Consider the following 60,000-nt stretch of genomic DNA (forward strand, 5'->3'; position numbering starts at 1 on the left):
TGAGTCAATTGGAGGTGTACCTGTGGATGTATTTCAAGACCTACCTCCAAACTCAGTGCCTCTTTGCTTGACATCGTGGGAAAATCAAAAGAAATCAGCCAAGACCTCAGAAAAAAATTGTAGACCTCCACAAGTCTGGGTCATCCTTGGGAGCAATTCCCAAATGCCTGAAGGTACCACGCTCATCTGTACAAACAATAGTACGCAAGTATAAACACCATGGGACCACGCAGCCGTCATACCACTCAGGAAGGAGACACGTTCTGTCACCTAGAGATTAACCTACTTTGGTGCGAAAAGTGCAAATCAATCCCAGAACAACAGCAAAGGACCTTGTGAAGATGCTGGAAGAAACAGGTACAAAAATATCTATATCCACAGTAAAACGAGTCCTATATCAACATAACCTGAAAGGCCACTCAGCAAGGAAGAAGCCACTGCTCCAAAACCGCCATAAAGAAGTCAGACTATGGTTTGCAACTGCACATGGGGACAAAGATCGTACTTTTTGGAGAAATGTCCTCTGGTCTGATGAAACAAAAATAGAGCTGTTTGGCCATAATGACCATCGTTATGTTTGGAGGAAAAAGGGGGAGGCTTGCAAGCCGAAGAACACCTTCCCAACCGTGAAGCACGGGGGTGGCAGCATCATGTTGTGGGGGTGCTTTGCTGCAGGAGGGACTGGTGCACTTCACAAAATAGATGGCGTCATGAGGAAGGAAAATTACGTGGATATATTGAAGCAACATCTCAAGACATCAGTCAGGAAGTTAAAGCTTGGTCGCAAATGGGTCTTCCAAATGGACAATGACCCCAAGCATACTGTGACAAAAGCATATTGTGACAAAATGGCTTAAGGACAACAAAGTCAAGGTATTGGAGTGGCCATCACAAAGCCCTGACCTCAGTTCTAGAGAAGATTTGTGGGCAGAACTGAAAAAGCGGGTGCTTACAAACCTGACTTAGTTACACCAGCTCTGTCAGGAGGAATGGGCCAAAATTCACACAACTTATTGTGGGAAGCTTGTGGAAGGCTACCCAAAATGTTTGACCCAAGTTAAACAATTTAAAGGCAATGCTACCAAATACTAATTGAGTGTATGTAAACGTCTGACCCACTGGGAATGTGATGAAAGAAATAAAAGCTTAAATATATAATTCTCTACTATTATTCTGACATTTCACATTCTTAAAATTAAAGTGGTGATCTTAACTGACCTAAGACAGGGAATTTTTACTAGGATTAAATGTCAGGAATTGTGAAAAACTGGGTTTAAGTCTATTTGGCTAAGGTGTATGTAAACTTCCGATTTCAACTGTGCCTCAATTACCTCGTACCCCTGCACATCGTGGTATCCCGTGTATAAAGCAGTTATCGTTACTCATTGTTTATTTATTATTACATGTTTTACTTATCTATTATGTCTCTACTTTCTCTCAGCATTGTTGGTAAGGGCCCCGTAAGTATGTGTTTCACTGTTAGTCTACCGACACCTGTCGTTAATGAAGCGTGGGATTTGAGACGTGTTTTACTGTTAGTCTACCTACACCTGTCGTTAACAAAGCGTGGGATTTGAGACGTGTTTCACTGTTAGTCTACCTACACCTGTCGTTAACGAAGCGTGGGATTTGAGACGTGTTTCACTGTTAGTCTACCTACACCTGTCGTTAACAAAGCATGGGATTTGAGACGTGTTTCACTGTTAGTCTACCTACACCTGTCGTTAACGAAGCGTGGGATTTGAGACGTGTTTCACTGTTAGTCTACCTACATCTGTCGTTTACGAAGCGTGGGATTTGAGACGTGTTTCACTGTTAGTCTACCTACACCTGTCGTTAACGAAGCGTGGGATTTGATGTGTTTAACTGTTAGTCTACCTACACCTGTCGTTAACGAAGCGTGGGATTTTATGTGTTTCACTGTTAGTCTACCTACACCTGTCGTTAACGAAGCGTGGGATTTGAGACGTGTTTCACTGTTAGTCTACTTACACCTGTCGTTAATGAAGCGTGGGATTTGAGACGTGTTTCACTGTTAGTCTACCTACACCTGTCGTTAACGAAGCGTGGGATTTGAGACGTATTTCACTGTTAGTCTACTTACACCTGTCGTTAATGAAGCGTGGGATTTGAGACGTGTTTCACTGTTAGTCTACTTACACCTGTCGTTAACGAAGCGTGGGATTTGATGTGTTTCACTGTTAGTCTACCTATACCTGTCGTTAACGAAGCGAGGGATTTGATGTGTTTCACTGTTAGTCTACCTACACCTGTCGTTAACGAAGCGTGGGATTTGATGTGTTTCTCTGTTAGTCTACCTATACCTGTCGTTAACGAAGCGTGGGATTTGATACGTGTTTCACTGTTAGTCTACCTACACCTGTCGTTAACAAAGCATGGGATTTGATGTGTTTCTCTGTTAGTCTACCTACACCTGTCGTTAACGAAGCGTGGGATTAGATGTGTTTCACTGTTAGTCTACCTACATCTGTCGTTTACGAAGCGAGGGATTTGAGACGTGTTTCACTGTTAGTCTACCTACACCTGTCGTTTACGAAGCGTGGGATTTGAGACGTGTTTCACTGTTAGTCTACCTACACCTGTCGTTAACGAAGCGTGGGATTTGATGTGTTTCACTGTTAGTCTACCTACACCTGTCGTTAACGAAGCGAGGGATTTGATGTGTTTCACTGTTAGTCTACCTACACCTGTCGTTAACGAAGCGTGGGATTTGAGACGTGTTTCACTGTTAGTCTACCTACACCTGTCGTTAACGAAGCGTGGGATTTGAGACGTGTTTCACTGTTAGTCTACCTACACCTGTCGTTAACGAAGCGTGGGATTTGAGACGTGTTTCACTGTTAGTCTACCTACACCTGTCGTTAACGAAGCGTGGGATTTGAGATGTGTTTCTCTGTTAGTCTACCTACACCTGTCGTTAACGAAGCGTGGGATTTGAGACGTGTTTCACTGTTAGTCTACCTACACCTGTCGTTAACGAAGCGTGGGATTTGAGACGTGTTTCACTGTTAGTCTACCTACATCTGTCGTTTACGAAGCGTGGGATTTGAGACGTGTTTCACTGTTAGTCTACCTACACCTGTCGTTAACGAAGCGTGGGATTTGATGTGTTTAACTGTTAGTCTACCTACACCTGTCGTTAACGAAGCGTGGGATTTTATGTGTTTCACTGTTAGTCTACCTACACCTGTCGTTAACGAAGCGTGGGATTTGAGACGTGTTTCACTGTTAGTCTACTTACACCTGTCGTTAATGAAGCGTGGGATTTGAGACGTGTTTCACTGTTAGTCTACCTACACCTGTCGTTAACGAAGCGTGGGATTTGAGACGTATTTCACTGTTAGTCTACTTACACCTGTCGTTAATGAAGCGTGGGATTTGAGACGTGTTTCACTGTTAGTCTACTTACACCTGTCGTTAACGAAGCGTGGGATTTGATGTGTTTCACTGTTAGTCTACCTATACCTGTCGTTAACGAAGCGAGGGATTTGATGTGTTTCACTGTTAGTCTACCTACACCTGTCGTTAACGAAGCGTGGGATTTGATGTGTTTCTCTGTTAGTCTACCTACACCTGTCGTTAACGAAGCGTGGGATTTGACACGTGTTTCACTGTTAGTCTACCTACACCTGTCGTTAACAAAGCATGGGATTTGATGTGTTTCTCTGTTAGTCTACCTACACCTGTCGTTAACGAAGCGTGGGATTAGATGTGTTTCACTGTTAGTCTACCTACATCTGTCGTTTTCGAAGCGAGGGATTTGAGACGTGTTTCACTGTTAGTCTACCTACACCTGTCGTTTACGAAGCGTGGGATTTGAGACGTGTTTCACTGTTAGTCTACCTACACCTGTCGTTAACGAAGCGTGGGATTTGATGTGTTTCACTGTTAGTCTACCTACACCTGTCGTTAACGAAGCGAGGGATTTGATGTGTTTCACTGTTAGTCTACCTACACCTGTCGTTAACGAAGCGTGGGATTTGAGACGTGTTTCACTGTTAGTCTACCTACACCTGTCGTTAACGAAGCGTGGGATTTGAGACGTGTTTCACTGTTAGTCTACCTACACCTGTCGTTAACGAAGCGTGGGATTTGAGATGTGTTTCTCTGTTAGTCTACCTACACCTGTCGTTAACGAAGCGTGGGATTTGAGACATGTTTCACTGTTAGTCTACCTACACCTGTCGTTAACGAAGCGTGGGATTTGAGACGTGTTTCACTGTTAGTCTACCTACACCTGTCGTTAACGAAGCGAGGGATTTGAGACGTGTTTCACTGTTAGTCTACCTACACCTGTCGTTAACGAAGCGTGGGATTTGAGACGTGTTTCACTGTTAGTCTACCTACACCTGTCGTTAACGAAGCGTGGGATTTGAGACGTGTTTCACTGTTAGTCTACCTACACCTGTCGTTAACGAAGCGTGGGATTTGAGACGTGTTTCACTGTTAGTCTACCTACACCTGTCGTTAACGAAGCGTGGGATTTGATGTGTTTCTCTGTTAGTCTACCTACACCTGTCGTTAACGAAGCGTGGGATTTGACACGTGTTTCACTGTTAGTCTACCTACACCTGTCGTTAACAAAGCATGGGATTTGATGTGTTTCTCTGTTAGTCTACCTACACCTGTCGTTAACGAAGCGTGGGATTAGATGTGTTTCACTGTTAGTCTACCTACATCTGTCGTTTTCGAAGCGAGGGATTTGAGACGTGTTTCACTGTTAGTCTACCTACACCTGTCGTTTACGAAGCGTGGGATTTGAGACGTGTTTCACTGTTAGTCTACCTACACCTGTCGTTAACGAAGCGTGGGATTTGATGTGTTTCACTGTTAGTCTACCTACACCTGTCGTTAACGAAGCGAGGGATTTGATGTGTTTCACTGTTAGTCTACCTACACCTGTCGTTAACGAAGCGTGGGATTTGAGACGTGTTTCACTGTTAGTCTACCTACACCTGTCGTTAACGAAGCGTGGGATTTGAGACGTGTTTCACTGTTAGTCTACCTACACCTGTCGTTAACGAAGCGTGGGATTTGAGATGTGTTTCTCTGTTAGTCTACCTACACCTGTCGTTAACGAAGCGTGGGATTTGAGACATGTTTCACTGTTAGTCTACCTACACCTGTCGTTAACGAAGCGTGGGATTTGAGACGTGTTTCACTGTTAGTCTACCTACACCTGTCGTTAACGAAGCGAGGGATTTGAGACGTGTTTCACTGTTAGTCTACCTACACCTGTCGTTAACGAAGCGTGGGATTTGAGACGTGTTTCACTGTTAGTCTACCTACACCTGTCGTTAACGAAGCGTGGGATTTGAGACGTGTTTCACTGTTAGTCTACCTACACCTGTCGTTAACGAAGCGTGGGATTTGAGACGTGTTTCACTGTTAGTCTACCTACACCTGTCGTTAACGAAGCGAGGGATTTGATAAGTAGCTGACGCAACCAGACAGGAAATACTGGTTCAACGTAGGTTCATTCAAAGTGTAGAGATAAGATGTGTATTTTATAAAGCCAACTGATTTACATATACACTGGCAGGCGATCAATTTAGCTACATGCTCCGGTCCTGGAGAGCAGGGGAAGACGGGGTTGGAGTAAATAAGTAGCAGATACATGATGCACAGAGAAGGAAGGTCAGATGATCAGCAGTTCTATCCAGAGTGTTAGGAATGCAGGAAGAGACCCATAGACCTCAAGATGGAAAGGCATAATCTCCACCAGATTTGGCGATGGTGGCCCCTAATTCAGCAGAGCACAGGGCCCCCACTGTCGAGAACAACCCACACACTGCCCAAATGATCGACGACAATCCCGACAGAACCGGCTTCCTTCACTTCAACCGATGGGTGTCACGAATATCCCCGAACCGATGATGCTACCCACGATGATAGCAACACCATTCAATAGAGTTATAGTTATTTTCAGTTCAACTGCGTTCTCCCCGGAGATGCTGCCAATTTTACTCGTCTTTCTGCCAGTTGGGTTGGTGAGCGCACTGCCTCCAATCGGGGAAAACTCTTCTTCGTGGACGCCTGATTCCCCCGAGGACTTCGAGTGACGTTTCTTCAAACTTGACATATTGAGACATATTTCTTCAAACCTCTATTCAACCATTCATGCATATTGCGAGGTGAAAACCTACATACAGTTTGCTAGTTAAGTAGTCCTGTACAGTAGCTAGTTATCTAAACGTGGTATTAGTTATTGTTGGTTTGGTGATGCCGCGTGGACTGGAATGGGAGTGGAAGCTATAATAACTTTACTACAATGTTGCAGTAACCGGCTGTTCCGCCCACATATTTGAGGCTGCTGAGGATTCTCCTAGGCAGAAGAGCAACCCCGTGGCAGAGCAACCCCGTGGCAGAGCAAACCCGTGATTTCTGGTAGATCATTAACAGCAATTCAAACGCAGCATGTTTTTTGGACTCATTCGGCTGTTTTTTTTTATCTGATTAAGTACAATACCATTGGAAATGAAAGTTGATAGTTCAATGAAAGTTGATAGTCTCTTCTTCCTGTTAACAATAGACGCTGGTTGGACATTTTAATGAATAGCCCAATGTCAAAACAGAGTTTTAACTGTCCAAAACAATAACGAATATACACAAACAGTTCGTGATATATTGGAAACCTAAACATGTACATACATGTGTAACAATAGTAATCATATTACTTGTATATATATTTTTAACGAGCACCTTATAAACCGCACACGCACCAAAAACCGTGGCAATAATTCACTGATATCGATTAGGGGAGAATTCAGGATGCGCGCTGTTGAAACTAACAACTAAAAAAACACATGGAAACTGGAAATATTTTTTTCCATGGTTAGAGAACAACCTGCAGAAGACCGACCGTTACATTTTGGGTCGCTAAAACGGAAATAGAAACGCAATACGCACTTATTTTTCAATCACACATATCACGTTGAAATCAGATGGACGAGAGAGGAGGAAATGAAGTTGCGCATCCTGTTTAAACTAACACAGCTCAAAAAACGGAATATGGGAATAATGTGTACGTCATTGGTTAGAAGACGATTTGTAGAAGACATCTAGCTAAATTTTTTAAGTGTTGCGTTTTGATTAAAGTGTTTGGCCAACGCGGCAAGTGTAACGCATTAAAAATAACTGTTAATAACTTTATCGATTATCACCCTGAAATCATTAGAACAGGGGGTAAACGTTTTGGGGTGTATCGCTGTTTAAACTAACACCATTCAGAGGCCAAATGGAAACTTGGAAAAATCTATACATGGTTGGTTGGATGAGAACTTATAGAAGGCTTCAATCTATATTTTGGCATTTCGGATGTTGAGTTGTAACTTCGGGAGGCTGCCATTATGGGAAAGGGAACAGTCCACTTTTTCTGTTAGTTCATTTAAACAGCATAATATATCAACAGTGACAACGATGGGTTGCGAATTAAGTGATACATTTGAATGTCCGCGACTTTTATAGCGGGACTGCCCCGAATTATCCGTGCCAGTTCGTTAAGTCCCGCGCATCCCAAAGTGAACAGTACAAAACAACATATGTTGATTGATCTGTTTTAAGTCATCTATTTTATGTCATCGTGATGAATCGTTCGTAACCGAAAGGTCGCTGGATTGAATCCCTGAAGCTAACAAGGTTCAAATCTGTCGTTCTGCCCCCTGAACAAGGCAGTTAACCCACTGTTCCCCGGGCGCCGAAGACGTGGATGTCGATTAAGGGTTAAATGCGGAAGAGGCATTAAGTTTTACAACTGACGGTATCCCCCTTTCCCCTTCGCCAGTCTGAGGTAAAAAAAAGGATGTGTAGTTACACAAAAATGTTATGGGGTGAAAATACAAGGTTTCCTTCAGAACAACAGATCTATGCTATACCAGCTTTATTTCAAAGGGATATTGTATCCATTCCTTATGTCACAAGTTACTGGAATACATTGGTCACTAATATCTGTTGTAAACAAGTCTGGTTATTACCACACAACTACTTGCTTGTTAACAAGGTCAAAGAGGTCTCTTTCAGAATGATCTAGAAGTATTACCCTGTGAATCATTACCTGAAGAAACTCAAAAAATATATTAACTGTACTTTTTGTGTTGAGCATCCAGTAACAGTTTTGCATTTATTTTGGCATAGTCTACATGTAAAAACATAATGGAAAGATATTCATAGTTTTATAATTATTCATATTCTTGATGACTTTAGTTTTTTTTTATGTAAGAATGTGCTGCTCGGTTTCCTTAACCTTAATAAGGATAAAGAAAAACAATTTTACCTCATAAATCTAATTGTGCTAATGGCATAATTTCATATTCATGAATGTAAATTCACTAATAAAAAACCACTCTTCCGTGTTTTCTAGAAGGAAACGGAGCAGTACATTAAGAACACAATGTTCTGGGACACTGTAAAGTCCATGGAGAATAAGAGCACCTCCTCCCAGCTGCCCACTGCACTGAGGCTAGGAAACACTGTCTCCACTGATAAATCCACTATAATTGAGAATTTCAATAAGCATTTTTCTACGGCTAACCATGCTTTCCACCTGGCTACCCCTACCCCGGTCAACAGCACTGCACCCCCCACAGCAACTCGCCCAAGCCTTCCCATGTCTCCTTCACCCAAATCCACATAGATGATGTTCTGAAAGAGCTGCAAAATCTGGACCCCTACAAATCAGCTGGGCTAGACAATCTGGACCCTCTCTTTCTAAAATGATCTGCCGAAATTGTTGCAACCCCTATTACTACCCTGTTCAACATCTCTTTCATATCGTCTGAGATTCCCAAAGATTGGAAAGCTGCCGCGGTCATCCCCCTCTTCAAAGGGGGAGACACTCTAGACCCAAACTGCTACAGACCTATATCTATCCTACCCTGCTACAGACCTATATCTATCCTACCCTGCCGTTGTAAGGTCTTCGAAAGCCAAGTTAACAAACAGATTACCGACCATTTCGAAGCCCACCGTACCTTCTCCGCTATGCAATCTGGTTTCAGAGCTGGTCATGGGTGCACCTCATCCATGCTCAAGGTCCTAAACGATATCATAACCACCATCGATAAGAGACATTACCGTGCAGCCGTATTCATCGACCTGGCCAAGGCTTTCGACTCTGTCAACAACCACATTCTTATCGGCAGACTCAACAGCCTTGGTTTCTCAAATGACTGCCTCGCCTGGTTCACCAACTACTTCTCTGATAGAGTTCAGTGTGTCAAATCGGAGGGCCTGTTGTCCCGGACCTCTGGCAGTCTCTATGGGGGTGCCACAGGGTTCAATTCTCAGGCCGACTCTCTTCTCTGTATACATCAATGATGTCGCTCTTGCTGCTGGTGATTCTCTGATCCACCTCTATGCAGACGACACCATTCTGTATACTTCTGTAGACTTCTGGCCCTTCTTTGGACACTGTGTTAATAACTAACCTCCAGACGAACTTCAATGCCATACAACTCTCCTTCCGTGGCCTCCAACTGCTCTTAAATGCAAGTAAAACTAAATGCATGCTCTTCAAACGATCACTGCTCACACCTGCCCGCCCGTCCAGCATCACTACTCTGGATGGTTCTGACTTAGAATATGTGGACAACTACAAATACCTAGGTGCCTGTCTAGACTGTAAACTCTCCTTCCAGACTCACATTAAGCATCTCCAGTCCAAAATTAAATCTAGAATTCGCAACAAAGCATCCTTCACTCATGCTGCCAAACATACCCTTGCAAAACTGACCATCCTACCGATCCTCGACTTCGGCGATGTCATTTACAAATTAGCCTCCAACACTCTACTCAACAAATTAGGTGCAGTCTATCACAGTGCCACCCGTTTTGTCACCAAAGCCCCATATACTACCCACCACTGCGACCTGTACGCTCTCGTTGACTGGCCCTCGCTTCATACTCGTCGCCAAACCCACTGGCTCCAGGTAATCTACAAGTCTTTGCTAGGTAAAGCCCCGCCTTATCTCAACTCACTTGTCAACATAGCAGCACCCACAGGTAGCACGCACAAAGCCAATTCCTACTTTGGCCGCCTTTCCTTCCAGTTATCTGCTGCCAATGACTGGAACGAACTGCAAAAATCCCTGAAGCTGGAGACTCTTACCTCCCTCACTAGCTTTAAGCACCAGCTGTCAGAGCAGCTCAAAGATCACTGCACCTGTACATAGCCCATCTGTAAATAGCCCTTCCAACTACCTCATCCCCGTACTGTATTTATTTATTTATCTTGCTCCTTTGCACCCCAGTATCTCTACTTGCACATTTATCTTCTGCACATCTATCACTCCAGTGTTTAATTGGTATATTGTAATTACTTCGCCACTATTGTTACGGTGCGTGAATGAGGACCCAAAAGCGAATTAACATAAACAGAGCTTCTTTAATAACAAAACAAAACGTAGGCTCAGATGGACCGGCAGGTTCCGACAGGACAGGACAAGGTTGCAGCAAACATGACGATAGTCTGGTTCAGGCATGAACAACACAAACAAGAATCCGACAAAGACAGGAGCAGAAACAGAGAGAGATATAGAGGACTAATCAGAGGGAAAAAGGGAACAGGTGGGAAAAGGGGTGACGAGGTAGTTAGGAGGAGACAAGGCACAGCTGGGGAAAAGAGGGGGAGAAAAGGTAACCTAACAACGACCAGCAGAGGGAGACAGGGTGAAGGGAAAGGACAGAAACAAGACACAACATGACAGTACATGACAGTACCCCCCCACTCACCGAGCGCCTCCTGGCGCACTCGAGGAGGAAACCTGGCGGCAACGGAGGAAATCATCGATCAGCGCACGGTCCAGCACGTCCCGAGAGGGAACCCAACTCCTCTCCTCAGGACCGTACCCCTCCCAATCTACTAGGTACTGATGACCACGGCCCCGAGGACGCATGTCCAAAATCCTACGGACCCTGTAGATGGGTGCGCCCTCGACAAGGATGGGGGGGGGGGGGGGAAGACGAGCGGGGGCGCGAAGAACGGGCTTGATACAGGAGACATGGAAGACCGGGTGGACGCGACGAAGGTATCGCGGAAGAAAAAGTCGAACTGCGACAGGATTAATGACCTGAGAAATACGGAACGGACCAATGAACCGCGGGGTCAACTTGCGAGAAGTGGTCTTAAGGGGAAGGTTCTGAGTGGAGAGCCAAACTCTCTGACCGCGACAATATCTAGGACTCTTAGTTCTACGCTTATTAGCAGCCCTCACAGTCTGCGCCCTATAACGGCAAAGTGCAGACCTGACCCTCTTCCAGGTGCGCTCGCAACGTTGGACAAAAGCCTGAGCGGAAGGGACGCTGGACTCGGCGAACTGAGATGAGAACAGCGGAGGCTGGTACCCGAGGCTACTCTGAAAAGGAGATAGCCCGGTCGCAGACGAAGGAAGCGAGTTGTGGGCGTATTCTGCCCAGGGGAGCTGTTCTGACCAAGACGCAGGGTTACGAAAAGAAAGACTGCGTAAGATGCGACCAATAGTCTGATTGGCCCGTTCTGCTTGACCGTTAGACTGGGGGTGAAAGCCGGAAGAGAGACTGACGGAAGCCCCAATCAAACGGCAAAACTCCCTCCAAAATTGAGACGTGAATTGCGGACCTCTGTCCGAAACGACGTCTGACGGAATTCTGAAAACATTCTCGATGATGATTTGTGCCGTCTCTTTAGCAGAAGGAAGCTTAGCAAGGGGAATAAAATGAGCCGCCTTAGAGAACCTGTCGACAACCGTAAGAATAACAGTCTTCCCCGCTGACGAAGGCAGTCCGGTGACAAAATCTAAGGCGATGTGAGACCACGGTCGAGAGGGAATGGGAAGCGGCCTGAGACGGCCGGCAGGAGGAGAGTTACCGGACTTAGTCTGCGCGCAGACCGAACAAGCAGCCACGAAGCGACGCGTGTCATGCTCCCGGGTGGGCCACCAAAAGCGCTGGCGAATGGAAGCAAGCGTACCCCGAACGCCAGGGTGGCCGGCTAACTTGGCAGAGTGAGCCCACTGAAGAACGGCCAGACGAGTAGGAACGGGAACGAAAAGAAGGTTCCTGGGACAAGCGCGCGGCGACGGAGTTTGAGTGAGTGCTTGCTTTACCTGCCTCTCAATTCCCCAGACAGTCAACCCGACAACACGCCCCTCAGGGAGAATCCCCTCGGGGTCAGTGGAGGCTACTGAAGAACTGAAGAGACGAGATAAAGCATCAGGCTTGGTGTTCTTAGAGCCCGGACGATAAGAAATCACGAACTCGAAACGAGCGAAAAACAGCGCCCAGCGCGCCTGACGCGCATTAAGTCGTTTGGCAGAACGGATGTACTCAAGGTTCCTATGGTCAGTCCAAACGACAAAAGGAACGGTCGCCCCCTCCAACCACTGTCGCCATTCGCCTAGGGCTAAGCGGATGGCGAGCAGTTCGCGGTTTCCCACATCATAGTTACGTTCCGACGGCGACAGGCGATGAGAAAAATACGCGCAAGGGTGGACCTTGTCGTCAGAGAAGGAGCGCTGAGAAAGAATGGCTCCCACGCCCACCTCTGACGCGTCAACCTCGACAATGAACTGTCTAGAGACGTCAGGTGTAACAAGGATAGGTGCGGATGTAAAACGATTCTTGAGGAGATCAAAAGCTCCCTGGGCGGAAACGGACCACTTAAAGCACGTCTTGACAGAAGTAAGGGCTGTGAGAGGGGCTGCCACCTGACCGAAATTACGGATGAAACGACGATAGAAGTTCGCGAAGCCGAGAAAGCGCTGCAACTCGACGCGTGACTTAGGGACGGGCCAATCAATGACAGCTTGGACCTTAGCGGGATCCATCTTAATGCCTTCAGCGGAAATAACAGAACCGAGAAATGTGACGGAGGAGGCATGAAAAGAGCACTTCTCAGCCTTCACAAAAAGACAATTCTCTAAAAGGCGCTGGAGGACACGTCGAACGTGCTGAACATGAATCTGGAGTGACGGTGAAAAAATCAGGATATCGTCAAGGTAAACGAAAACAAAGATGTTCAGCATGTCTCTCAGGACATCATTGACTAATGCCTGAAAGACAGCAGGAGCGTTAGCGAGGCCGAAAGGAAGAACCCGGTATTCAAAGTGCCCTAACGGAGTGTTAAACGCCGTCTTCCACTCGTCCCCCTCCCTGATGCGCACGAGATGGTAAGCGTTACGAAGGTCCAACTTAGTGAAAAACCTGGCTCCCTGCAGGATCTCGAAGGCTGAAGACATAAGAGGAAGCGGATAACGATTCTTCACTGTTATGTCATTCAGCCCTCGATAATCTATGCAGGGGCGCAGGGACCCGTCCTTCTTCTTAACAAAAAAAAAACCCCGCTCCGGCGGGAGAGGAGGAGGGGACTATGGTACCGGCGGCAAGAGCTACAGACAAATAATCTTCGAGAGCCTTACGTTCGGGAGCCGACAGAGAGTATAGTCTACCCCGGGGGGGAGTGGTTCCCGGAAGGAGATCAATACTACAATCATACGACCGGTGTGGAGGAAGAGAGGTGGCCCTGGACCGACTGAACACCGTGCGCAGATCGTGATATTCCTCCGGCACCCCTGTCAAATCACCAGGCTCCTCCTGTGAAGAAGAGACAGAGGAAACAGGAGGGATAGCAGACATTAAACATTTCACATGACAAGAGACGTTCCAGGAGAGGATAGAATTACTAGACCAATTAATGGAAGGATTATGACAAACTAGCCAGGGATGGCCCAAAACAACAGGTGTAAAAGGTGAACGAAAAATTAAAAAAGAAATGGTTTCGCTATGATTACCAGAAACAGTGAGGGTTAAAGGTAGCGTCTCACGCTGAATCCTGGGGAGAGGACTACCATCCAGGGCGAACAAGGCCGTGGACTCCCTTAACTGTCTGAGAGGAATGTCATGTTCCCGAGCCCAGGTCTCGTCCATAAAACAGCCCTCCGCCCCAGAGTCTATTAAGGCACTGCAGGAAGCTGACGAACCGGTCCAGCGTAGATGGACCGACAAGGTAGTGCAGGATCTTGAAGGAGAGACAGGAGTAGTAGCGCTCACCAGTAGCCCTCCGCTTACTGATGAGCTCTGGCTTTTACTGGACATGAAGTGACAAAATGACCAGCAGAACCGCAATAGAGACAGAGGCGGTTGGTGATTCTCCGTTCCCTCTCCTTAGTCGAGATGCGGATACCTCCCAGCTGCATAGGCTCAGCACCCGAGCCGGCAGAGGAAGATGGTAGTGATGCGGAGAGGGGGGCAACGGAGAACGCGAGCTCCTTTCCACGAGCTCGGTGACGAAGATCAACCCGTCGCTCAATGCGAATAGCGAGTTCAATCAAGGAATCCACGCTGGAAGGAACCTCCCGGGAGAGAATCTCATCCTTTACCTCTGCGCGGAGACCCTCCAGAAAACGAGCGAGCAAAGCCAGCTCGTTCCAGCCACTGGAGGCAGCAAGAGTGCGAAACTCAATAGAGTAGTCTGTTATGGATCGATTACCCTGACATAGGGAAGACAGGGCCCTGGAAGCCTCCTCCCCAAAAACAGATCGATCAAAAACCCGTATCATCTCCTCCTTAAAGTCCTGATACTGGTTAGTACACTCAGCCCTTGCCTCCCAGATTGCCGTGCCCCACTCACGAGCCCGTCCAGTAAGGAGAGATATGACGTAGGCGACACGAGCAGTGCTCCTGGAGTAAGTGTTGGGCTGGAGAGAAAACACAATATCACACTGGGTGAGGAACGAGCGGCATTCAGTGGGCTCCCCAGAGTAACACGGCGGGTTATTGATTCTGGGCTCCGGAGATTCGAAAGCCCTGGAAGTGGCCGGTGGATCGAGGCGGAGATGGTGAACCTGTTCTGTGAGGTTGGAGACTTGGGTGGCCAGGGTCTCAATGGCATGCCGAGCAGCAGACAATTCCTGCTTGTGTCTGCCTAGCATCGCTCCCTGGATCTCGACGGCTGAGTGGAGAGGATCCGAAGTCGCTGGGTCCATTCTTGGTCGGATTCTTCTGTTACGGTGCGTGAATGAGGACCCAAAAGCGAATTAACATAAACAGAGCTTCTTTAATAACAAAACAAAACGTAGGCTCAGATGGACCGGCAGGTTCCGACAGGACAGGACAAGGTTGCAGCAAACATGACGATAGTCTGGTTCAGGCATGAACAACACAAACAAGAATCCGACAAAGACAGGAGCAGAAACAGAGAGAGATATAGAGGACTAATCAGAGGGAAAAAGGGAACAGGTGGGAAAAGGGGTGACGAGGTAGTTAGGAGGAGACAAGGCACAGCTGGGGAAAAGAGGGGGAGAAAAGGTAACCTAACAACGACCAGCAGAGGGAGACAGGGTGAAGGGAAAGGACAGAAACAAGACACAACATGACAGTACATGACAACTATGGCCTATTTATTGCCTGACCTCCCTTATCTTACCTCATTTGCACAGACTGTATATATCATTTTTTTGTACTGTATTATTGACTGTATGTTTGTTTACTCCATGTGTAACTCTGTGTTGTTGTTTGTGTCGAACTGCTTTGCTTTATCTTGGCCAGATCGCAGTTGTAAATGAGAACTTGTTCTCAACTGGCCTACCTGGTTAAATAAAAGTTAAATAAATAAAAAATACATTTTAAAAATCAACATTCTTCTAATAAGAAATCTGTAAAAACAATCAATATGTGTGTTCCTTTTAAGGACTTTGTATAATCTGTAATTTGTTGTACCCCCTAGCATATGTTATCATTGTCTGTTTGTATACTTCTTGTATGTATACTGGTTTATCTGCAATAAATAAATAAATAAATAAATATATATATATATATATATATATATATATATATGTATATACAGTATATATTTGAGAAAAAACAAGCTTGTGTAAGGTAGTAACACAAACTGGCCACATCAGGGACATTAGCGCAATATACAATCATTTAAACATGGATAAATAATTCAACATGTCATTTTAACATGATAGTATATGTTTCCCACTCAAACTATTGAAACAACGACATCCATGTCTCACTAATTTAAACCATTAAAGAGTTTAAAACTGCTCACACGATGTAACCAGGCGCTCCAGACACAAGCCTCCATAGTGTCTGTGCATTAGGCTGAACGTTTGCCGTCCCTACGTATTGCGCACACCCAAGTCTCTAAAGCCAGTGAGGGAACATTTACATTTTTCTCAATGTTGCCTGCATGTCAATTTCATTGTAAATACTCAAAACGGATTGTAAGTACTATGTAATCGTGTGCAGTGTGTAACTGTACTGTACCTGACATACTATATACTTAACCTTTATTTTATTTGTGTTGCATCCTTTTTAATCTTATACAAGATTACTTGGAAGTAATATGTTAATTGTGGCTCTGATGACTCAGATCAGAGAACATGAAAACTAAATTAGTCACATTGGTGCCGTGACTCCCACCCATATACTAAACTCCCACCCCCATCCATCCCTATAGGAAAATGAAATGTTCATCAATCTGTACATATTCTGATTACAGCTACAGTAGCCTAGTGTGTATCAATGTTCATAGTGCTTCAATTAGTAACGAATATAGAATTTGGCTTTACAATGCATCAACCCTCTTGTTGTGTTAGTTTCATGTTAATTAATTCTGTGTGAGTGAAAATGACCGCCCCATTATAGCTGATTATAAATCCATAATAATAGATATATTATCACCTAATGTAGTGTTAGAACCTTTTATCAACTTAAGTTATTGTGAACATAAGTTTTTAACTTCTATTTGCTATTTATGGCCTGTAGGCCTCATTGACCTGAACTCATACAACTCGTTTGTGAGTAAAACAAGCATAATGTATGGATTATTTTGACTATAACAAATACTCAGATGAAACATGTTGTGATATTTATCGCAGACTGTTTGTGTCAAAGTTTAACAAGGACTCTCTCCTCATCACCAGTGTCATGATCAAAGATATGATCATGAGCCTCACATACAATATATTGTTTTGGTCATTGTGCTGCCACAGAATGAATTGTGAGCAAGGCCTCAAAAAAGCTTTATATACCAGAGCTGAGAGAAAAGCTTCTATATATTATTGAAATAATGTTGCGATTGTTTGTGAGAATGCCAACAGGTGTGGTTCCCGTGGAGGAAATATTCTATTGGGGAAAGGTTCCCGCGGGGGTTGCCATGGAAGCCAAGAAGGGGAGTGAGGTGTGTGTGTGTGTGTGTGTGTGTGTGTGTGTGTGTGTGTGTGTGCGTGTGTGTGTGTGTGTGTGTGCGTGTGCATGAGTGTTCAAACACACATGCGTGTGGGGGTCTGGGAGAGGAAGTGTGTCCATCTGATGAATGGGCATGTGCCTGATCTCAATTTTATACACTAATTGTAGTCTCACCCATTAATTTATAATGACCAGTCATTTTTGACCGGGAACACCGCAAGTTAAACCCACAACTTAATGAAAATCATCTAAATGTATTTTGTGTGTTCAGATGCCCTGTGTGGACAAAGTCATGGAACCTTATGACAATCAGAATAAATGAACTACATTTGTCCGGGAGAAAACTTCGGACAAATCGGTCCAATTCGACCGGAACACAGCAGGAGGGTTACAATTATACACCAAAGTTATACCAAATCGAAGGAGAACGGTTGAACGGACTGAAAAATAAGAACAACCTTACATTATGATACAGAAGGGAGGGGAAATGTAGCTATAACATTTGAATCTACACCCCGGGGAGCGATGCAGGCTGTGGAGATTTCCGGTGTACATTATTAGTGGATGGCGTTCCGCTCTCATCTCGCCACCGTCCTCCGCCAGCCGAAATAATTATCGGAAGGTCGACTCCTGTCCTGGCACCAGAGGAAGATGACTGAGAGCCATAGCGAAATGTAAGCTGTCAACCGTGTTGACTTATATATATATATATTTTTTTTAAGTGATGTTGTATTTATGATTGCATGAAGATGTATTACGCCGCTTTTGGTTGTATAAAAGGTGGAGTGTAATAGCTCCGGTAGGGCGGCCTAGGTCGGCGGCTGGCACAATCCGAGACCATCGATGGGGCCTCGACGTTTCCATTTTTATTTTCCCCCTTCTGAAATAGCTAAATTAGCTTGGTAGCTTAGCCATCTGGTTAGTCCTTTTCGCAGACAAGACAGTAGCTTTAGGCGAACAACAGCTGTGTTTGTGCCGGCGACGTTATAGGCCTAGACATATTATTAACTAGGTAATACAAATGATACATTCATATTTTGAGATTAGCCATCTGTTTTTTTACAAACCGACTAGCCATGCTAACCCACGTAACTTGCTTAGCTAACGGACGTTAGCCACCTAATGCTATGCATCTAATAAATAACCATTATTATCGAGCTAGTTAACGTTAGTTTATTATAATCATACACCCAGGTATAATTTCGGCGTCGTTTTTAATAGGTCACTTGTAATAGCCGCATGATGTACTGTAGGTTTAAAGGGGAGAACATGTAGTTCAGTGTCATTTTAGTGCCTGGACCTCGTCTCCGCCTCTCTAGTTAGCGAACCAGGTAACTGTTGTAGTGATGTTGTTACTAGTTGAAGAAGGATGCTGTCGTTCATATATAAAGACGACTCAACAACAAAACAACAAACACACAATCTGGTGCGATCTCCTCTCATCTCGCTTTTATCTAGCTACATATGGTAACACCAGATCATTTGATTTAACTCTAAAATATATATATGTTTTACCATGATACTCGTAGTTACTGGTGTGGCTATACAAAACAAGTCATTTTTATCAACTAACCTGGCGATACTATCAAATGCAATTGTATTTGTCAGATGCGCCGAATACAACAGGTGTAGTAGATCTTACCGTGAAATGCTTTACTTACAAGCCCTTAAATCGACAATGCTGTTCAAGAAATAGAATTAAGAAAATATTTGCTAAATAAACGAAAGTAAAAAAATAAAATTAAAAGTAACACTAAGATTAGGTTTCAATAACGTGGCTATATGCAAGGGGTACTGGTACCGAGTCAATGTGGTACCGAGTCAATGTGCAGGTTAGTCGAGGTAATTTGTACATGTAGGGGTAAAGTGACTATGCATAGATAATAAACAGTGAGTAGCAGCAGTATTAAAACAATGTAAATAAACAATGTAAATAGTCCGGGTGACCATTTGATGAATTGTTCAGCAGTCTTATGGCTCGGGGATGAGAAGCGGTTAAGGAGCCTTTTGGAGCTGGTCTTAGCGCTCCGGTACCGCTTTCCGTGCGGCAGCAGAGAGAACGGTCTATGGGTTCGGGTGACTGTCGTCCTCGATTCGTGGAAACGGGAATGACCATGTCCGTTTGAATCTAGAAAATGCTCCATTGTTAAAAATGTTTTTTTTGGGGGGGCTCCATGAATTAATCCAACAATGTGTACTTCATGTTAAAAAAACAAAACTATTTATTTTAATAACGGATAATTATCTAAATTTAAACAGACCCCCTTGCAACTGGACACAGACATTTTACTATTAAATCGAGGACGAAGATGGTATCGCCAATACCAGTTTAGTTCAAATCTCTGGTGACGTTTTGTACAGACACCTGTAATACCAGTGTAATTAATGAAACCATTCTTTGGGGGTTGAATCACATGATCTGCTTTTCAAATCTGTAGCTAAACCTTTAAGCTGTAGTCTATGTCCATCTCGAAATGTATACGATCCTGAAAATGTATAAAACATAAAATCCAGTCGTTTTGAGACTATTAATACCATAGATTTGGTTATACCATTGCGTTGCAGTTAAAAACAATGCACATGGGCTCCCGAGTGGCGCGGCGGTCTAAGGCATTGCATCTCAGCGCTAGAGGCGTCACTACAGACACCCTGGTTCGATTCCAGGCTGTATCACAGAGGTCTGAGGCACTGCATCTCAGCGCTAGAGGCGTCACTACAGACACCCTGGTTCGATTCCAGGCTGTATCACAGCGGTCTAAAACACTGCATCTCAGCGCTAGAAGCGTCACTACAGACACCCTGGTTCGATTCCAGGCTGTATCACAGCGGTCTGAGGCACTGCATCTCAGCGCTAGAGGCGTCACTACAGACACCCTGGTTCGATTCCAGGCTCTTATCACAACCAGCCGTGATTGAGAGTCCCATAGGGCGGCGACCAATTGGCCCAGCGTCGTACGGGATTGGCCGGTGTAGGCCGTCATTTCTAAAATAAGAATTTGTTCTTAAACCGACTTGCCTAGTTAAATAAAAAGGTTAAATAAAATAAAAAAACATACATGGATCCATTGCATAAAATCTGTTTCGGCTACATTTACATCATGTTCATATACCCCCTCTGTCTTTCCCTCTGTAGGGTTTCTGCCCTTTTACTAGTGGACGACCAGAGGTGTATCACCTATTGATAAGAGCCAGTAGAAAACACACCTGTTGGACATCACCAGCCCGACCAAAACCTGCCCCCATAGCCGGGCCTTATTGGATACCCCTGGGCCTCCCCTTCACACAGTCAAAACTGAATCAATACGCGCGAAGCAGCAGGATGACTGAGGCGTGGCAGCAGCACGCAGTGGCCCCCCCACCCACCGTGGTGCACAACCTCCCCCCGGGCTCCGACAGCGCCCTGGGCTGTGCCGTGTACGGGATCGTCCTCCAGCCGGATGTGGCATCCCTCCAGCAGCAGCCCCAGCACGGCCAGCAGCACGCCGTACCCGCCCAGCAGCCTTCCCTACAGGTAGGAGGCGAGGGAGGGCACAAGTGCGGCGCCTGCGGCCATGACATATCCCACCTAGCTAATCCACATGAGCACCAGTGTATGGGGACCGGGGATCGGTCGTTCCAGTGTACCCAGTGTATGAAGATCTTCTGCCAGGCCACTGATCTGTTGGAGCATCAGTGTGTACAGGTGGAGCAGAAGCCGTTTGTGTGTGGCGTGTGTAAGATGGGTTTCTCTTTGCTCACCTCGCTGGCACAGCACCACAACGCCCACAACAACGGCAACAACCCCATGAAGTGTTCCATCTGTGAGAAGACCTACCGCCCAGGTTCTGGCAACAACACCCCCACCTCCTCCGCCGCCAACCCGTCCACCGGCGAGGCCTCCAGTGGCGGTGCAGCGTGCGGAGCGTCAGCCCCTACGGCGTTTGAGGCTTCGGGACCGGACAGGCCCTACAAGTGCTCGGTGTGCCACAAGGGCTTTCGGCATCTGTCTGAGCTGTCGCGACACGAGCGGGTGCACACGGGAGAAAAGCCTTACAAGTGTGACACCTGTGACAAGAGCTTCAGCCAGTCGTCTCACCTGGCCCACCACCAGCGCACCCACAGCTCAGAGCGGCCCTACAAGTGTGCCGTCTGCGAAAAGTGCTTCAAGCACCGCTCACACCTCGTGCGCCACATGTACGCCCACTCCGGCGAGCACCTGTTCAAGTGCAATTTGTGCGAGATGCACTTCAAGGAGTCGTCGGAGCTGCTGCACCACCAGTGCCAGCCCACAGTGACGTTGGACAGGCCGTTCCGCTGCGGCTCGTGTGGGAAGGGCTTCAAGCGGCCTTCGGATCTGCGGCAGCACGAACGCACGCACTCCGAGGAACGCCCGTTCCAGTGCGAGGAGTGCCAGATGAGCTTCAAGCAGCAGTACGCCCTCGTTCGTCACCGCCGCACTCACAAGAACCCGGCCGACCGGCCTTTTAAGTGTAACCTATGCGACAAGGGTTTCCTGCAGCCCTCCCACCTGCTGTACCACCAGCACGTCCATGGCATGGAGAGCCTGTTCAAGTGTGCTTCCTGCCAGAAAGGCTTCAGCCAATCCGGTGAACTGCTCCGGCACAAATGCACCGGCTCCGGGTCGGCGTCTGGCTCCGTGACCGCGGCCACGCCGGCGGTGGAGAAGCCCTACAAGTGTGACGTGTGTGGCAAAGGCTACAAGAAGAAGTCGACGCTCCAGCGCCACCAGAACTCCAGCTGTCAGGAGAAGCCGCTGAAGTGCTCCCTGTGCAACCGACGCTTCCTGTCGCCGTCTGAGTTCGTGACGCACCGCTGCGACCCGTCACGGGAGAAGCCCCTGAAGTGCCCCGACTGCGAGAAGCGCTTCAAGTATTCCTCGGAGCTGCAGCGGCATCGCCGCGTTCACACCGGAGAGAAGCCTTACAAGTGCTCCAGCTGCGACAAGAGCTTCAAACAGCGGGAGCACCTGGTGAAGCACCAGGCGGTGCACTCGCGGGAAGCCCAGTTTAAGTGCGTGTGGTGCGGGGAGCGTTTTGTGAACCTGGGAGCCCTCCAGGAGCACACGGTCCAGCACACTGCAGAAGGAGGCGGTTATCCCACGGCACCGTGTATCCAGTGAGCAGGTCTGCTGCTGTTTGAGCGCCTGTACAGTGTGAAAACACGCGGTGACATGGAACGTTGCTCGCCAGGCATGCAGCAACACTCTTCCTGACACCTTGTTTGTATATAACCACACATTCATTATTTACATTTAGTTACACACCCGCCCCCCCCTCCCTCCCCCACTCCTTTTGCATAAACAATGGTAAAACTCTGCTTAATCCTAACCATGAAGTTATTATTGACACCTTCTTCCTCACACCAAGGTAATCGTGCCCATGTTCTGCCCTTCATTAGTGACTTCCAACTACCCATGACCCAGATCAACTGAAAACAGTACATCAACTACCCATGACCCAGAATAACTACCCATGACCCAGATCAACTGAAAACAGTACATCAACTACCCATGACCCAGATCAACTGAAAACAGTACATCAACTACCCATGATCCAGATCAACTACCCATGACTCTGATCAACTGTGGTCACCTTGTTGGATGCAGGAAAAATGCAACTTGAAAAGGAATCTTTCAATCTGAAAAGGCCTTGGAAATGTATTCATGCGTTGTAACATCAAATACTTAGGAGTTGCTTTTTAAAACAATTATGGAACTTATTCTCTGACTCCTTTATGGTCATATAATTTCTTTGCTGTGGTTTTGGGTTCAAGTTTTGGCCACACTACGTGTTGAACTCCCCCCTTAACCCTCTGGTTGGCTGTTAGTAATGCCCAATAAACCCCACCCCTCATAGACTTAAATATACGTTTCTGCATGAGTATATTTAAGCAATATGGCCCCGAGGGGTTGTGGGTTATGGCCAATATACCACGGCTAAGGGCTGTTCTTATGCACGATGCAATGCGGAGAGCCCTTAGCTGTGGTATATTGGCCATATACCCACAACCTCCTTGAGGTGCCTTTATAAACTGGTTATCAATGTAATTAGAGCAGTTCAAATACATGTTTTGTTATACCTGTAGTATACCACGGCTGTCAGCCAATCAGCATTCAGGGCTCGAACCACCCCGTTTATAATTGTGAAATATGTTTATATTTAGCATCACTGTTGTACTGTAGTAGCTTAGGTTTGCTTAACAAAAAGAAGAAGGAAAAAAATGTGACAAGTTATATCTTGTGTCCTCTTTGGAAATCTGTGGTAGATAAACTGTCTCATCTCTGTACTATAATGAATAGCAACTACTGTAGTATGTGTCAATGGGAATATTTCCCCGCATTCTGGACTACTTTGGCTCCCTATGTCATAGAAATAAACACATACCATATCTTTCCGTCAACGTGGGGCTGCCGAGTGGCACTGCATCTCAGTGCTAGAGGTGTCCCTACAGACCCTGGTCCGATTCCAGGCTGTATCACAACCGGCCGTGATTGAGAGTCCCATAGGGGGCGGCGCACAATTGACCCAGCGTTGTCCGCGTTTGACCCGGGGGGTTAGGCCCCGTCATTGTAAATAAGAATTTGTTCTTAACTGACTTGCCTAGTTACATCAAATAAAATGTAGGGTTAGGGAATGGGCCGACGATGCTCACAACCTCTGAATCCTCTACGTACTGTTTGTACATAAATATGACACGCTAACATATTAACAAACTTAGTGGTAGAAGTTGTCAAAATGTGTTGGAAGAACTGCTTCTGCCACCTGCTTTTCTACCCAGTTGAGTTGAGATTGTTTTGTGTTTTTGTATTTAAGCAAAAAAAGGGGTGTGGAGGACATCCTCCGGTCCGGTGGCATTGTCCTCCCGACAGGTGGGATCACTCCTACGCTACGCTCGTCCCTCAACCCACAGAGCAGACAGTTGGTCGTAAGACATCTGGATTTCAACCTAGCAGTTATCATGTGATTTAAAAAAATAAAATAAAATAAAAAAACACACTTCAATCTCTTTATCATGACTTTCATTTGGACATGTTGGCCTTGGTTTGTGCCTAGGAGGTCTTCATGTAAACCCTGCCACGTTTAGGGTCCCAATTGCACAAATTGTTCCCTCAGTTGCCCCTGAAATAGCTGTGAGAGGACTTGTATGTTAGTATGTCTATATGTTGAGGTGGAGAAGAAGGAGAAAAATAGTATGTGATTATGTATGCAAGTTTATACATATGTTTTTTTTTTATATATTGTTTTATGATAGTGTATTTGGAAGAGAAAAAAAATAAACCGTATGCTCACAATGTGTATTTGGAATGAGGATATGAAACTGAAAGGTTAGCAGTGAGAATGTCATGTGGTGCATTCATCCTAAATGGCACCCTATTCCCTATGTAGTATACCAGGGCCTCTGGTCAAAAGTAGTGCAAGCTATAGGGAGTAGGGTGCAACTTGGGAAGAAGTTTTATGTTTGACCTGGGTAGGATGATGAGGTAGTCAAGCACTTGTGTCTGCAGCTAGGCTATGAGCGTGTTTGACATCGCAGCCAAAACATTTTTTTAAAAGTGTGAACGACTAATCTACAAATCACCTTGAATCATAATTAACTACTCAAATGTTAGTTGCAGATCGGTCAGTCGGTCACAATTTCCCCATGATGCATCACGGTTTTGATGCTCTCGACAGGCCTTCTGCATGCCAACGCTGGTCAAATATGTCCCAGTCTGTGCATCTGCCTCTGCTGCCATCAATTTTTGTCAACTTTGAGATATAGACGATGACATCATTCTGTGGCTTAATCTATGTAGGCTACATTCAATCTTGAATGATATGTACAGTATATCATGTTCATATACACACTGCACTAACAAAATAAACTCATCTTACAATATGATTGTTTTACAGTATTTGTGTTTGCTTAAATACACTGGACAGTAACTTACCACACATTCGAGAGGGGGCAAAGTACTACTAGTCCTCTTAACAGGAAGTTCTTGACAGAAAACAGGAAACTGTCTCATACACAAACACAATAGTTCAATGTACATGGAAATGTTGTCCACGAGGTGCACATTTTTTTTATTATCAGGTACCGAGGTGGAATTACAACACACCACACCTGAAAGGAAAGTGCATGTAAATATTGAGAGTGATCATGTGACTATTTTGGTACGTATTTCAGACTTTCACTAGATATTTGCCAGAAAGGTTTATATACATTTACTTAGTCAAATAAGATATAGTTTATGTTTCAATAAAGCAATTGCTAGGTTAAAAATGTGTGATATATCTTTAAACGAAACCCGCTACAAATGAAACCCCTGCTGGTTAGAATGCGGCCGGTAACAAGACAGAGTAGTGATCTTTAGGTCGCTACATCAACGACTCCAATAGTGGCTCCAATGTTGCGTTTTGGGGAGGGGGGGTCACTGGCGACTACTTCCGGGTGAGTTTTTTTTTTTGTTGCAACGGAGTCCACAGCAGCAGCAGCTACGACTTGAACGACGGAGTCTTCTTAGGAATGAATATTTAAGCTAAACCCATTAGCCAGACTCAAAAACATATTCAAGCGGTTTCAAGTGTCATATTCTCAGGCATTTTTCTCGAACTTTGCGCCCTGGAGAGGGTGCCACCGCAAGCCCAAATACATGTCGCTGGACTTCCTACCCGAGTGCGCTGCTAGCTAGCTAACAGTAGCAGGCTAGCTAACGACAATCATTTCTACAGTAACGTACATGTAGCGAGACGGGATTTCACGTCTTTTCTAAACCAACTGACCGTTGTTAAATAACTTATTATCGCCACTCAAGCTTGCTGTTTGATATTGTACTTATGTTGGCTTATCGTATTCGTGTACGTTAGTATTGTGATGAACACTGGGGCCCAACTTAGCTGGTTAGCATCTAGGCTAACTAGCTAACTTATCTTGCTTATACCAGAGGGGTCTGTCAAATTCAATTAGCTTGCCCAGCTCTCGGCCTCGTAAATTAATTTTTAAACCATTTCTCGATTTTGAGTTACTAGCTAGCTGTCCGATATTGAATCCTTATTGCCAATTGTGTTAGTCTACCTCGTCCTCTTTCCCCTTTCCCCTGCCGCCTCCCCGAAACTGGCGGTCCACCATAGCATCTTGCCAAACAGGCTGTTCAGGTGCATCAGGCACTCGCTCATCGTAGCTTTGACCATCCGCACAGCAAGTGCTGCCGACTGCGGTCACCAACTACGGACGAAAGTAGCCCAAACCAATGTTAAGCCATCTTACACGGAGTTAACTAAATCTAGGGTCCCCGAAAGTCGGTGCCCTGCCTTCCAATTTCGCGCCAAGAAGAGTAGTATTGTTGTGGAAGGTGAGCCCCATCAGCACCGGGCGTCCAAGCTCGCGATGCCCCCTCCTACGGTCAGCAGTAAAGCTCGGGTCTACACCGATGTCAACACGCAGAAGACCAGGGACTACTGGGACTACGATGCACACGTGCCAAGCTGGAGGTAAAGAAGGATGTAGCTATTCAACTAACTGTTAGTCACTAGGGTTCTCTAATTCTGGAGAGTTGGGTGCGCACGCTTTCATTCCAAGCCTACAGGGTTTGATCAAACGTCTGTTTATCACTCAGTTGCTCTTCAGGACAGGAGTTAGGAGAACCCTGTTGTAAATGTGTATTAATCCCTTCCAGATAATCTGGATAATAACCCTACTGCATGCATGTACTCCTACCCCGCTGGTCTCTTCTCAGGATTCTCTTGTTCTTCTCTCTCCAGTAATCAGGACAACCTGGTCTCTTCTCAGGATTGTCTTGTTCTTCTCTCTCCAGTAATCAGGACAACCTGGTCTCTTCTCAAGATTCTCTTGTTCTTCTCTCTCCAGTAATCAGGACAACCTGGTCTCTTCTCAGGATTCTCTTGTTCTTCTCTCTCCAGTAATCAGGACAACCTGGTCTCTTCTCAGGATTCTCTTGTTCTTCTCTCTCCAGTAATCAGGACAACCTGGTCTCTTCTCAGGATTTCTCTTGTTCTTCTCTCTCCAGTAATCAGGACAACCTGGTCTCTTCTCAGGATTCTCTTGTTCTTCTCTCTCCAGTAATCAGGACAACTACCAGTTGGTGCGTAAGCTGGGCCGGGGGAAATACAGCGAGGTGTTTGAAGCCGTCAACGTCAGTAACAATGAGAAAGTGGTGGTTAAAATCCTCAAGGTGAGCTGCTGTCATAAATGTGTTTTGAATGTTTTTTTTTTTCTTCCCGTAGGTGTTATACAATGGAGTTAATAGGCCCCTCAACCTAGACATGTGGCCCTCTGACTTAAAACAGTTGGCCTTCTATTGGATTCAGTTGAACGGCGTCATATTCGTTAGTGCACACACACACTTTTTTTTTTTTTTTTTACCTTTATCTTTAACTAGGCAAGTCAGTTAAGAACAAATTCTTATTTTCAATGACGGCCTAGGAACAGGAACCTAGGAACTGCCTGTTCAGGGGCAGAACTGACCCCTTGTCAGCTCAGGGATTTGAACTTGCAACCTTCCGGTCACTAGTCCAACGCTCTAACCACTAGGCTACCCTGCCGCCCCAATGGAGTGTGTAGATTTAAGTTTCGGTCCAATTGTGTCCGTTTGGTTCTGGAGAATACGACCCTGCCTGTTTGAGGCTTTGAGGGTCTTTTTTGTTGTTGTGTTAAGTCTGGGAAATGATTGATCTCTTGTTTCAGCCTGTCAAGAAGAAGAAGATCAAGCGAGAGATTAAGATCCTGGAGAACTTGCGTGGTGGAACTAACATCATCCGCCTGGTGGACACAGTGAAGGATCCTGTGGTATGTCTCTCTCGTAGAAATATAATCTCTAGAAGGGGCTTAGAGCTTCAAACAATCACAAATTGACTGGTAAACAAACTGGCATTGGCTGCCAGTCATCCCATAATGACATCAAGGATTTGGCCTGTTCTATAGATCATATTTCTATGGTCTCTCCGGTCAGCCCCAGTACTCCATTCTATAGATTATATTTCTGTGGTCTCTGGTCAGCCCCAATACTCCCTTTTATAGTTAATATTTCTGTGGTCTCTCTGGTTAGCCCCAATACTCCCTTCTACAGATTATATTTCTGTGGTCTCTCTGGTCAGCCCCAGTACTCCCTTCTATAGATTATATTTCTGTGGTCTCTCTGGTCAGCCCCAGTACTCCCTTCTATAGATTATATTTCTGTGGTCTCTCTGGTCAGCCCCAGTACTCCCTTCTACAGATTATATTTCTGTAGTCTCTGGTCAGCCCCAGTACTCCCTTCTATAGATTATATTTCTGTGGTCTCTCTGGTCAGCCCCAGCACTCCCTTCTATAGATTATATTTCTGTGGTCTCTCTGGTCAGCCCCAGTACCTCCATTGGGTGCGTGTTTATTTGCATTTAGGGGTGTGACCTCCATTCCACGAAAAAGGAATTAATGAGCCCACACCGTCACAGTGAGGTGCTGACTAACAGATTTACTTTTCAGTTATTTAGCAGACTCTTATTCAGAGCCACTCACAGTTAGTGCATTCATCTCAGCTAGGTAAGACAACCACCTATCACAGTCATAGTAAGTCAAACTTTTTCTCAAAGCCCGCTATCGGCAAAGTTCAACTCTAGAATGAGAGAACCCCCCCTGATGAAGGCTATTTGGAAAATGTTGGTGATAAATCCCACAAGCAAGGAGAGCGATGAGTGTGAGACTGTTTTCATTGTAATGTCTCTCCCATCAGTTTATTTGCCTTTAGTGGTGTGGCTGCTCTGCTGTTGTTTGAAATGTGTGCTGGTGATTGTGACCTCAACAATAGAACTCTCACTGACTGCCATCTTCTGTTTGAAATGTGTGCTGGTGATTGTGACCTCAACAATAGAACTCTCTCTCACTGACTGCCATCTGCTGTTGTTTGAAATGTGTGCTGGTGATTGTGACCTCAACAATAGAACTCTCTCTCACTGACTGCCATCTGCTGTTGTTTGAAATGTGTGCTGGTGATTGTGACCTCAACAATAGAACTCTCACTGACTGCCATCTTCTGTTGTTTGAAATGTGTGCTGGTGATTGTGACCTCAACAATAGAACTCTCACTGACTGCCATCTTCTGTTGTTTGAAATGTGTGCTGGTGATTGTGACCTCAACAATAGAACTCTCACTGACTGCCATCTTCTGTTGTTTGAAATGTGTGCTGGTGATTGTGACCTCAACAATAGAACTCTCTCTCACTGACTGCCATCTGCTGTTGTTTGAAATGTGTGCTGGTGATTGTGACCTCAACAATAGAACTCTCTCTCACTGCCATCTGCTGTTGTTTGAAATGTGTGCTGGTGATTGTGACCTCAACAATAGAACTCTCTCTCACTGACTGCCATCTTCTGTTGTTTGAAATGTGTGCTGGTGATTGTGACCTCAACAATAGAACTCTCTCTCTCTCACTGCCATCTGCTGTTGTTTGAAATGTGTGCTGGTGATTGTGACCTCAACAATAGAACTCTCTCTCTCACTGCCATCTGCTGTTGTTTGAAATGTGTGCTGGTGATTGTGACCTCAACAATAGAACTCTCTCTCTCACTGCCATCTTCTGTTGTTTGAAATGTGTGCTGGTGATTGTGACCTCAACAATAGAACTCTCTCTCTCACTGCCATCTGCTGTTGTTTGAAATATGTGCTGGTGATTGTGTCCTCAACAATAGAACTCTCTCTCTCACTGCCATCTGCTGTTGTTTGAAATGTGTGCTGGTGATTGTGACCTCAACAATAGAACTCTCTCTCTCTCTGCCATCTTCTTTATTAATCGAGGATGAACTCTCCCATCTTGTCTCTCTGCAGTCTAGAACGCCGGCACTTGTCTTTGAGTGCATCAATAACACAGATTTTAAGGTACGGCTGTTTGGTGATTATCATGCATTCGTGTGAAACCACTACAACATTATTTTTTAAAGTTACTGATCTCTCTCTAAGGTAATTGTCTGTTTGAAACGTTAAGACATGAAAATATACTGATATCATCTAACTTTTTTAATCTGTAAATTTTTTTGAAAGTACATTGCATTTCCGAAAGGTTTCAGACCCCTTGACTTTTTCCACATTTTGTTACAGCGTTATTCTAAAAATTGATTACATTTGAAGAAAAAATACAATCTACACACAGTATCCCATAATGACAAAGCAAAAACAAATGTTTTGAAATTTTTTTGCGAAACAAAATATCACATTTGCATCAGTATTCAGACCATTTACTCAATACTTTGTTGAAGCACCTTTGGCAGTGATTACAGCCTTGAGTCTTCTTGGGTATGATGCTACAAGCTTGGCACACCTGTATTTGTGGAGTTTCTCCCGTTCTTCTCTGCAGATCCTCTCAAGCTCTGTCAGGTTGGATGGGAAGCGTCGCTGCACATCTATTTTCAGGTCTTAACAGAGACGTTCGATCAGGTTCAAGTCGTGGCTCTGACTGGGCCACTCAAGGACATTGAGACTTGTCCCAATGCCACGCCTGTGTTCTGTTGGCTGTGTGCTTTGGGTCATTGTCCTGTTGGAAGGTGAACTTTTGCCCCGGTCTGAGGTCCTCAGCACTCTGGAGCAGGTTTTTCATCAAGGATCTCTCTGTACTTTGCTCCGTTCATCTTTCCCTCGATCCTGCCTAGTCTCCCAGTCCCTGCCGCTGAAAATCATCCCCAGAGCATGATGCTGCCACCACCATTCCCCGCTGTAGGGATGGTGCCAGGTTTCCTCCAGAGCATGATGCTGCCACCACCATTCCTCACTGTAGGGATGGTGCCAGGTTTCCTCCAGAGCATGATGCTGCCACCACCATTCCTCACTGTAGGGATGGTGCCAGGTTTCCTCCAGAGCATGATGCTGCCACCACCATTCCCCGCTGTAGGGATGGTGCCAGGTTTCCTCTAGAGGTGACGCTTGGAATTCAGGCCAATCAGTTAAATTTTGGTTTCATCAGACCAGAAAAAATGGTCAGTCTTTAGGCGCCTATTGGCAAACTCCAAGCAAGCTGTCATGTGCCTTTTTACTGAGGAGTGGCTTCCGTCTGGCCACCCAACCGTAAATGCCAGATTGGTGGAGTGCTACATAGATGGTTGTCCTTCTAGAAGGTTCTCCCATCTCCATAGAGGAACTCTGGAGCTCTGTCAGAGTGACCATTGGGTTCTTGGTCACCTCCCTGACCGTGGCCCTTCTCCCTCGATTGCTCAGTTTGTCCGGGCGGCCAGCTCTAGGAAGATTCTTGGTGCTTCCAAACTTCTTTTAATTTAAGAATGATGGAGGCCACTGTGTTCTTGGGGACCTTCAATGCTGCATACATTTTTTTTGGTACCCTTCCCCAGATCTGTGCCTCGACAACATCCTGTCTCGGACCTCTACGGACATTTCATTCAACCTCGTGGCTTGGTTTTTGCTCTGACATGCACTGTCCACTCTGGGACATTTTTTATATAGCCAGGTGTGTGTATGTCCAATCAATTTAATTTACCACCAGTGGACCCCAATCAAGCTGTAGAAACATCTCAAGGATGATCAATGGAAACAGGATTCACCTGAGATATTTTGAGTCTCAAAGCAAAGGTTCTGAATACTTATGTAAAAAAAATAATAATAATTTTTTACTTTTCCGAATTTAACAAAACCAGTTTTTGGTTTGTCATTATGGGGTATTGTGATGTCATTATGGGGTATTGTGATGTCATTATGGGGTATTGTGATGTCATTATGGGGTATTGTGATGTCATTATGGGGTATTGTGTGTAGATTGAGGACATTTTTTCTTCTTTACTACGTTTTAGAATAAGACTGTAACAAAATGTGGAAAAAGTCAAGTGGTATGAATACTTTCCAAATGCACTGTAGTTAACCTTTTTTGTTTTCATTTCATTCACAGGAACTTTACCAGAAGTTAACAGACTTTGATATTCGTTTCTATGTGTACGAGCTTCTCAAGGTAAGGGAAACTGGCAGGTCCCCTTGCTTGGCTCTGTTGCATCCCACTTTTAAAATAATTTGGCTTTCAATTTGTTTCCATTTACATTTTTTGGGGGGGTCAAGAGGGCCTGAAACGAGTCTTCCGATATAAAGGCTGTGTCGTCTAGACTGTGTTGTCCTTTGTGTTGTCTCCTATAGGCTCTGGACTACTGCCATAGCATGGGGATCATGCACAGGGACGTCAAACCACACAATGTCATGATCGACCACCAGACGAGAAAGGTAGCCAACCGATCATCTTTATTTAAACAGGTTATTCTCATTGAGATACAATCTGGAGAGACCTGTGAGCAACATCAAACACTCCCTCTGTCAGGGTTGGGGTTTCTTCATTTGCTGAATTTTTTTTTTTTTTCATGAGGATTTCTGGTTTCGCTGACATCATCCTCTATTCATACATGATGGAAGTTGGCCCCGCCCCCAAACAATATTCTCTTTTTGTCTTGGTTCTCTACAGGGTTGAAAAATATATATTATATTTAACCTTCTTTTTTTCTGGGAGTCATACTGAGACCAAGGTTTCTTCTACAGATGAGAAACATGGTCATAAAATAACCAACACATTAGTAATAATGTCCTCAATCAGCTTCTTGAATTGACCCAGAGACACCAACATCAGTAATAATGTATAATCAGCTTCTTGAATTGACCCAGAGACACCAACACATTCATCAGTAATAATGTCCTCAATCAGCTTCTTGAATTGACCCAGAGACACCTTCTTGAATTGACCCAGAGACACCTTCTTGAATTGACCCAGAGACACCTTCTTGAATTGACCCAGAGACACCTTCTTGAATTGACCCAGAGACACCTTCTTGAATTGACCCAGAGACACCTTCTTGAATTGACCCAGAGACACCAACACATCACATTTTGAATATTGTTCCACAAATACAGTGGAGGAAAAAAACCTAAAAGCTGGTTTACCTAACTCAATACAGACCGAATTAATTTGACTTATCCACTCATGTCTAGAGGTTAGTAATGATGTTAGGTACAGTGAGTTTTTTTTTTTTTTTTTGTAAAAAGGCTTTATGAATGAAAACACAGCAATGTATCATCCTACGTGATATCAGAGACGGCCAGACCAACTTTACGGTAGAGAATGCGGTGATGAGCACTAACACTGTCGGCCCCGCAAAAAAAAATCTAATAACATAATGTTATGAGTACAACAGGTGTAGACTTTACCGTGAAATGCTTACTTACGAGCCCTTTCCCAGCAATGCAGAGGTAAAAAGTCAATGAAAATAACAACAAGGCTGCATACAAGGATTGTATGTAGAGGTGAGAAAAAAATCATTGAATCCATTTAGAATTCGGGGGTAGCTAGGTGGTAGCTAGGTGGTAGCTAGGGGGTACCTAGCTAGGGGGTAACTAGGGGGTAGCTAGGTGGTAGTTAGGGGGTACCTAGCTAGGGGGTAACTAGGTGGTAGCTAGGGGGTACCTAGCTAGGTGGTAGCTAGGGGGTACCTAGCTAGGTGGTAGCTAGGGGGTACCTAGCTAGGGGGTAGCTAGGGGGTAACTAGGTGGTAGCTAGCTAGGTGGTAGCTAGGGGGTGGGTAGCTAGGGGGTACCTAGCTAGGGGGTAGCTAGGTGGTAGCTAGGTGGTAGCTAGGGGGTACCTAGCTAGGGGGTAGCTAGGTGGTAGCTAGGTGGTAACTAGGTGGTAGCTAGGTGGTAACTAGGGGGTAGCTAGGGGTAAAAGGCAGGATAGATAATACAGTAGCAGAGTGTGGCTACTGTCCAGTGAGTGTGCATAGAGCCAGTGGAAGAATGTAAGTGCAAACAAGGGAGTCAATGCAAATAGTCTGGTTAGCCGTTTGATTAACTGTTGAGCACAGGGTTTCCGTTAGCCGGCGTTTGGCCAATTTACATTTCTGATGTTGTTGAAAAAACGGATATAAATTGTCACCGGCCAATTGTCCGGTAGAAGATCCCGTTTAGAAATAATGCTTATCTTTTTTAGCCTATTCATAGACGGTAATACCAGTCGATGGAAACACATTTGACTTGTCATGCCTATCGGTCTAGTGGTTAATTTAGTGGAATTAAATGGGTGAGGTGTAGTACAGTATATTCGTTATGCGTTTTATCACATCGTACACATGCAGAGCCTTTGAGGGGAATGTCTGTCAGACAGCATCTCCCACGGCAACGGAAGGCAGGCTTCATCACCTCACTCACCACTTTGCAGTGAGCTGGAGGCAGTATGTGTTTAGAAAACATTAACTTAATTGTTTGAGACTTGAATGTTTTTTTTTTTTTACTACCAATGAGGCATGTCTTACCTTGTAGTGGCCTAGTCAATCACAACATATCTTTGGAGGCAGTTTATTTTATATCAACTTTCTTTCGTTGTCCAGGAGCCAAAGGCACAATCCTGGTCATATTAGCGACCTGTGCTAGTTGTTGATAATCCTGGTCATATTAATGACCCGTGCTAGTTGTTGATAATCCTGGTCATATTAGCGACCCGTGCTAGTTGTTGATAATCCTGGTCATATTAATGACCCGTGCTAGTTGTTGATAATCCTGGTCATATTAATGACCCGTGCTAGTTGTTGATAATCCTGGTCATATCGGTGACCCGTGCTAGTTGTTGATAATCCTGGTCATATTAATGACCCGTGCTAGTTGTTGATAATCCTGGTCATATCGGTGACCCGTGCTAGTTGTTGATAATCCTGGTCATATTAGCGACCCGTGCTAGTTGTTGATAATCCTGGTCATATCGGTGACCCGTGCTAGTTGTTGATAATCCTGGTCATATTAATGACCCGTGCTAGTTGTTGATAATCCTGGTCATATTAGCGACCCGTGCTAGTTGTTGATAATCCTGGTCATATTAGCGACCCGTGGTAGTTGTTGATAATCCTGGTCATATTAGCGACCCGTGGAACAGGGTTGGAGTTAAAACCTACAGGAGGGTAGCTCTCCAGGAACAGGGTTGGAGTTAAAACCTACAGGAGGGTAGCTCTCCAGGAACAGGGTTGGAGTTAAAACCTACAGGAGGGTAACTCTCCAGGAACAGGGTTGGAGTTAAAACCTACAGGAGGGTAGCTCTCCAGGAACAGGGTTGGAGTTAAAACCTACAGGAGGGTAGCTCTCCAGGAACAGGGTTGGAGTTAAAACCTACAGGAGGGTAGCTCTCCAGGAACAGGGTTGGAGTTAAAACCTACAGGAGGGTAGCTCTCCAGGAACAGGGTTGGAGTTAAAACCTACAGGAGGGTAGCTCTCCAGGAACAGGGTTGGAGTTAAAACCTACAGGAGGGTAGCTCTCCAGGAACAGGGTTGGAGTTAAAACCTACAGGAGGGTAACTCTCCAGGAACAGGGTTGGAGTTAAAACCAACAGGGTGGTATCTCTCCAGGAACAGGGTTGGAGTTAAAACCAACAGGGTGGTATCTCTCCAGGAACAGGGTTGGAGTTAAAACCAACAGGGTGGTATCTCTCCAGGAACAGGGTTGGAGTTAAAACCTACAGGAGGGTAGCTCTCCGGGAACAGGGTTGGAGTTAAAACCTACAGGAGGGTAGCTCTCCAGGAACAGGGTTGGAGTTAAAACCTACAGGAGGGTAACTCTCCAGGAACAGGGTTGGAGTTAAAACCTACAGGAGGGTAGCTCTCCAGGAACAGGGTTGGAGTTAAAACCTACAGGAGGGTAGCTCTCCAGGAACAGGGTTGGAGTTAAAACCTACAGGAGGGTAGCTCTCCAGGAACAGGGTTGGAGTTAAAACCTACAGGAGGGTAGCTCTCCAGGAACAGGGTTGGAGTTAAAACCTACAGGAGGGTAGCTCTCCAGGAACAGGGTTGGAGTTAAAACCTACAGGAGGGTAGCTCTCCAGGAACAGGGTTGGAGTTAAAACCTACAGGAGGGTAACTCTCCAGGAACAGGGTTGGAGTTAAAACCAACAGGGTGGTATCTCTCCAGGAACAGGGTTGGAGTTAAAACCAACAGGGTGGTATCTCTCCAGGAACAGGGTTGGAGTTAAAACCAACAGGGTGGTATCTCTCCAGGAACAGGGTTGGAGTTAAAACCTACAGGAGGGTAGCTCTCCGGGAACAGGGTTGGAGTTAAAACCTACAGGAGGGTAGCTCTCCGGGAACAGGGTTGGAGTTAAAACCTACAGGAGGGTATCTCTCCAGGAACAGGGTTGGAGTTAAAACCAACAGGATGGTATCTCTCCAGGAACAGGGTTGGAGTTAAAACCTACAGGATGGTATCTCTCCAGGAACAGGGTTGGAGTTAAAACCTACAGGAGGGTATCTCTCCAGGAACAGGGTTGGAGTTAAAACCTACAGGAGGGTAGCTCTCCAGGAACAGGGTTGGAGTTAAAACCTACAGGATGGTATCTCTCCAGGAACAGGGTTGGAGTTAACCTACAGGAGGGTAACTCTCCAGGAACAGGGTTGGAGTTAAAACATACAGGAGGGTAGCTCTCCAGGAACAGGGTTGGAGTTAAAACCTACAGGATGGTATCTCTCCAGGAACAGGGTTGTAAACCCCTGATATAGATGTCACCATAATCTAGGACCGGTAGGAGCATCTACTGAATAATCTGCTTTCGACTATTTTAGCGAGAGGCAGGACCTAATTTCTATAGAAGAAGCCCCATTTTTTTAAAAATGTATGTTATGATAAACACCATTCCTGCCCCTGTTCCCTACTAATCTAGGCCAGTGTTTCCCAAATAGCTGGCCTCATAGCAGCCGGAGCTGCAGCTAATTTCTCCTGGGTCAGAAGCAGAGCAACAACCCTGTTGTTTTATCAGGAGGGTCACAGAACGTGCGTCCCGAATATCACCTGAAGTGTACACTCGATTTTTACCTCTTACAACCGTCCGCAAGTCTCGCGAAGCTTACATTGTTTTGCTACACGAATTCAGCAGTAATCAGTAATCCTCTCACTGTAATGTAATGGCATTGGATTGGTGGATGCATAGGTTAGTGGGAGTTCCTACCATATTTGTTACGCCTGTCGTTTCCTTTCAGAATCAGTCAAGGGAAGTAAACAAGGTCACACTTTGGGAGGTAGAAGAGATAATTGGGTCTCCTCCAGAGAGGGAACTTCAGAAAGTGTTTCAAATGGGTCAATTTATGGCACCAAAACGCTGTGAAGATGGAGGGGGGGGGGGGGGTCCAGGGTGGGGCGGGCTGTCATGGTTCTGTTTCGCCACCAGGTGGCAGTAATGGAGCTGCAGCAAGCAGAACACAAAGCTGAAGGCCAAGATTTAAAAAAATGTGTTTAACCTTTTTTATTTAACTAGGCAAGTCGGTTTAAGAACAAATTCTTATTTTAGAAATTACGGCCTACGCCCGGCCAAACCCGGACGGCGCTGGGCCAATTGTGCGCAGCCCTATGGGACTCCCAATCACGGCCGGTTGTGATACAGCCTGGAATCAAACCAGGGTGTCTGTAGTGACGCCTCTAGAGCTGAGATGCAGTGCCTCAGACCTGCTGTGCCACTCGGGATCCCTTCATATTAAAGACGAGTGTAGAGAATCATTGTAGCATCTAAACCGCAGTGCCTCAGACCTGCTGTGCCACTCGGGATCCCTTCATATTAAAGATGAGTGTAGAGAATCATTGTAGCATCTAAACCGCAGTGCCTCAGACCTGCTGTGCCACTCGGGATCCCTTCATATTAAAGATGAGTGTAGAGAATCATTGTAGCATCTAAACCGCAGTGCCTCAGACCTGCTGTGCCACTCGGGATCCCTTCATATTAAAGACGAGTGTAGAGAATCATTGTAGCATCTAACCCACAGTGCCTCAGACCTGCTGTGCCACTCGAGATCCCTTCATATTAAAGATGAGTGTAGAGAATCATTGTAGCATCTAACCCACAGTGAAATATATTTTTCATGACCCAGAATATTGTATTTTCAGCTGAAAGTTAAAGACGCAAAGAAGCATAGAAATAGCACCCATAGAATAGATCTTAGACTTGGGTTCAATTAAGAATGACACATCTGTAACACACGTTTTTCTATGTGAATTTGGTCTGGTCGTCCTAGAAGTGACATTTTTGCGGCTTTTATGGATCAATTCCTTTATTTCAAATTCAAAAACCAAGTGAATGTTCAATTGTATAAATTTAAAAATGATCCGTTTTAATATTCAGACTATTTTCAACTGAATTCCTTTACCTTCTTTTACAGTTTTTCAAAATGAAAATTGATCCCAAACATACTGTAGATCCGTAGTTCCCAGATGGTCCACTAGTTGGTGGGTCAGAAGGACATTTTGAAAAGGCTTAGAAGACAGGTTAGCATAGTGCAAAACAGGAAGCTCTGCTTCTGTAGATGTCACACTGCCCCCCCCCCCCCCCTCCAAAAAAAACCTCTAATTCCTCTGTCTGTTTGTCTCTCTCTGTCCCTCAGCTGCGTCTCATAGACTGGGGTCTGGCTGAGTTCTACCACCCAGCTCAGGAATACAACGTCAGGGTGGCCTCCCGTTATTTTAAAGGACCGGAGCTGCTAGTGGACTATCAGGTAGACACTAGTTATTAACACTACTGACACAATGTGGACTATCAGGTAGACACTAGTTATTAACACTACTGACACAATGTGGACTATCAGGTAGACACTAGTTATTAACACTACTGACACAATGTGGACTATCAGGTAGACACTAGTTATTAACACTACTGACACAATGTGGACTATCAGGTAGACACTAGTTATTAACACTACTGACACAATGTGGACTATCAGGTAGACACTAGTTATTAACACTACTGACACAATGTGGACTATCAGGTAGACACTAGTTATTAACACTACTTACACAATGTGGACTATCAGGTAGACACTAGTTATTAACACTACTGACACAATGTGGACTATCAGGTAGACACTAGTTATTAACACTACTGACACAATGTGGACTATCAGGTAGACACTAGTTATTAACACTACTTACACAATGTGGACTATCAGGTAGACACTAGTTATTAACACTACTTACACAATGTGGACTATCAGGTAGATACTAGTTATTAACACTACTGACACAATGTGGACTATCAGGTAGACACTAGTTATTAACACTACTGACACAATGTGGACTATCAGGTAGACACTAGTTATTAACACTACTGACACAATGTGGACTATCAGGTAGACACTAGTTATTAACACTACTGACACAATGTGGACTATCAGGTAGATACTAGTTATTAACACTACTGACACAATGTGGACTATCAGGTAGACACTAGTTATTAACACTACTGACACAATGTGGACTATCAGGTAGACACTAGTTATTAACACTACTGACACAATGTGGACTATCAGGTAGACACTAGTTATTAACACCACCTCCCACTACTTACACAATGTGGACTATCAGGTAGACACTAGTTATTAACACCTCCCACTACTTACACAATGTGGACTATCAGGTAGACACTAGTTATTAACACCTCCCACTACTTACACAATGTGGACTATCAGGTAGACACTAGTTATTAACACCTCCCACTACTTACACAATGTGGACTATCAGGTAGACACTAGTTATTAACACTACTGACACAATGTGGACTATCAGGTAGACACTAGTTATTAACACTACTTACACAATGTGGACTATCAGGTAGACACTAGTTATTAACACTACTTACACAATGTGGACTATCAGGTAGACACTAGTTATTAACACTACTTACACAATGTGGACTATCAGGTAGACACTAGTTATTAACACCTCCCACTACTTACACAATGTGGACTATCAGGTAGACACTAGTTATTAACACTACTGACACAATGTGGACCATCAGGTAGACACTAGTTATTAACACTACTGACACAATGTGGACTATCAGGTAGACACTAGTTATTAACACTACTGACACAATGTGGACTATCAGGTAGACACTAGTTATTAACACTACTTACACAATGTGGACTATCAGGTAGACACTAGTTATTAACACTACTGACACAATGTGGACTATCAGGTAGACACTAGTTATTAACACTACTGACACAATGTGGACTATCAGGTAGACACTAGTTATTAACACTACTTACACAATGTGGACTATCAGGTAGACACTAGTTATTAACACCTCCCACTACTTACACAATGTGGACTATCAGGTAGACACTAGTTATTAACACTACTGACACAATGTGGACCATCAGGTAGACACTAGTTATTAACACTACTGACACAATGTGGACTATCAGGTAGACACTAGTTATTAACACTACTGACACAATGTGGACTATCAGGTAGACACTAGTTATTAACACTACTTACACAATGTGGACTATCAGGTAGACACTAGTTATTAACACTACTGACACAATGTGGACTATCAGGTAGACACTAGTTATTAACACTACTGACACAATGTGGACTATCAGGTAGACACTAGTTATTAACACTACTTACACAATGTGGACTATCAGGTAGACACTAGTTATTAACACTACTGACACAATGTGGACTATCAGGTAGACACTAGTTATTAACACTACTGACACAATGTGGACTATCAGGTAGACACTAGTTATTAACACTACTGACACAATGTGGACTATCAGGTAGATACTAGTTATTAACACTACTGACACAATGTGGACTATCAGGTAGACACTAGTTATTAACACTACTGACACAATGTGGACTATCAGGTAGACACTAGTTATTAACACTACTGACACAATGTGGACTATCAGGTAGACACTAGTTATTAACACTACTGACACAATGTGGACTATCAGGTAGACACTAGTTATTAACACCTCCCACTACTTACACAATGTGGACTATCAGGTAGACACTAGTTATTAACACCTCCCACTACTTACACAATGTGGACTATCAGGTAGACACTAGTTATTAACACCTCCCACTACTTACACAATGTGGACTATCAGGTAGACACTAGTTATTAACACTACTGACACAATGTGGACTATCAGGTAGACACTAGTTATTAACACTACTGACACAATGTGGACTATCAGGTAGACACTAGTTATTAACACCACCTCCCACTACTTACACAATGTGGACTATCAGGTAGACACTAGTTATTAACACCTCCCACTACTTACACAATGTGGACTATCAGGTAGACACTAGTTATTAACACCTCCCACTACTTACACAATGTGGACTATCAGGTAGACACTAGTTATTAACACTACTTACACATTGTGGACTATCAGGTAGACACTAGTTATTAACACTACTTACACAATGTGGACTATCAGGTAAACACTAGTTATTAACACTACTGACACAATGTGGACTATCAGGTAGACACTAGTTATTAACACTACTTACACAATGTGGACTATCAGGTAGACACTAGTTATTAACACTACTGACACAATGTGGACTATCAGGTAGACACTAGTTATTAACACTACTGACACAATGTGGACTATCAGGTAGACACTAGTTATTAACACTACTTACACAATGTGGACTATCAGGTAGACACTAGTTATTAACACTACTGACACAATGTGGACTATCAGGTAGACACTAGTTATTAACACTACTGACACAATGTGGACTATCAGGTAGACACTAGTTATTAACACACCTCCCACATACACTGCAGTACATCCCGATGCACGTTTTGCTTTAATACTGGTTACATCAACACATTTATCTGTCTGCTGACATGAGTATGTTCAATAGCAGTGTGTTTACAGGTGTACCAATACATGGATGTTGTTCAATGAACTACAATGTGATTTGTTAAAAATAATGAATTGTAGAGTATTTTTTTCCATCGTTCTGTGTTATCCTTGTTGTGTTTGTAGCTATATGACTACAGTCTGGACATGTGGAGTCTAGGCTGCATGTTGGCCAGCATGATCTTCCTGAAAGAGCCGTTCTTCCATGGACAGGACAACTACGATCAGGTACACACACACACACACACACACACACAAGCAGGGCAACTACGATCAGGTACACGCACACACACCGCTCCACACTACACTAGTCCATGATACTATGCTTGTATGTAATACCACAGTGTGAAATGGCATCATTGGGAGTGGGACCAGCCACTAGTGAGGTCATTACTTCTATTGTCAAACATCCCTGTTTTTTATTTATATATATATATTTATATATATTTCATTTAGTTATATATAATTACAACTAAATGACCACATGAACACACACTATGAACACGGTTCATCTTTGACGTAGAAGGTGTGGCTGTATGCTAGATGTCTGTCTCAACGTTCCTCTGACTGTCCCCATGTTGTGTCCAGCTGGTCCGCATCGCTAAGGTTCTTGGGACAGATGAGCTGTTTGGCTACCTACACAAGTACCACATTGAGCTGGACACGCGTTTCAAAGACCTCCTGGGACAGTAAGTACCACTAGCACAGGGCTAGCCTGGCCCCTTCATCTGTTCGTGCTCTCGTCAAGTCTATTGCTCATTGAAAAGCCAAACAATTTGACAAAGCACTGACATGCCAGAAACAGACTGTCACTCGGGTGGGGAGAGGGGCTGCTGTTGAGGACTCCTGGGGTGGTATTCAGTGGCTCTATTGGGATTCGTTTTAGTGCAGTGGGTGGGCAAGACTGTTTGTTTACACGGAGCACATACCACTGTGCTAGCCTACCGTGTGGAATGTTTCAGATAGAAATAGATTGTGTAGAAATCCACATCCCAGTGTTCTGTTTCCGTGTTACCCTGAAGGACATGGAATACAAAGTATAGATCCAATCACCTTCACATTCTTCCCAGTCTCTCCTTTTATTGGATGTTTGTTCCCTTGGGGACGCCGATACTTGTGAAGCGATGTGTCAACATACCCCCTCGGAACACAACCGTAGCGTGACATTTTCAAATGTTAAACTAAATAGTGTTTCTTATTGGACCAGATTAAGCAGTACCTCCCTGTTTCTTATTGGACCAGATTAAGCAGTACCTCCCTGTTTCTTATTGGTCCAGATCAAGCAGTACCTCCCTGTTTCTTATTGGATCATATCAAGCAGTACCTCCCTGTTTCTTATTGGATCATATCAAGCAGTACCTCCCTCTTTCTTATTGGACCAGATCAAGCAGTCCCCTCCCCCTCTCCTCCCCGCAGGCAGACGAGGAAGCGCTGGGAGCAGTTTGTCCAGACAGAGAACCAGCACCTGGTGACACCTGAGGCCCTGGACCTGCTGGACAAGCTGCTACGTTACGACCACCAGCAGAGACTGACCGCTGCTGAGGCCATGCAGCATCCATACTTCTGTAAGATACACACCTGTCTGTCTGTCTACCTGAGGCCATGCAGCATCCATACTTCTGTAAGATACACACCTGTCTGTCTGTCTGTCTACATGAGGCCATGCAGCATCCGTACTTCTGTAAGATACACACCTGTCTGTCTGTCTACCTGAGGCCATGCAGCATCCATACTTCTGTAAGATACACACCTGTCTGTCTGTCTACCTGAGGCCATGCAGCCTCTATACTTCTGTAAGATACACACCTGTCTGTCTACCTGAGGCCATGCAGCATCCATACTTCTGTAAGATACACACCTGTCTGTCTACCTGAGGCCATGCAGCATCCATACTTCTGTAAGATACACACCTGTCTGTCTACCTGAGGCCATTTAAAAGTCCCTTCATCACCGTTCTCTTAATACGGCCTGTTCTGTGTGTCTTCATTTAGCCTCCACACCTCTAATAAACAGAGACGTAGATATCAGTCCACCAGGTAATAGGACACTGTAATTGATGATTTATATAAAGGCTTTTATTAAATAATAAGAGTGAGTTTGTAACGGTGCTAAAGTTGTCTATCGACTGTAAAATGTGAGCACAACAGTGACAGTTACGACTGAAGTATCTGGGAATCAATAGATTGGAGAAAAAGCTAAATCGTTTTTTAACATATCAGCCACATATCATCAGCTAAAGGCTAATAGTTTAACATTGCCGCCACATATCATCAGCTAAAAGCTAATAGTTTAACATGGCCGTCACATATCATCAGCTAAAAGCTAATAGTTTAACATGGCCGTCACATATCATCAGCTAAAAGCTAATAGTTTAACATGGCCGTCACATATCATCAGCTAAAAGCTAATAGTTTAACATGGCCGTCACATATCATCAGCTAAATGCTAATAGTTTAACATGGCCGTCACATATCATCAGCTAAAGGCTAATAGTTTAACATGGCCGCCACATATCATCAGCTAAATGCTAATAGTTTAACATGGCCGTCACATATCATCAGCTAAATGCTAATAGTTTAACATGGCCGTCACATATCATCAGCTAAATGCTAATAGTTTAACATGGCCGCCACATATCATCAGCTAAAAGCTAATAGTTTAACATGGCCGTCACATATCATCAGCTAAAAGCTAATAGTTTAACATGGCCGTCACATATCATCAGCTAAAAGCTAATAGTTTAACATGGCCGTCACATATCATCAGCTAAATGCTAATAGTTTAACATGGCCGTCACATATCATCAGCTAAAGGCTAATAGTTTAACATGGCCGCCACATATCATCAGCTAAATGCTAATAGTTTAACATGGCCGTCACATATCATCAGCTAAATGCTAATAGTTTAACATGGCCGTCACATATCATCAGCTAAATGCTAATAGTTTAACATGGCCGTCACATATCATCAGCTAAAGGCTAATAGTTTAACATGGCCGTCACATATCATCAGCTAAAAGCTAATAGTTTAACATGGCCGTCACATATCATCAGCTAAAAGCTAATAGTTTAACATGGCCGTCACATATCATCAGCTAAAGGCTAATAGTTTAACATGGCCGTCACATATCATCAGCTAAAAGCTAATAGTTTAACATGGCCGTCACATGTCATCAGCTAAAGGCTAATAGTTTAACATGGCCGTCACATATCATCAGCTAAAAGCTAATTGTTTAACATGGCCGTCACATATCATCAGCTAAAGGCTAATAGTTTAACATGGCCGTCACATATCATCAGCTAAATGCTAATAGTTTAACATGGCCGTCACATATCATCAGCTAAAGGCTAATAGTTTAACATGGCCGTCACATATCATCAGCTAAATGCTAATAGTTTAACATGGCCGCCACATATCATCAGCTTGGTCCTTGTTCAGGAGCCGACGACATGTTGAAGCTTCTTATTTATTTAACCTTTATTTAACAAGTCAGTTAAGAACTAATTCTTATTTACAATGACGGCCTAGGAACAGTGGGGTTAACTGGCCTGGGGACAGTGGGGTTAACTGGCCTGGGGACAGTGGGGTTAACTGGCCTGGGGACAGTGGGGTTAACTGGCCTGGGGACAGTGGGGTTAACTGGCCTGGGGACAGTGGGGTTAACTGGCCTGGGGACAGTGGGGTTAACTGGCCTGGGGACAGTGGGGTTAACTGGCCTGGGGACAGTGGAACAGTGGGGTTAACTGCCTGTTCAGGGGCAGAACAACTTTTTTTTAAATATATTTTTTAAAATTTATTTTTAACCTGGTCTGCTCGGGGATTCGATCCACTCCAACCACTACCTGCCGCCCCATTATGATAACCTACCTCAAAACCAAACGGTGTGTCGTCACTAAAGTAGAGACGGGTCCAGTCAAACACACTTATTCCAGGCTTTTTCTTTATTTTTTAAAAACTATTTTCTACATTGTAGAATAATAGTGAAGACGTCAAAACTATGAAATAACACATCATGCAGTAACCAAAAAACTGTTAAACATATCTAAATATATTTTATATTTGAGGTGCTTCAAGGTTGCCACACTCTGCCTTTGACACTCTTGGCATTCTCTCAACCAGCTTCATGAGGTAGTCACCTGGAATGCATTTGAATTAACAGGTGTGCCTTAAGTTAATTTGTGGAATTTCTTTCCTTCTAAATGTGTTTGAGCGAATCAGTTGTGATGTGACAAGGTAGGTGTGGTATACAGAAGATAGCCCTATTTGGTAAAAGACCGAGTCCATATTATGGCAAGAACAGCTCCAATAATCAAAGCGAAACAACAGTCCATCATTTCTCTAAGACATGAAGGTCAGTCAATCCGGAAAAATGTCAAGAACTTCAAGTGCAGTCGCAAAAACCATCAAGCGCTATGATGAAACTGGCTCTCATGAGGACCGCCACAGGACAGGAAGACCCAGAGTTACCTCTGCTGCAGAGGATAAGTTAATTAGTTACCAGCCTCAGATTGCAACCCAAATGAATGCCTAGGAACTCAACAGAGTTCAAGTAACAGACACATCTCAACATCAACTGTTCAGAGGAGATTGTGTGAATCAGGCCTTCAGGGTCGAATTGCTGCAAAGAAACCACTACTAAATGACAGCAATAAGAAGAAGTGACTTGCTTGGGCCAAGAAACATGAGCAATGGACATTAGACTGGTGAAAATCTGTCCTTTGGTCTGATGAGTCAAAATTTGAGATTTTTGATTCCAACTGCCGTGTCTTAATGAGATGCAGAGTAGGTGAATGGAGGATGTCCGCATGTGTGGTTCCCATCGTGAAGCATGGAGGAGGAGGTGTGTTGATGTGGGGGTGCTTTGCTGGTGACACTGATTTATTTAGATTTAAAGGCACACTTAACTAGCAGCATTCTGCAGCGATACGCCATTCCATGTTTGGGCTTAGTGGGACTATCATTTGTTTTTCAACAGGACAAAGACCCAACACACCTCCAGGCTGTGTAAGAGCTATTTGACCAAGGAGAGTAATGGAGTGCTGCATCAGATGACTCGGCCTACAAAATCACCCGACCTCAACCCAATTGAGATGGTTTGGGATGAGTTGGACCACAGAGTGAAGGAAAAGCAGCCAACAAGTGCTCAGCATATGTGGGAACTCCTTCAAGACTGTTGGAAAAGCATTCCAGGTGTAGCTGGTTGAGAGAATGCCAAGAGTGTGCAAAGCTGTCAAGGTGAAGGGTGGCTACTTTGAAGAATATCCGATTATATAAAATACATTTTTATTTGTTAAATTTTTTATTTTTTTTTAAACTACATGATTCCATTTGTATTATTTCATAGTTTTGATGTCTTCACTATTATTCTACAATGTAAAAATAAAGATAAACCCTTGATTGAGTAGGCGTCAACTTTTGACTTGTATTGTATGCATTTGAAAATGAATTTGGAGCTAAGGGTTAAAAAAAAAAGTGCTGAGCGATTTTTAGGATGTTGAGCACCAGAGCGCTGCACAAAGACCACTCAACTCTAGTCTCACTCTTTCACCCCATCTTTCTACGTTCCTCCGTCTTTGTCTTTCGCTGTCTCTCTCCATCCCTGTCCATGGACTCAATGCTAGGCAGTGAAGTGCACTCATTCTGTGTCCAGTATGCAATTATTTATGCAAATGTACTTATGTGATGTTGTGTAAATAGTTAGAAGCAGTTCAAACCCTTAAAGGGATGGTTCCAGATTTTTGCCAATTAAAGGGATACTTTGGGATTTTGTCAGAGGCCATTTATGTACTTCTCCATAGTCAGTTGAATTTGTAGATGCTATTTTTACATTTCTGTGTCCAGTATGAAGGAAGTTAGAGGCAGTTTCGCAAGCCAATGCTAATTAGCGTTAGCACAATGGCTGGAAGTCTATGGGTATCTGCTAGCATGCCTGCAGTAGATAAAGGACATCATTGCAAAAATCCCAAAGTATCCCTTTAAGCCCTTTACATCTGACTGTAACAGAACTTTATTGTAGAAATCTCTCACTGTCCCTTTAAACTTTGATCTGTACTGATGAAGAGTGAATTGGAAAGAGATGGTCTCCTCACTACCATGTTCTGTGTCCCTCAGATCCAGTGCTGAATGAACAGACCATCTCCAACACAGACACCAAGGCAATAAGTGGATCCAATGCAACATGATGGACAGAGAGGAGGTAACATACAGACACACACAGAGTTCTCCCCAAAGAATGTTCGAGCGGCGCCACCTGGTGGACTGGCGGCGCCATTATGTAAAATACAATACTTAAATATTTTTGAGGAGATTACAGGAAATGTCAGTTACAGGTGTTGAAAACACCTGCTCAGCTGCACCACCTTGATAAATAATCCTGGGGAGAACCCTGACATGTACACATTCTCACACCTGTCCACACACACACACACACCTGCACTCGCACAGAAACACCCAGATTGTAACAAGCCCAGACTTCCATTCTTTTGATCGTGTCTCTATTCCTTCTTGCCGTCCAGGAAAACCTTTGTTACCTCAACTTGTGACCCTTTCGTGGCAGAAACGATCTGCCTCCAAGTCTACAGCCATACTGGAGCAAGAAGTCAACTTGCAACACACACAACACTCTTGGATAAAACCTAAATCTTTCACAACGTGGGTTCTAGCGTTGCTTGGCCCCAGTCACACACAACGTATCGGATCCAAGCTATGAGGTGTGACATTGCCTCCTAGAACTGCCCCCCCCCCCCCCCCCCCCCCCAGAAATCCCTGCCCGCTCCCCACCCCACCCAGCTCAACTCCCCTCTGTTTTCAAATAAGCTGATGTCAGATGTGATACAGAGACTGACTCCAGGTCAGTTTGGCACTGGTGTTGTGCTGTGAGATGTGTGTTGGTCAGTATGGAGCTGCACTGGCCTGGGGTCAGATCTATAACAGCACTGAGTGGCATGGAGACTCTTTTCTGCTATGGATAGAACAAATACTATATTAAACAGAATAAACCATTTTTATTTAAATGTTTTTGTGCCTGTTTTTATTTTTATTTTTTTTATTATATATCGATTTCTGATTGATCAGTAGAAACCTAAATACTGACAGGGCATTCAGAAAGTATTCCAGACCCCTTGACTTTTTCAAACATTTTGTTACGTTAAAGCCTTATTCTAAAGTTGATTTCCTCCTCAATCAACACACAATACCCCATTAATTACAAAGCAAAGACTTATTTAAAAAAAAAAATGTATTACAAAAGAAACTGACATATTACATTTACATAAGTATTCAGACCTTTTACTCAGTACTTTGTTTAAGCTCCTTAGGCAGCGATTACAGCCTTGAGTCTTCTTGGGTATGATGCTACAAGCTTGGCACACCTGTATTTGGGAAGTTTCTCCCGTTCTTCTCTGCAGATCCTCTCAAGGTCTGTCAGGTTGGATATGGGGGAGTATCGCTGCACAGCTACTTTCAGGTCTCTCCAGAGATGTTCGACCGGGTTCAAGTCCGGGCTCTGGCAGGGCCACTCAAGGACATTCAGAGACTTGTCCCGAAGCCACTCTTGCGTTGTCTTGGCTGTGTACCTAGGGTTGTTGTCCTGTTGGATGGTGAACCTTTACCCCAGTCTGAGGTCCTGAGCGCTCTGCTGCAGGTTTTCATCAAGGATCTCTCTCTGTACATTGCTCTGTTTATCTTTGCCTCGATCCTGACTAGTCTCCCAGTCCCTGCCGCTGAAAAACATCCCCACAGCATGATGCTGCCACCACCATGCTTCACCGTAGGGATGGTGCCTGGTTTTTCCCCAATGTAACGCTTGGCATTCAGGCCAAAGAGTTCAATCTTGGTTTCATCAGACCAGCGAACCTTGTATCTCGTGGTCAGTCTTTAGGTTCCTTTTGGCAAACTCCAAGCGCACTGTCGTGTGCCTTTTTACTGAAGTCTGGCCACTCTATCATAAAGGCCTGATTGGTGGAGTGCTGCAGAGATGGTTGTCCTTCTGGAAGGTTCTCCCATCTCCACAGATGAAATCTAGAACTCTGTCAGAGTGACCATCGGGTTCTTGGTCACCTCCCTGACCAAGGCCCTTCTCCCCCGATTGGTCAGTTTGGCAGGGCGGTCATCTCTAGGAAGAGTCTTGGTGGTTCCGAACTTCTTCCATTTAAGAACGCTGGAGGCCACTCTGTTCAATGCTGTAAAAAAATGTTGGTACCTTTCCCCAGATCGTTGCCTCGACACCATCCTGTCTCGGAGCTCTACAGACAATTCCTTCGACCTCATGGCTTGGTTTTTGCTCTGACATGCACTGTCAACTGTGGGACCTTTTTATATAGACAGGTGTGTGCCTTTCATGTCCAATCAAATTTACCACAGGTGGTCTCCAAGTTGTAGAAACATCTCAAGGATGATCATGAGCTCAATTTTGAGTCTAAGTACTTAGAATTACCTTATTTACTTTTTTATTTTTAATAAATTAGTGAAAATGTCACATTTTTTTTGTTGCTTTGTCATTATGGGTTATTGTCTGTAGTTTGATTTTTATTTTATTTAATCAATTTTAGAATAAGGCTAATGTAATGTGGGGGGAAAATAAAGGGGTCTGAATACTTTCCGAATGCTCTAAGTCAAAATATGAACCCTTCTCAGATCAGTGTCTAATACATTTCAAAATGTAAATTACAGAAAGTGTTAGACGACGTCAGTTTTAATGTTGTTTTTAATAAATAATCTGTGAATCCCAGATTATTTCCAGAACATAAAATGTGCAACATTCATGCAATACAAATGATAAGAGAGTGATGATTAAAATGCAGTCTACAGAAGTCTAACTTCAGCAGGGCTGCGTTCAGCAGGTTGTAATACACTGAACACTGCAGAGAGAAATGCTATGAATAGAGCTGACACAATTCCACAACGTCTTGCCCTGCTGAACGCAGCCCAGGTGAGTTCTATTCGAAAACCCATCTAAGGCACGCCCACAACCACCTTTCTCCTCTACAGCCAATCACACACATTCCTTGTCAAACATAGGAAAGGAGGAAGCTGCTGTGATTAGTCAACTTTGGCTGCCTGACAGTATGAATTAAGGTTGCCATGGTAGCGTATCTCAGAGGCCTGTCGTTTTATATATGAGTGTGTTCCTCTGGCCAGATGTTGCTGATGCATTCCAGATCTTACGACGCCTGGATAGGTGTTTAACCGATCAGATAACCACATCATGTTATATCGGTCTGGTGCCCGACAGCACAGTCAATGAAGTGGCACACAACCATTGGTTGAGTCCAGCAATGTCTGAGCAGGGAAACGCGGCCGATAACGTCCATGGACCTGGCATCGAAGACAAAGGATCCCACGTGAGGCAAGGCAAGCTCAGGCCTTCAGCTCAGTCACATCACATTAATACAGTAGCGCTGATATCAGGGGAGCTTGAAGCCCACCAAGGGAGCTCTCGCTCAACACAACAAAATAACAATCAGAACTGGGTCTGATTTAACCACACAATAAGATACATGTGTTGTTAAACAGTGGTAGAAACTAATACCAGGGAAGATTTATTTTAAGTGAACATTCAGACCAGTCAGAATGAGTATTGGCTCTCAATAGTTTGTCTTTAGCTAGTTTCTGGAAAATAATTCCTTGGTGTTCTTTACTTGGGTTCTGGAATAGAACTGAGTGCTCCTTGCTGTTCTTTACCTGGGTTCTGGAATAGAACTGAGTGCTCCTTGCTGTTCTTTACCTGTGTTCTGGAATAGAACTGAGTTCTCCTTAGTGTTCTTTACGTGTGTTCTGGAATAGAACTGAGTGCTCCTTGGTGTTATTTACCTGTGTTCTGGAATAGAACTGAGTGCTCCTTGGTGTTCTTTACCTGTGTTCTGGAATAGAACTGAGTGCTCCTTGGTGTTCTTTACGTGTGTTCTGGAATAGAACTGAGTTCTCCTTGCTGTTATTTTTAGCAAAGCTAAACGCTTAAAACCAATCAGCTCCACAAAAAGGAGATACAAAACTAATACCACAGACATTCATAGTTTTTTGTCCTGAAAATAAAAACAGACAAATGAAATAACTTACAAATTCCATGACATGACCCTGTGGTTGTTTCCAGAGGTATAAGAAGCAGAAGCCCAGTTTTACAGACATGGGCTGCAGTGGTATAATGTAGGCTATGTACCCACTGGGCACAGACGTCAGTTCAACATCTAGTTTTGATTTATATTTGGTTGAGTTGTCAACTAACATGAATCCAATGTGAAATTAACTAAAAATGTCACGACATTGGATTTAGGTTAAAAGAGGGGTGTAAAATAGACTAAATTCCCATTGGTTGATAACTTTCTAATCCAATCAATTTTCCACATTGATTGAATTTCATCGCAGATCATTTTTTTGGGTTGAAATGCTTTAATAACGTTGATTCAACCAGTTTTTTGCCCAGTGGGTATTTTATAGGATACAGCCAGACAGGGTTGGGCTCAATTCCATTTCAATTCCAGTCCATCGAGAAAGTAAACCTAATTCCAAATGTTCTTTATTGAAGAGAATTGGAATTTCAGTGTACTTCCTGAATTGAGCTCAACCTTGTAGCCAGGTTAGCTGGTGGTTACAGCAGGGGGACATCAACTAGATTCAGCCACAGAACCATTTTTACATTCTTCAGCAGATGTTCAGAGGTTTGGAAAACATAATTAGAAATTATTTATAGACTGCAAATTGACCACAAGAAGCCACAACACATATATTTGACTAAAAAACAAATCATTTCAAACAGAGGGTTGGTAGACATCATCCAGGGGGTTGAATATGAACGCCAGGTAGACATCATCCAGGGGGTTGGTAGACATCATCCAGGGGGTTGGTAGACATCATCCAGGAGGTTGAATATGAACCCCAAGGTAGACATCATCCAGGAGGTTGAATATGAACCCCAGGTAGACATCATCCAGGAGGTTGAATATGAACCCCAGGTAGACATCATCCAGGAGGTTGAATATGAACCCCCAGGTAGATATCATCCAGGAGGTTGAATATGAACCCCAGGTAGACATCATCCAGGAGGTTGAATATGAACCCCAGGTAGACATCATCCAGGGGTTGGTAGACATCATCCAGGAGGTTGAATATGAACCCCAGGTAGACATCATCCAGGGGGTTGAATATGAACCCCAGGTAGACATCATCCAGGAGGTTGAATATGAACCCCAGGTAGACATCATCCAGGAGGTTGAATATGAACCCCAGGTAGACATCATCCAGGGGGTTGGTAGACATCATCCAGGGGTTGGTAGACATCATCCAGGGGGTTGAATATGTTTCCAAGGTAGACATCATCCAGGGGGTTGAATATGAACCCCAGGTAGACATCATCCAGGGGGTTGAATATGTTTCCAAGGTAGACATCATCCAGGGGGTAGAATATGAACCCAAGATAAACATCATCCAGGGGGTTGAATATGAACCCCAGGTAGACATCATCCAGGGGGTTGAATATGAACCCCAGGTAGACATCATCCAGGGGGTTGAATATGAACCCCAGGTAGACATCATCCAGGGGGTTGAATATGAACCCCAGGTAGACATCATCCAGGGGGTTGGTAGACATCATCCAGGGGGTTGGTAGACATCATCCAGGAGGTTGGTAGACATCATCCAGGGGGTTGAATATGAACCCCAAGGTAGACATCATCCAGGGGTTGAATATGAACCCCAGGTAGACATCATCCAGGGGGTTGAATATGAACCCCAGGTAGACATCATCCAGGAGGTTGAATATGAACCCCAGGTAGACATCATCCAGGGGGTTGAATATGAACCCCAGGTAGACATCATCCAGGAGGTTGAATATGAACCCCAGGTAGACATAATCCAGGGGGTTGAATATGAACCCCAGGTAGACATCATCCAGGGGGTTGGTAGACATCATCCAGGGGGTTGGTAGACATCATCCAGGAGGTTGAATATGAACCCCAGGTATACATCATCCAGGAGGTTGGTAGACATCATCCAGGGGGTTGAATATGTTTCCAAGGTAGACATCATCCAGGGGGTTGGTAGACATCATCCAGGGGGTTGAATATGTTTCCAAGGTAGACATCATCCAGGGGGTTGGTAGACATCATCCAGGGGGTGGAATATGAACCCCAGGTATACATCATCCAGGGGGTTGGTAGACATCATCCAGGGGGTTGGTAGACATCATCCAGGGGGTTGAATATGAACCCCAGGTAGACATCATCCAGGGGGTTGAATATGAACCCCAGGTAGACATCATCCAGGGGGTTGAATATGAACCCCAGGTAGACATCATCCAGGGGGTTGAATATGAACCCCAGGTAGACATCATCCAGGGGGTTGAATATGAACCCCAAGGTAGACATCATCCAGGGGTTGAATATGAACCCCAGGTAGACATCATCCAGGGGGTTGAATATGAACCCCAGGTAGACATCATCCAGGAGGTTGAATATGAACCCCAGGTAGACATCATCCAGGGGGTTGAATATGAACCCCAGGTAGACATCATCCAGGAGGTTGAATATGAACCCCAGGTAGACATAATCCAGGGGGTTGAATATGAACCCCAGGTAGACATCATCCAGGGGGTTGGTAGACATCATCCAGGGGGTTGAATATGAACCCCAGGTAGACATCATCCAGGAGGTTGAATATGAACCCCAGGTATACATCATCCAGGAGGTTGGTAGACATCATCCAGGGGGTTGAATATGTTTCCAAGGTAGACATCATCCAGGGGGTTGGTAGACATCATCCAGGGGGTTGGTAGACATCATCCAGGGGGTTGAATATGTTTCCAAGGTAGACATCATCCAGGGGGTTGGTAGACATCATCCAGGGGGTTGGTAGACATCATCCAGGGGGTGGAATATGAACCCCAGGTAGACATCATCCAGGTATCAGAAGAAGCGTTCTGTTTCCCTGCAGGACTGCTGTCATCACAACAACCTGTTGGACTGTATGACCATGATATAGGATGCATCCCACATGGCTCCCTGTTCCCTTTATAGTGCACTACTTTGGACCAGGGTCCAATAGGGTAGTGCACTACTGTTGACCAGGGTCCATAGGGTAGTGCACTACTGTTGACCTGGGTCCATAGGGTAGTGCACTACTGTTGACCTGGGTCCATAGGGTAGTGCACTACTGTTGACCTGGGTCCATAGGGTAGTGCACTACTGTTGACCAGGGTCCATAGGGTAGTGCACTACTGTTAACCTGGGTCCATAGGGCTCTATACAGATAATAGGGTGCCGTTTAGGACTCAGCCACAGTGAATATGATCCAAGCGTAGTAGATATGATCTGAGTGTTGATCTGTTCGTTCCACACACTCTGTCTGTCGGACACTGGCATTCATTTCCAGGGCTTTCCAACAGCAGAGTGATGAATGACACTTGGGAGGATTAGGGTCAGTCTAGACGAGAGGGAGTCAGTCAAGGATGGGATGGCCAGTCTAGACCAGAGGGAGTCAGTCAAGGATGGGATGGCCAGTCTAGACCAGAGGGAGTCAGTCAAGGATGGGATGGCCAGTCTAGACCAGAGGGGGTCAGTCAAGGATTGGATGGCCAGTCTAGACCAGAGGGGGTCAGTCAAGGATGGGATGGCCAGTCTAGACCAGAGGGAGTCAGTCAAGGATGGGATGGCCAGTCTAGACCAGAGGGTGTCAGTCAAGGATGGGATGGCCAGTCTAGACCAGAGGGAGTCAGTCAAGAATGGATGGCCAGTCTAGACCAGAGGGAGTCAGTCAAGGATGGATGGCCAGTCTAGACCAGAGGGAGTCAGTCAAGGATGGGATGGCCAGTCTAGACCAGAGGGAGTCAGTCAAGGATGGCATAGCCAGTCTAGACCAGAGGGAGTCAGTCAAGGATGGGATGGCCAGTCTAGACCAGAGGGAGTCAGTCAAGGATGGGATGGCCAGTCTAGACCAGAGGGGGTAAGTCAAGGATGGGATGGCCAGTCTAGACCAGAGGGAGTCAGTCAAGGATGGGATGGCCAGTCTAGACCAGAGGGAGTCAGTCAAGGATGGGATGGCCAGTCTAGACCAGAGGGAGTCAGTCAAGGATAGGATGGCCAGTCTAGACCAGAGGGAGTCAGTCAAGGATGGGATGGCCAGTCTAGACCAGAGGGGGTCAGTCAAGGATGGGATGGCCAGTCTAGACCAGAGGGGGTCAGTCAAGGATGGGATGGCCAGTCTAGACCAGAGGGAGTCAGTCAAGGATGGGATGGCCAGTCTAGACCAGAGGGAGTCAGTCAAGGATGGGATGGCCAGTCTAGACCAGAAGGAGTCAGTCAAGGATGGGATGGCCAGTCTAGACCAGAGGGAGTCAGTCAAGGATGGGATGGCCAGTCTAGACCAGAGGGAGTCAGTCAAGGATGGATGGCCAGTCTAGACCAGAGGGAGTCAGTCAAGGATGGGATGGCCAGTCTAGACCAGAGGGAGTCAGTCAAGGATGGATGGCCAGTCTAGACCAGAGGGGGGTCAGTCAGTCAAGGGGAAAACGGACCACGCTGACCAGAGGTAATTAGCAGCAGGTGACCATTCTTAACGCCTCTGACCACCGAACATCATCCGCCATTTTCTATTCATTTCCCGACCATTCTACATGTTGAATCGCCACCTTTGTTGACGCCCAGAAGGTGATCTACCACGCTCAGCTGAAGGTCGGTCGGTCAGGGAAGGAGTTCTCTAAGCTGAGCGTCGCTCAGTTCGTTGACCGTGACGATGTGGTCCAGATGCTGAAGGTATTTCTCCTGGTCCTGCATGAAGTGAGGGATTCTGGTCCGGCGGAGGACAGCGATGTGCCGTAGCCTTTCTACGTCCTCAAACGACACCTGGAGGGCCAGAAGAAGAAGGTTAACGTCATCATCATCACATCGGTGGCAAATTTACAGACTCAACCTCTTTCCAACCCCATCTGATATTACAACAGCCTTGTCTGGGCTCTATTATGAGGTATGTATAAACTACAATTCAGCTTTTTTTGCTGCAAATGTGTCCACCATGAAACAACCAAACTATATGTCATCGCCGTGGGGGGGAAATAAACATGAACCGATCCTGTACGGGAGGATGACGACTGACCTTGCCTAGCGAGGTCAGCATCTTGAAGTCGATGTTCCTCCGATGTCGTAGAATCCTGAGGATTCCGTCCAGGTACACCTGATCTTTACTGAAACAGCCTGATTCACAACCACACAAACCATCAAGTCAACACAGGGACTACCAATCCTTTAAAAAAATTTTTACAAAATAAGTCAAGATTCTTTTGGGTGCATAGATCTACTACTGGTACATGTGCAATGGTTAGTGTAGTCACACACGACACACACACACACGACACACACAACACACACACACACGACACACACACACACACATACACACACACGACACACACACACACACACACCCACAATCTCTCACCAGGCTCCGAGGTGTCCGTCTGTCCCCTCTTGGCTCTGAGGCAGTACTCCCAGCGCACCGCGGGATCCTGGACGAACTGAGCGATGTGGCTGAAGAGCTGGCTGAAGCCCATCCTGGTGGCATGATACACCGTATAGTAGAGCAGAGCGGCGCGCCACAGGTAGGGCTGTTTCCGTAGCAACACACTGTGCAGGCTGGCCAGGCCTTCTTCCGTGGGATTGGCCGGTTTGAGGCCATACTGCTTCCTGCCTGCGGAAGTAGACCAGGGCTGGAGGTTGTTGTTCACACCTCGAAGGTAGTGGGTTCCTGGGAGGGACAGAGATGGAATAACATGAGGATGTAATAGAGGCACTGTGTACCTAGTAGGACACGCAAATTATAACTCAGAACTAATTTATGATGCTGTGTGGATGATAAACACACCCCCATCACACATTTGGGGCGGCAGGGTAGCCTAGTGGTTAGAGTGTTGGACTAGTAACAGAAAGGTTGCAAGTTCAAATCCCCGAGCTGACAAGGTACAAATCTGTCGTTCTGCCCCTGAACAGGCAGTTAACCCACTGTTCCTAGGCCGTCATTGAAAATAAGAATTTGTTCTTAACTGACTTGCCTAGTTAAATAAAGGTTAAAAAAAATAAATACAATTTAAATCCCCCATCTCCCATCCCAGATCCCCCACAGTAAACACATGCTGTATGGTGCAGTCAGCGTACTGTACATCCCAGATCCCCCACAGTAAACACATGCTGTATGGTGCAGTCAGCGTACTGTACCTATCTCATGCCTGAGCATGCCCTCCAGCCAGTGTTGTCGTGCTCCAGACAGGTTGATAGTCAGAGTGGGACGACAACTCTCCACCATCATCACCGCCTGGGACAGCAGCTCCTCAGACAGACACACCACCACCTAGACAAAGTTAACACCATACTCTTCATCATCATCATCATCCTCATCATCATCATCACCGCCTGGGACAGCAGCTCCTCAGACAGACACACCACCACCTAGACAAAGTTAACACCATACTCTTCATCATCATCATCACCTGGGACAGCAGCTCCTCAGACAGACACACCACCACCTAGACAACGTTACCACCATACTCTTCATCATCACACAGACCACCACCACCTAGACAAAGTTACCACCATACTCTTCATCATCATCAGACACACCACCACCCCCTAGTAGAGGTCGACCGATTAATCGGAATGGCCGATTAATTAGGGCCGATTTCAAGTTTTCATAACAATCGGTAATCTGCATTTTTGGAGCACCGATCGTGGCCGATTACATTGCACTCCACGAGGAGACTGCGTGGCAGGCTGACTACCTGTTAGGCGAGGGCAGCAAGGAGCCATGGTAAGGTGCTAGCTAGCATTACACTTATAAAAAAACAATCAATCTTAACATAATCACTAGTTAACTACACATGGTTGATGATATTACTAGTTTAACTAGCTTGTCCTGCGCTGCGTTGCATATAATCGACGCGGTGCCTGTTAATTTATCATCGAATCACAGCCTACTTCGCCAAACGGGTGATTTAACAAGCACATTCACGGAAAAAGCACTGTCGTTGCACCAATGTGTACCTAACCATAAACATCAAAGCCTTTCTTTAAAATCAATACACAAGTATATATTTTTAAACCTGCATATTTAGTTAATATTGCCTGCTAACATGAATTTCTTTAACTAGGGAAATTGTGCCACTTCTCTTGCGTTATGTGCAAGCAGTCAGGGTATATGCAGCAGAGTCAGGGTATATGCAGCAGAGTCAGGGTATATGCAGCAGAGTCAGGGTATATACAGCAGAGTCAGGGTATATGTAGCAGAGTCAGGGTATATGCAGCAGAGTCAGGGTATATACAGCAGAGTCAGGGTATATGCAGCAGAGTCAGGGTATATGCAGCAGAGTCAGGGTATATGCAGCAGAGTCAGGGTATATACAGCAGAGTCAGGGTATATGTAGCAGAGTCAGGGTATATGCAGCAGTTTGGGCCACCTGGCTCGTTGTGAACTGTGTGAACACCTTTTCTTCCTGACAAAGACCGTAATTAATTTGCCATAATTGTATATAATTATGACATAACATTGAAGGTTGTGCAATGTAACAGCAATATTTAGACATCGGGTTGCCACCCGTTAGATAAAATACGGAACGGTTCCGTATTTCACTGAAAGAATAAACGTTGTTTCCGAAATGATAGTTTCCGGATTTGACCATATTAATGACTCGTATTTCTGTGTGTTATTATGTTATAATTAAGTCTATGATTTGATATTTGATTGAGCAGTCTGACTGAGCGGTGGTAGGCAGCAGCATGCTTGTAAGCATTCATTCAAACAGCACTTTCCTGCATTTGCCAGCAGCTCTTCGCTGTGCTTCAAGCTTTACGCTGTTTATGACTTCAAGCCTATCAACTCCCGAGTTAGGCTGGCAATACTAAAGTACCAATCAGAACATCCAATAGTCAAAGGTTAATGAAATACAAATGGTATAGAGAGAAATAGTCCTATTATAACTACAACCTAAAACTTCTTACCTGGGAATATTGAAGACTCATGTTAAAAGGAACCACCAGCTTTCATATGTTCTGAGCAAGGAACTTAAACGTTTCTTACATGGCACATATTGCACTTTTACTTTCTTCTCCAACACTTTGTTTTTGCATTATTTAAACCAAATTGAACATGTTTCATTATTTATTTGAGACTAAAATGATTTTATTGATGTACTA

At 44.8% G+C, this 60,000-nt stretch overlaps 2 protein-coding genes and 1 pseudogene across 7 annotated transcripts in view; 1 reads left to right on the forward strand and 2 right to left on the reverse strand.

Moving 5' to 3' along the window:
- Positions 1–5,430: 5,430 nt before the first annotated feature.
- Positions 5,431–9,973, reverse strand: LOC149971489 (putative L-type amino acid transporter 1-like protein MLAS; annotated as a pseudogene). The gene has a single exon (XR_016492145.1). The product of XR_016492145.1 is annotated as a putative L-type amino acid transporter 1-like protein MLAS (transcript).
- Positions 9,974–17,315: 7,342 nt separating this feature from the next.
- Positions 17,316–48,846, forward strand: znf319a (zinc finger protein 319a). Of its 4 annotated transcripts, XM_090223246.1 has the most exons (13): positions 20,361–20,699; positions 26,285–26,663; positions 27,253–27,364; positions 27,877–27,978; positions 29,993–30,043; positions 32,055–32,114; positions 32,294–32,377; positions 38,543–38,653; positions 41,960–42,061; positions 42,422–42,522; positions 43,250–43,398; positions 47,945–48,029; positions 48,349–48,846. In XM_090223246.1, exons 1-12 carry the CDS (start codon positions 20,510–20,512, stop codon positions 48,013–48,015), a joined length of 1,512 nt encoding a protein of 503 aa, XP_090079372.1. In that variant the 5' UTR covers positions 20,361–20,509; the 3' UTR covers positions 48,016–48,029; positions 48,349–48,846. The 4 variants fall into 4 exon arrangements, 3 of the variants coding, with proteins under 3 accessions (XP_036819090.1, XP_036819089.1, XP_090079372.1); XR_016492374.1 differs by lacking the exon at positions 20,361–20,699 and having other exon boundaries at positions 25,608–26,663; positions 41,960–42,110; XM_036963195.2 differs by lacking the exons at positions 26,285–26,663; positions 27,253–27,364; positions 27,877–27,978; ... (7 more) ...; positions 47,945–48,029; positions 48,349–48,846 and adding exons at positions 17,316–17,864; positions 22,588–25,068 and having other exon boundaries at positions 20,324–22,313.
- Positions 48,847–53,978: 5,132 nt separating this feature from the next.
- The window catches only part of kiaa0895l, an 11,005-nt gene continuing 4,983 nt past the window's right edge, over positions 53,979–60,000 (reverse strand). Inside the window, exons 4-7 of one of the 2 annotated variants that reach the window (XR_016492373.1) lie at positions 58,030–58,260; positions 57,257–57,562; positions 56,915–57,012; positions 53,979–56,664 (exon numbers count right to left, since the gene is read on the reverse strand). Coding sequence is in view for 1 of the 2 variants with exons in the window: in XM_036964194.2 (XP_036820089.2) it covers positions 56,503–56,664; positions 56,915–57,012; positions 57,257–57,562; positions 58,030–58,162 (699 nt within the window). In the remaining variant the exon portion in view is untranslated. The remainder of the gene's footprint in view (positions 56,665–56,914; positions 57,013–57,256; positions 57,563–58,029; positions 58,261–60,000) is intronic. The other variant, XM_036964194.2, reaches the window with a different exon arrangement.

The sequence above is a fragment of the Oncorhynchus mykiss genome, chromosome 26 (genome assembly GCF_057628025.1).
Source record: "Oncorhynchus mykiss isolate SJ-2025 chromosome 26, ASM5762802v1, whole genome shotgun sequence".
NCBI classification, from domain to species: domain Eukaryota; kingdom Metazoa; phylum Chordata; class Actinopteri; order Salmoniformes; family Salmonidae; genus Oncorhynchus; species Oncorhynchus mykiss.

What these genes read in the sequence shown, in the direction of transcription:
- znf319a (XM_036963194.2), top strand. Translation starts at nt 20,510, where the DNA reads ATGACTGAGGCGTGGCAGCAGCACGCAGTGGCCCCCCCACCCACCGTG.